We start from the raw sequence: 72,089 nt of genomic DNA on the forward strand, positions 1-72,089 counted from the left end.
TATTGACTCATGAATGAACTGACTCATTGTATGATATCGCGTTCTAGTAATGGTTCTAGTATCTTCCTGAACTACCCCTATGGTAGCTTTCTAGTAGTCTGAGTGGTACGTGAGGACATGGATGTATACCCTTGCTACCCAAGGGCATAGGATGAGCTGGAAGGACCTTTTATGACTATATATGTGTACATGATATATAACTAATATTTAAACGACCTTCGGACGAATACCCAAAATCCCACCAGACCACATCTCAAGGCGCGAAAAGGAAATAGGGTGGATAGCCTTCCTAAGTCTTTTAAACATTTCTTATATAAGTATACATATAGAGGCATGCAATTTATAATATAAAAGCATAAATAAGATTTGTAAGACAATTGAAATATAAGTATTATTTTAAGAAAAGATCGACTTGGTGTCAATCTATAAAACAATTTGAACGTATAAGTTTAATAAAACAGTTTAAGTATAAGGAAACATTTGTTTGAAACACAATTGTAAATAAGTTTGAAAGGAAATGTACGAAGTAAGCTGTACAATGTAAAAAGGAGTTTAAAACATATAAAATGTTATAAAAAGTCATTTGAAGGAAACTGTTTGGTAAAACGGCTAATGAGTAGCCAAATCATTTGATTGCTGTATATTAATCACATGTGATTGATGTAATAAGTAATATAATCCTACTTGCTAATCACATGTGATTGACATAATAAGTAGCATGATTCTACTTGTATCCCCCCCCATAAAACATTTAAAAAGAGTTTAAAACATTAGTTAAGGTGTATGAACTCACCTGCGGTAAGTGATTGGAATTGAACGGACTGTTATCGTACGGAAGGATCGGACAAGTGCTTGGTGTCAAGTGGAGACTTAGACACACACAATGATCCTAATTACATATGAAAACATATGTATATAAATAATTAGTGATTATAACACTAATTATACAAGTAATAACATTTAAGCGCGAGGATAACACTTTTGGTCAAGTGCTAGGAGGCTAAAGGGTTGCAACAAAGGAGTGCAATGCCCCTAGTGTGAGTTTAAGGTCAAAAGACCATATTCATTGGATTTTACGGCCCAAAGACCCTTTTCCCTTGGAGTTTACGGCTGTAAACTCCCTTGGGAGGGTGATTATGGTGCTTTCAAGTCTCAAACATTTCTAGGAACAAGTCTATGCTTAAGTACTTGGCTTTAGGAGGATTTATGGCACCATTTGGTACCATTTCTTGGAGTTTACGGCCATAGAACACCTTGGGCCGTAAACTCCCTCAAACATGGGGTTCTAAATGTTTTAGCTAGTCCATAACTCATCTAGGTACTTGTCAAAATTGTCCCTTGGCCTTAGGAAGTGTTTAGGGTGTCATTTGACCCCTTTATGGGAGTTTACGGCCCAAGAACCATTCTTGGCCGTAAAATCTTCAATACTTGTGCTTTTCTCATGTTTCCTAGGTCCTAAACACATTAAGGTAATTGACAAAAATAGAGTCCAAGCCTTTGGGGGTCATTAGGGCACTTTTAGCCCTTCAAAAAGGGGTTTACGGCCCAAGAGCTTTTCTTGGCTGTAAACTCCTAGAACTTTATGATTTTGAAGTGTTTGTAGCCTCTAATGTTCATACATAAAGTCCTTAGTTAGATGCCTAACACGGAAATGGGACTAGATGGCCTTTAGGCTTGATTTTGGAGTTTACTCCCCAAGAACGTTCTTGGGCGGTAAACTTCCGGATCTTGTGTTTTGGACATTTAAATAATGTTATTAAGCATATAACAAGTATTAAAACACATCTAGGGAAGTAGACTCACAATCTGGGATGAAAACCCGTGGATCCGTGAGAGAGAAATGGGCTTTTCTCTAAATGGAATTCAACTAATGAACCAATTTGGTTCAGAATTCTATTCAACTAATGATTCTAGGGTAATGGAATTTACAGTGTTGCACAAAATCCTTGTGCAACCACTCTCCTAATACCCCTTTTTGGTGTAAAACCCTAAAACTGCCAAACTTATTCCAAAAGTTTGAATTTTCACTGTAACTGCTCAACTACTATTGGATTGAAATGGTTTGATTTAGAATGTAAATTTTGGGTTGTCACAGATTTGGGTACCGTTTGTGGGTGGAATGCGTACCGTTTTGATGGAGGAGGCGCATAGAACGAAGTTCTCAATCCATCCCGGTGCCATTAAGATGTACTTGGATCTGAAGAGGGAATATTGGTGGCCCTGTATGAAGAGGGACGTCGCGTGGTTCGTTGAGAGGTGCCTAACCTGTTGCAAGGTTAAGGCTGAGCACCAGCATCTGCATGGCAAGTTGCAGCCATTGGAGGTTCCCGAGTGGAAGTGGGAACAGATCACCTTGGATTTTATCACCAAGTTTCCGAGGACTGCTAGGGGTGTCGATGCAATTTTGGTGATTGTGGACAGGTTGACAAAGAGCGCTCACTTCCTTGCCATCAGTGAGAGCTCTTCTGCTGAGAGGCTTGTGGAATTGTACGTGAGAGAGGTGGTATCGCGACATGGAGTGCCATTCTCGATTGTCTCAGATCGAGATGTGCGTTTCAGTTCCAGATTTTGGAAGAAATTTCATGAGGAGTTGGGTATGAGGTTGCATTTTAGTACTGCATACCACCCGCAAACTGACGAACAGAGTGAGCAGACGATTCAGACATGTTTCAAGCATGTGTGCTAGATTTCGGCGGGAGTTGGGACACGTATTTTCCCTTAGCGGAGTTTTCCTACAACAACAACCATCATTCGAGCATTGGTATGCCACCCTTTGAGCTGTTGTATGGGAGGAGGTGTCGGTCCGCCATTTGCTGGGGAGAAGTGGGGCAGTGTGTGATGGGAAGTATAGAGATCGTGCTTTAGACGACTGAGTAGATTTAGCATGTCCGACAGAGGTTGCTAACCGCTCAGAGTTTCCAGAAGAGTTATGCGGACAGGTGACGATCTGAGCTCGAGTTTCAGGTTGGTGACTTCGTGCTCCTGAAGGTATCTCCTTGGAAAGGAGTGATCCGATTCAGGAAGAGGGGCAAGCTGGGGCCCCGGTATATTAGGCCATTCAGAGTGATCGCAAGGGTTGGTAGGGTAGCGTATCGTTTGGAGTTACCTACGGAGTTGGACCAGATTCATGATACCTTCCATGTGTCGCAGTTGAGAAAGTGTATAGCCGATGAGTCGGCGGTGGTGCCATTGGAGGATATTCAGGTGGATGTGGGCCTGAACTACATTGAGAAACCAGTTACGATTCGGGAACGAAAGATCAAGGTCCTGAGGAACAAGGAAGTGCGTCTGGTGCAGGTCTAGTGGCAGCACCGGAAAGGGTTGGAGCTTACTTGGGAGCTGGAGCGTGAGATGCGTGAGCAGCATCCGAAGTTGTTTTCAGAGTGAGACTTCGAGGGCGAAGTCTAATTCTAGTGGGGGAGAATTTTAACATCCGAATTCCCAGGTATACTATTTATTCATTTAATTTTTGGATTTTGTGTAGGAGCTCGGCGAGTTGGCGCCAAGACTCGCCGAGTAGGGACGCGGATGTTCATTCTAGTTCATGTCCGAACTCGGCGAGTCCATGCTGTTTAGTGAAGCACTGATTTCCAGGGCTTGGGACCTATTTAAAGGCCCTTATGGTCGTCCATTGTGGCTACTACCCCCAGAGAGAGAGTCTTAGATCGTTTGAGAAGCAAGGAGTGACCTTTGTTGATCTTTGTGGTATCATTTAGTAAGAAGAAGGAGGTTCTAGCGAAGGGAAAGCAAAGGAGGTTGCTATTCTAAGGACTAAAAGCTAAGATCATTCATTTGAGGTATTATTTTGACTCTTCTTCTGTTTTGGGAAGGATATGTGGTTTTAGGGTTTCTTTTACCCTTGACTAACTTGATTTGAGGTCCAAATAGCCCCTTCTGGAGATGAGGCTTTGGACCTGGACCCATAGAGGTCCAGAGAGCCTTATTCTTCAAGCTTTATGAAGAACAATGGAGGTCATGACCTTGGGTTAAGGTATTTGGGACAAAATCACCATTTGATGCCTATTGGTTGAGTTATAAGCATCAAGAATCAGACTTTATGTGAGATTTATGCTTGGGAAGGCTAGATCTATGGATTAGGGGCATAGATATGACCACAGGAGGTCAATAGAGTCTGTGCATGGCATGAACTCGCCGAGTTGTTCTTGGGACTCGGCGAGTAGGGTTAACGTCCATGCATTTCACTCAGTGAGTAGACTTGCCGAGTTGGGGGATAACTCAGTGAGTCAGAAGGGGGTTAAGAGACTGGAGTTCAAGGCAGTACTCGCTGAGTTGTTCTTGAGACTCGGCGAGTTGAGTCGGGGTAGCCCCGCGATTCATGCCAGGTGTGACTCGTCGAGCATAGGGTAGGACTCGACGTACCAAGCGGGACAGAGAGTTAGTGGATAGGTGCGTACTCGCCGAGTCACCGGAGTACACTCGGCGAGTTAGGTCAAAGTTGACCGTTGGCTTTTGTTGACTTTTAGGGTTTGGTCAAAATGGTGTCCTTAAGTCAAGAGGGGGGGGGGGGTAAAATAGTCTTTTACCCTTCTGAGGGTGACAATAGAGGGTCGATTCTAGTCTCGAGTGTTATGTTTATGAGGGTATTTACTTTGTGTGAATAGGTGGAGGGTAGGCAATAATTCTACCGAGTTAGAGATTTACGAGACGTCTGAGGTGAGTCTTCTCACTATGCCTTACCCGATGGGTTAATTATATGTGACCGAAGGGTGTTATGTGTATGATGTATATGTGATATGTTATGTGATATGAGCATGATGTGGGCCGTAAGGTCAAGATGATATGGACCGGAAGGTCATCAAAGTCTGGGATGGAAATCTCCTAAGACACTTGGATCGGAAGGTCCTATGGCTTGGAAAGGTGTATGTGCTATATGTGGTATTTAGGGAACTCACTAAACATTTATGCTTACAGTGTTATGTGATCTGTGTTTCAGGTACTAGCGATGATCGCGGGAAGGCGCCGACATGACTCGTACACACGCACATTAGAGTTTAAACATTTTGATCTTGGGGTTTTGTACCAATATAATGTTGATACAATGTTTTTATTTATGAATGCAAACTATATTTCATGGTTTTTCAAAAGTGAAAAAATTTTCAAATTTTTACGGTGTAACACCTTCTGTTCGAACTGACTCAGCGAGTCACTACATGGACTCGGCGAGCCGGAGCGTCAGACACAGGGAATATCGGGATTTCTTGCTGTTTTGCTGAAGGATTAATACCAAAAACGTATTTTTATGATAAAATCTTATTTTTATTATATTTGGATAATTATCCTTCATAAAACAAAAGATAATTTCATATCTTTTAAATAATAGTTTCCTTATATGATAAATATGGATTATTTAAATTATTTGGTAACTATCTTATCAGATTAGGTCAAATATAGATAATGACAAAATTAATTGTTTGATTTCTATTATTTGTTATTTGATCCTTGTGTTGTGAAAAAGTTCCAATTGTGCCCATGTAAGTTTTATGGTTTAAATTTGAACTTAAATGTTTTGGTTTTGAAATTTAAATAGTTAAAACCCTAATGTTTTGAAATGTTTCAAAACTTGCCCTCAAGTTCTGGAATTTAAAAGTTGATTAAAAGTTTAATTTAGAAATGTTAAATTCTAAAACCCTAGTATTGTTTTGAAAAGTTCAATTCACACCCTTATGGTTTTATTAATTAATTAAAATGTATAATTAAAGGAGATTTAATAAACCCATAAAGTTTTTGTTTACAATTTAATTAAATTAAAAGTATAATTATTAAATTTGACCACCTAGTTTTTTTTAAAGTGTAAAATACACCCTATACTATATATAACATTAAAAGTCTAATATTATATATATATATATATATATATATATATATATGTATATATATATATATATATATATATATATATATATATATATATATATATGTATGAGTAAACAGTCAGTCTCAGTGTTAGTAGGCCTCATTCACGAAGCTGGTCTATAAGGGGTGTTTAAGGAAATTGCCTATAAAATGGCGATTGAATGGGTATCCACTCTTACCCACCGCACTCCTGACTAGTGGAGGTTCGTTAGCCGAGCGGGTAGGATAGGACATAAACCTTCCATTATAAGTACAATGAAGTACAAGAGTAACTAAATGCTTTTACAAATTCCCAATCTTAGTTACTTTAGGGAAAAGTGAATTGATGCAATTCCATGAAATTACACTTTGTGCCCTTGCGAACACGTTAGTGGAGCGTGTGTGTTTAACCGACACACTAAATGGTTCTAAGTAAAGGTAGCAAAGGGTGACTCAATGTTTGTTATAGTTCGGTGGAGCGTGTGTGGTTAACCGGCACATCGAATAGGTGACTGTAACATGTGGGGGCACCATGTAAGGTTGCATGGTTATTCACACCCTGTTTTGTGATCCTCAACATCCCAGTCACAAATCAAGGGGCATATCGATATTTAAACATACCAATTAAAATTTCAATGAATCTCAAAGGATCTAGGAGTTTTCAAAACATTTAAAACTTAATCTGTTTTTCGTTTTTCATGGTGGAAAATTAGTGAATCGTCATTCACTTACCTTCAAATGTTCTGCAATTTGGGTTATGGCATTCCTCTCCCAAGTTGTGGAATATTGTGTTGGGTCCTAGCCTTAGTATCTCATTTGGGTGATTTATTAAGGACTCAATCAATCAGCTAACTTGAATTTATTTTCTCCCTTTTTGTAGATGTCAAAGTACGACAACTATGGTATTCCCAAATCCCGTGGAACAAGCTTTCCACATGAAGATGATATTCCACGATTCAATCAAGGAACAAGAGATCATGCTTGACTTCCTCCACCTCCTCCAATTATTCTCCCTAACCCACAAGTTCGAAGGTTTGAAAATTTCAAGCTCACTCAAGCCCTTTTGGCATGTAAACATGAAGAAGGAAAGTCGGTGTGTGCACATATCCTAGAGATGAAGTCACACATTGATAGGTTAAGAATGTTGGGATTTATTGTCTGTGAGGAGCTGGCTGTTGAATGGGTTCTTCAGTCACTTCCTGACCCATATAGTGAGTTCGTAAGAGAGTACTATATGATAAACCACAACGTAACCGTCATCGATGTAACCTATATGCTTATTGCTGCTGAATCAGCAATGATTTGGCGCACTGGAAAAGAAAAGTTGATTGGTGGATCTGCCTTCCAGACCTCTATGGATATAGGCAATGGCAATGAAAGGCATGCCATGATCGAAAAGTTTGATCATAAGAGATAGGCAAAGTCAGAAGTAACTCCGTGTGCTGTTCCAAAAGAGTCAATTTGCTTTTATTTCCAAGAGAAGGAGCATTGGAGACGAAGCTGCCCTATTTACCTAAGAGATCTAAGAGATGGCAGAGTCAAAATGTACGGCTCTACTTTAGGTAAAATCCATTAACGAACTCTTTTAAGTTCCTATTCTAGATTCTTAATACATGATGTGATAAGATTACATTTTAATGTTTTGTAGGATGGAAGAAAAGAAAGGCAGCATAAGGAAGAAGTGAGCTTAATCTAATCGTGAAGAAATGGATTTTGATCGCATTGCTTGAAGATTAGATTCTTAAGCTACTACTTGGAGTTAGAATAGATTGCTTAGGAATATGTAACAACATAGTTTTTCAATTAAATTGCATTGTAAGGACAAATTTTTCCGCAATAAAATAAATTTTGATTTTATATTGGCGTGTATGAAAAATTGACGTTTGTAAGTTTCTATTATTAGCAATAATGGATTTGATTCTTAATTATGTTATTTGTGGAAAGGTCAAGAATTTACCAAATAGGGAAAGTTTCTCATCACCTAAGTTTCAACTGGACAGAAACTTGGAATCATACAACTTGGTTGCATGATGAATGAGAAATTTCACATTTGGAAATTAGACTAATTCATTGACAAAGTGTCAAGTGAAGGACTAGAAGATCGAGTACACAAAGTTGTGTGTTGATCAAGTCCACCACAAGAGTGACAAAGATATTCGTCATGATTTACTAAAGGTTTAGTAAATATGATTATACTTATAAGATTAAGCATAATTCCGAGTTGATTGAAAGAGTTTAAATCAATAGCAGAACGAATAAGAAGAATCAAGTAGGCAGAAAGATAAAGTTTCTCTATTCTAAGAAAAAGGGAGAGTACCTTTTATTATGTTTTATGATAGGTCTTACTGATCAATAACCATATCTCAACTGATCCTTTAAGTGAGTCTAAGTGCAATTGTATGAGAAGAGGAATCAAGAATTGAAGAAATCGTTAAATCAAGAAGTCAATCATACTTCGTTCCAATATCAAGTCTTAAAGTTAAGATTGTGAATTAAGTGACAAGTATTAAGAAAGTTTATAACATTCATCAAATGTGGAATTTGAAAAAGGTTTTCATATTCTTGCACATTTGAAATTGGAAAGTTGTGATGTTTTGGATAAGACAAAGACCAACTAGGACCAATTTTGTGAAGTGTTTTGTCTTGATAAAAGCTACATTAACTCTTGAATATTTGTTTGTAAAGATGTCACACCCCAAAACCACGAACGGCGGAAACGTTCAGGTGTGTAGGACGTCATGTACAGTATCACAACAATGTAATATAATAAACAAACAACAACATCATCCATTGCATTATAAGTAAAGTTTTATACATGTGTGTTCTTTCATTGTAATAAGACACCAAAAATATACAATCAAAATAAAAGATGAGACTTGTCTGCTGCGTCTTCTCAAAACCTGTCCTCCGTACCTATCTACTGGTGACCTGAGAATACAAGTTATTTTGAAAGAGAGTATCAGCTTTAAAGCTGATGAGTTCATAAGTATATAAGTGTCATTGCTTTGTTTGTGAAAACCTGCTATGAATGCCATGAAAAACCTTTACGTGAAAATGTTGAGGTAAGTATGAAATCCCTAGAAAAACCCTTATTTTCTATAAGTATGAAGTGTAGTCTTCTAACAAGACTCAAATGTTTTGTATGTATGAAGTGTAGTCTCCTACCAAGACTCGAATGTTTTGTATGTATGAAGTGCAGTCTTCTACCAAGACTCGAATGTTTTGTATGTATGAAGTGTTTTTCCTTTGTGTAGACTAGTACTAAAAGTGCTTAGTCTAACTCATCGTTTATGTGAAAGATATCACAAAATAAAGTAAATAGGAAAAATGTGATATGGTATGTGTTGTCACTGGGTACTAAGACCAACACTACATCGCATGAAGCGAAAGTTAGACCCTGAGGAACGTCCGAAGAGTGTCCCCTCATCCTCTGTAGCAGCAGCAGGATGGAAGGAGGGTTAATCCCTGCATCGATCTCTTGACGTAGATCGTCAACTTAATGATCCTCCGAAGATTCACATCTCGTCCACTGTTGCAACAGCGGGCGGAGGGATAGTTAGTCCCGTCACTGACCACAAATCAAGTGACTACCTTAGACATCCGTAGACGCCATCTCTCACTGGCACTAATCAGTGAGATTCGGAATGGTAAGTCCCGCTGAAAACATCCCCTCGAACGGGAATAGGAAAGACAATTTATACAGTTAATACTAATAAATCATCCTCTTAGATCTAGTTCAAGTATCCAAGGTAAGTAAGTACAAAATAATGTACTTATTGAGAAGTGTCCCTGTCTAGAATTCATGTAAGTGTGTTCATGTAACAGGTAAGTATATGTAAACATATTCATGTATCATAGAACCCTAAGTACGTGTAATCATGTATCATGTAAGGCATTAGTATAGACTCATGAATGAACTGACTCTTGTTTGATATTCTCTGACTATCCCTATGATAGTTAACTAGAAAGTATGTTGTTGTTCAAGTAGGTTTATGCAAGGTATCTAGGAGCTTTGAACAATAATGTAAACTGACTTAAAGTCATTATACAATTCAAAACTAATACTTCTGTTGTCTAAGTATTTTAAGATAGAAAACCCTTTCCCGTGACTTCCTTTGAAATATGTGAAATCTACTGAGCGAAAACATAGTTATAAAATACATGAAACTGATTTAATAACATGTTTTTTTCTACTTGTATTCCCCCCCCCCCCCATTAAAGCATTTAAAATCCTTTAAAAAATTGATTACGGGGTATGAACTCACCTGTAGTTGGTGATTAGAATGAACTGAGCGGTATCGGATGGCTAGGTGTCAAGCGAGGCCTCGTGCACACACTACGATCCTAATGAACATATAATCACACATATATGCACTCAATTAGACACCAAAGACTAATTGATAATGTTTAAGACATCTTAGATATAGATAACACTTTATGTAAGTGTTTTAAGCCGTAAGGACTTCATCTAAGCTATTATGGGACAGGGTACTTGAGTTTAGGGTTTCCAAAGGACTCCATATGAGAGTGTATTCTCTCTAAACCATCACACATGGAGTTTACGGTTGTAAACTATTGAGTTTACGGCCGTAAACTCCCAAACATGTGTGTTTGGTGTGTTTTGATGTCCAATATGCTTTCTAGAATTATTCTAACCTTGTGACTATGTTCTTGGAAGGGTTTAAGGCCTAGAAGTACTCCAAATAGGAGTTCACGGCCTAAAGGACATTTCCCCTTGGAGTTTACGGCCGTAAACTCCCCTGGGGTGATTCCTTGGTTGATTTCAAGCCTCTTGTACTAGTGGGATGTGTTCTAGACTTTTAATCCTAGCATATGAAGGCATTAGGCACCACTTAGTGCCCTTTATAGGAGTTTACGGCCCAATAACTATGCCTTTGCCGTAAACTCACTTGTTCATGTGATTTTGGTGTGGTTTGGTCCTTCCATTTAGTGGGTACAATTTCTTGTGAAGGGCTAGGGCCTTAGGTGTCATGAAAACACCCTTTGTGACCATTTACATGGAGTTTACGGCCTAGGAGAGTTCTGGGCCGTAAACTCACTTTCTTTTGTGTCATTTGAAGTGTTTAAGACCTTAAGCTACTTGGGGAATTAATCTAGATGCAAGCCTTCAAGTCCTTTAGTCCAAAAACCACCATTTAGGCATTTGAAATGGAGTTTACGGCCTAAGAGAGTTCTGGCCGTAAACTCCCAATCTTGGGTGGTTTTGTGTGTGATTTCATGTCCCTAACGTGTTTACCTAATGTCCTAAGGCCTTATTCTAGGATCAATGTCGGTTTTGGCCTTGTTTCGGGAGTTTACCGCCCAAGAACACCTTGGGGAGTAAACTCCTAGATCTCATGATTTAGCCCACTAAATCATGTTATGAGTATCTAATATGTATTATAACACTACTAGAAAGAGTGACTCACGTTTTGGTATAAAAACCCGAAGATCCGTCAGAGAGAAAATGGCTTTTCTCTAGTCAGAAATGTGAATAATGAATTAATTTAGTTCAGAAAACTATTTATAGTCCTGAAATATTTTGGCAGAAAATATTTTTATTCCTGAAATAATCCCTAATAAATTAGAGTGTTGGAATAACAGTGTTGCACCAAACCCTAGGTGCACACACTCTCCTGATATTTCCTGAAGTGTAAACCCTGGATTTCTCAAACTTACGCGAAAAGTATGAAAATTAGCTGTGACAGCTACAACTTCTATTAAAGTGATATAGTTTGTACAGAATGGAAATTTCGGGTTGTCACATCATCCCCCCGTTAGAAGGAATTTCGTCCCGAAATTAGGATGTAAGCAAATAGGAAATTATAAATAACTAAGCAAAAAGGTGAGGGTATTTCAGTTTCATCTGATCCTCACGTTCCCAAGTGAATTCCGGTCCACGCTTTGCGTTCCAGTGCACCTTCACTATCAGGATACGACTCTGTTTTGTTTGCTTGACCTCTCGGTCCATGATCTCTACTGGTTCCTCCATGAAATTGAGGCTCTCGTTGATCTCGATCTCGTCGAGTGGAATAACAAGAGTCTCGTCGGATAGACACTTTTTCAAGTTCGAGACGTGGAAGGTAGGATGTACGTTACTAAGTTCTTGCGGTAGATTGAGTTTGTAAGCTACAGGGCCGATTCTCGCAAGAATCTCGAAAGGCCCTATGTATCTTGGATTGAGCTTCCCACGCTTTCCGAAGCATATCAAGCCCTTCCAGGGTGAGACTTTCAGTAGGACTCGATCGCCCACCTAGAACTCCAATGGTTTCCTACTCTTGTCGGCGTAGCTTTTCTGTCGGTCTCTAGAGGCTTTTAGTTGTTCACGAATTTGAACGATCTTCTCTGTCGTTTCCCGAATGATCTCCGGACCTGTGAGAGTGCTTTCGGGAACTCGTCCCTTAGCTAACTGGGTATCACCCACTTCAGCCCAGCACAGAGGGGATCTGCACTTTCGGCCATAGAGGGCCTCGAATGGAGCTGCCTTGATGCTCGTATGATAACTATTGTTGTAGGAAAATTCAACAAGGGGTAAGTGAGTATCCCAAGCTTTTCCAAAGTCTATCACATAGGCGCGCAACATATCTTCTAAGGTTTGGATAGTTCTCTCACTTTGCCCGTCGGTCTGTGGATGGTAGGCTGTACTCATGTCCAGCCTAGTTCCTAGGGAACTTTGTAATGACTGCCAGAACCTCGAAGTGAATCTACTATCTCGGTCTGAGATGATAGATAAAGGAACACCGTGCAGTCTTACAATCTCCCTAATGTAAGTTCTGGTAAGTTTCTCCATCTTGTCTGTTTCTTTGATCGGTAGGAAGTGTGCAGACTTGGTCAGTCTATCGACGATGACCCATATGGAATCAAGTCCACCCGTTGTCTTGGGTAACTTGGTTATGAAGTCCATAGTGATCCGCTCCCACTTCCATTCTGGTATCTCCGGTTGTTGTAGAAGACCGGAGGGTTTCTGGTATTCGACCTTGACCTTTGCGCAAGTAAGGCATTTACTCACGAAGGTAGCAATATCTGCTTTCATGTTAGGCCACCAGTATAGCTTTTTAAGATCCAGATACATCTTATCTGAACCTGGGTGGACGGAATAACGAGTGTTGTGAGCTTCGGTCATGACCAAGTCTCTGAAGCCACCGTGTTTCGGTGTCCAGATCCGATCCATGAGGTATAAGGCTCCGCCACCCTTGGCTTCCAAGTTCTTATCACTACTAGAAAAATAGCCTTTTACGACGCGCAATTTATGATACGCACCGATTTACGATACGCAAAAGTGTGTGACCAAAAAATAATATCATCTCTCTATAAATTTTAAGGATTTAGAGCGCGCATTTTTGCGTGCCCTTAAATTAGTGTTAAACAAAAAAACACGGAGGGCGCCTATAATAAAATGTGTGACGTCTGAAGATGTCGCTTTATAAATTTTAATGGAAACACGGTTCCATCCTTTAATAGTTGAGGGGGCGGGGGAAATGAAATCCTAAAAACTTAAAAACCCCGCCTTCCTTTTTCTTACTTTCCCTCTTGCCCTAATTATCCACGCTCCTTCTTTCCCCTCCTGAAATTGACGGCTCCCTACTTCTTCCCACCCGCTTCGACCATCATTACTTGCCATTCCCGGTCGTCGACGTCGATTAACGCAAGCACGCCACCAGCCGACAACCATCACTCTCTCCTTCCCTTTTTCTCTATAAACCCTAATCCGCCTCCACCACTACCGAATCTACCTCAACGCACCTCTGACCTCGACTTATCTGTTTTCGCCGGTGACCTCGGGCTCACTTGACCTCACCAAAGACTACAACAATTGTTCAAGTTTACAAGCCCTAGGTTAGATTAATATTGAAGTTGAGTATGATTCTAATGAGTTGATTTTGTTTAAAGCTTATCTTACACGAGATTAACCTCTTTTCTTTGAAGTCTCAGAGATCTGAAAAGAAGGCTACGAAATTTGTGAGAAAATGAAGAATTCAATATCAGACCAAGCCTTTTTCATCAAGAGTGAAGATTATGAGGAAGACAAGGACTCCATTAGAGGTGAAGACGATAGGAATGATTCAGAATTTTCAAATTATTCTGACGATAACCCTGAACATCAAAGAAAACCTAGTTCCTTAAACCCATCGTGGCCTCAAAGTTACAGGTATGACCCCATCCCACTTTTTTGGATTCTACTTTAATTGCTTATACAATCAACAACTTATGGGGATATAAAAGTTCTTGTAGATGAAATATATCGAAGAACAGTCCCAGATCTTTAATAAGATTATGAGGATTAAAGAGGTTGTTGAGAATAGCCCCAATGAGGTATTTCTCTATTACTTAAGTAATTTAATAGAACAAATAAAATGAAGCATAGGCATATGAGGAGCACATCTTTTCGTTTCACCGACTTCAAATCATGGAAAACTCCCTGAGCATTGCAATGGTGGTGGTTTTAAATGAAAAATCCATTATTTCATATTTTTATTTATATTGAACAAACTGATTCCACCGTGGTTTCTAATCCACGCTGACCAGTCGTCCCAGTCTTCAACGATTTTCTGCCCTTCTTCAATCTTGAGTACACGGTGTGTGCTTATTTTTTCTGCTCAAATCCCAACTTCCACTTCAGATTTACAGTATTTTTCTATATTTTTTTCTTCATAAACATGCTGATTTATCCCATTCTATACCTAAACTTTGATGTTATGAATAGGGTATCAATAGGGCTAGGGTGGAGCAAATGGAAGACCGGTTAAAGGAAGACATATTGCTAGAAGCTGCAAGGTATTCTTTTTAACATGTTTCTGTGTTTGATATCCGTTTTCTTATCATCTCAATACCTATCTCGATTACAGATATGGAAATAAGATCCTAGTAACTGATGAACTACCAGATGGTCAAATAGTGGATCAATGGGAGCCAGTCACACCGACTCTGCCAAAACATCACTACAAGTTCACCATACTATGAAATTAAATGTTCATTTTGAATATCTGTTTCATAGTTCCTTTCACTATTGTAGGTCTATTTAGAAATCCAAACAAGAAAATTCCTTGTTGACTACGAACGCATTCCAGCAACAGATGAAAAATCACCCAAGGAACATGATTTTGATACGTTGGTGAGTGTTATTTTCATTGGTGAGTGTTATTTTCATTTAACAAAATGAAAATATTTAACTTAGATTATACTTTATATATGATTTGTGTTTTATGATCTTTATAGGTTGATAGAATTTCAAGAGCTGATCTTAAGACAGAAATAATCTCTAACTGCCAAATGGGGCATGGGCGTATTACCACAGGGATGGTCATTGCCACATTGATCTATTTAAATCGAATAGGAGCTTCTGGTACCTTTTTTTTTTGTCTCTGTGAAGTTTATGTTTTATGATTGCATGCTTTTACAGTATGCAAATGAACCTTTTTCCTTATAAATTTCCCATTACAACAACATTCTTGAGGCCTGGGTAGACCCGTCTTTTGGCACAACATGAGAGAAGAACCTGTTATTTACATTAATGGAAAGCCCTTTCTGCTTCGTGAGGTTGAAAGACCCTACAAAAACATGCTCGAGTATACGGTATATACTAATAATCCTCTCTCATTTTTAATGTTTATTATTTAAATATACTCAAGTGTCAAGTGGTTTAATGTAGGGAATTTACTGTGAAAGAGTGGAGAGAATGGAAGCTCGACTGAAAGAAGATATTCTCAAAGAACCTGAACGTTATGGATGTAAGGTATCTACCTGATACCTTGCTGCAACCTTGTTGCCTAAGAACAGAAAACAAAACAGAGCAGGAAGAAAAAAAGGAAAAACAAACTACATGGCTGGCAACAGGTGATAACAGGGGAAGAAAAAGATGGGATTTTTTATTTTGCTTGGTGGAAAAGAAAACTTTTATTGCTGAAAAACTTCTTTCTAAATACCTATAACGTAGCATATTTATACTAAAAGAAAAAGAGTTTGACTCATAGTCTAAAACCGGGAAACAAAAATAATAAAAGCATTTTCCTAAAATGCCCCTGTGGGCTTTTTCCTGAATTACACCAACAACGGAGGTGATATTATGGCAATTCACGAACTACAATCATATTTTATTACAAAAACTTAATTAAATTGGAACTTTCCCAACATACCCCTGAGGCTATTTTTGTCCCCAATTCTCAGGGGACGGAATAATGATGGATGGTCAAGGTAAAATTTGGTTTTGAATTTAATTTGGTATAAAAATGACAGGTTTGATAATGGTAGATGGTCAAGATACAAGAACTTTTCAAGTCCATTTGGAATATTACACTACAGATAATATTCTCTCTTTATTTCAGAACTTCTTACTTCTTCGTCTTATTAACTTTTTCATCTTATAATATGCAGGGCCGGCCCAAGGGCAGGGCGAGCTGGGCCGTCGCCCAGGGCAACAATATACCACGGGGCATCAGATATTGTCCAACTCTTATGGGTATCACTTGTGCCAAAAGTTTGATCGTATAAAAATATTGTAGTGTTGAAATGCCAAACAGATGGCGGCAATTCTTTAGAGGCTAAAAGAATGCATTCAACTGGTTGAAGAAGACGAAGAGGCAATAAGAAATAAGAAGGTATTCGAGTATTTATGGGTGGCAGTGGTCGTTCATCACTCAAGCTCTACTTCCTAATTTCTAATTTTCTTTCTTATCAATAAGAAGGTATCCTCCTAAATTTCTAGTTTTCTTTCTTATTACCTCGCTGAGTCATTGACGGCAACCTAATTACCGGCGTTGCTGCCTGGTGCTTCTTTCCGATGGTGTCAAAGTAGCGGCCTTTATGGGGTGTCAAGTTTGCCTCAGTTGAATTGCTGTCATGCGGCCAGACCCAAGGTAAAACGACTTTCTCAGTTTCTTAAAATGCCCTAAATGGCTAAATTCATTGCACGTTGTTAATTGTTTTTTATAATACTTCTTGTAGTTCCAAAATTTTAAGCCTTAAAGGCATATAGTTTTTTATGTACTTTTCAATTTTTAAATGCATTTGCTAATCGGCTGTGTGTTATGGTAAACTAATGATATAAGTGAGCTTTACTTAAAAATCTTTAATTTCAATTTATACTCAAAGATGCTAAAAGCTAACTTATTCAATTGAGATTTAGTGTATATATTCGTTTGGCAAAGTAAGTAAGTCCATAGTTTTTCCCCTTAATAATATATCATTAAATTATTTTTAATCTTGTTGGTACAGTATGTAAATGTAGTGTTAGTTTTGTTATACATTTTTATGTTACTTTGTTGTTTAAGCCATCAAATGTATGTTTATCTAGCATATGTATTTTTGGCACATTAAGTTTTGTTTATTTTTCATTTGTTTGATTGTTTGTAACAATGAATTTTAATTAATTACTTCTTTCTAATATCAGAATTTCAGTTTAATAGACTATAGGGACTTATATGAATGTCATTTAACATGAGATTTTACTTTAAAAACATGTTGAACACAGAAAGGAAGAAACTATTAAACTTGTATGTGTTGAACATTTATTGAGTATGTAGCACAGTAGCAGATATGGACTAAATGGAGAAGACAAATGAGTTTCATGATATACTTGATATCTTAATTTAGTCTTAACATTTTTAATTTATTTATATGAAAACTAGTGTTATACCTTGGGTGCAGTTGTTTTCTGCTGCTTTTGACGGACTCCCTCATGAAAAGTTTGGTGATTAGAAAATCTTGTCCTTGGCTCTTCATCAGGTGCAACAAGATTAAATTTTATAGGCGGTGAATCTTCCTGCCCCTTTCAAATTAGGAGGTGACATAACATCTTTATTAAAAATTTTGAAAGGCCTTTTTTTATTTATAGTTTTGGCTTGTTTGCAGTAGTCTTTTAGTTTTCATTGTATTTTTTCGATTCTGATGTGTTATAATTTGGTACTTTCAGCCGCTCCATGCTAGTGTTTGTTCCATATAGTCTTTGCTATTCAAATTAAATGGAATATAAATGGGTTGGTTTTATATATAATAAACAAACATATGGCATCATTAACCTTTTTTTGCCCCGGGCATGAAAACCCTTAGGACCGGCCCTGATAATATGTTTGGATGCTGCTACATTTTAATACTGTCTGGAGTATATTATATTTGTTATTTCTGATAATAGCAGCTGGTTTTGTTTGTGATGGGATTAGTGTAAATTTTTGTCTGTTTTGTTGTTTTCTTGATGATAGCTAGGTACCTAAAGCATTGTTTAAAGGTGGATGAGCAGTCTACATGTCATTGCATGTCATTGCATTCTCACTGTTACCTATCAAAGTACTGAGGTAAATATTATGATTTTTTATATTAATTTTCTTACTTTCTAAAATTATTAGTGTTTTTTTTTTCTGAGTTATGATTGAAAAACAGTGAACTAGGGTAAATTTTATGAATTATGATATTAGTTTCTGAAAATATATAATTAGGGCATCATTATGTCTTATTACCCCGGGCAACATATTTCTTTGGACCGGCCCTGGGTCCTTGCATTGCAATTGCCTATTTATCGGTTCTAAAGGACTGTGAGATTCATTGCTTTCATGAAGGATTGGAAGTCAAACGACTTGGTGGTCTCCATGTCATTGGGACATCTTTTCATGAGTCCCGCAGAATTGATAATCAGGTAACTTTGCATCTGTATTGTGTTTTAAGGTTTTTCATAAATTTAGCATATACTTTCAGACTCACTTTTTTAATTTATTTCTTGCTTTACAAAGCTTCGTGGCAGAGTAGGAAGGCAAGGAGATCCTGGATCAACACGCTTCATGGTCAGGTAAGTTTATTTAAATGATTTTTATAAAGTTTAAAGTCAATCCTTTCATCTAGACAAAATTCTTCATGTTAAATTACGTAATAGTCCTTGGAGTAGTTGACATGAACAATTTTTTTTTTTAGAATGATTCCATATATATGTGCAAGCACATGCCTTGTGAAAAAGGGAAATCTATTCTAGTCATTCTCTTTAACAAGGCAACCTTAAAGTTGATTTTTTAAACCTGATGTTTAAAACTACATTGAGTATGAGATAGAGGTTTATGCAGAGAAGGAAAAAGATAGAAGTTTTTGAGGATGTTGCTGATGAAAAAGATAGAGGTTCTTTAGGATGCTGCTAATGAAGTTTATGCAGAGAAGGAAAAAGATAGAAGTTTGTTGGCACATAGTAAGCTAGATAATTAATGCAATTGTATATAAATGAGTTCATTTTTTTATAATATTTACTCACTATTGGAATAATTATTTGTATTTGACATATTAGTGAAATGAATTATATTTGTTATTTATGGTATTTTATTTATTATTATGAGATTTCTAATGTATTATTTAATATGAAAAATTAGTAAATCTATAAATAATATTTTTTTAAAACATTTAAAATTATGATACGCAAAAATGTGTGTCATCTTTATTTATGACATGGCCTTTCTTGACAGGGGCTTCCTTGATACGCATTGCGTGTCATAAACACACGTGTCGTAAGGTTACGACACGCAAATGCGTGTCGTCTTCCTTTATGACAGGGCCTTCCTTGATACGCATTGCGTGTCATAACCACGCGTCGTAAATGTGCGTCATAAATGCGCGTCGTCTATAGACGACACGCAAAAGCGCGTCATCTCTCTTTATGACAGGGCCTTCCTTGACACGCATTTGCGCGTCGTCTGAGCGTTTTACGACGCGCAATGAGCGTCGTAAAAGGCCTTTTTTCTAGTAGTGTATCCATCCCTCTAAGGGATTCACCCGCCACATTTTCAGGTTTCAAAGCGTCGAGCTGAGCCTCCTTTATTTGTCTGGACAAGTGCGAATGGATGGTTAGAGTCAAAGATTTGACCCTACGACCAGTATATTCTTTCCGACTTAGGGCGTCGGCTACTACATTGGCTTTACCCGGATGATAACGAATTTCGCATTCGAAATCATTAAGTAGCTCGACCCACCGTCGTTGTCTCATGTTGAGCTCTTTCTGGTCGAAGATGTGCTGTAGACTCTTATGGTCTGTAAAGATCGCGCTTTTGGTACCGTATAGGTAGTGTCGCCAGATCTTCAGAGCAAACACAACCGCTCCTAGCTCGAGATCGTGGGTTGTGTAGTTAACCTCATGTGTCTTCAGCTGTCTCGAGGCATAGGCTATAACCTTACCTCGCTGCATCAGAACACATCCGAGTCCTTGGTTTGATGCATCGCAATAGACAATGAAGTCTTCTATTCCTTCGGGAAGGGATAGTATCGGGGTGGTGCACAAGGCTTGTTTGAGCGTTTGGAATGCTCTTTCCTGTTTCTCTTCCCAGTCAAAGGCCACGCCTTTCTGGGTCAGGGTTGTAAGAGGTTTTGCTATGCTGGAGAAGTTCTGAATGAACCTGCGATAGTAGCCAGCTAGACCTAGAAATTGACAAATTTCGGTAGGTGTCTTTGGTGCTGACCAGTTCTCAATGGCCTTAATCTTGGAGGGGTCCACATGTATACCTTCTTCGCTAACCACATGGCCCAAAAATTCGACTCGTCGAATCCAAAATTCGCACTTCGAGAACTTCACGTAGAGCTTCTTCGCTCGTAGTGTTTCTAGGATTTTACGTAGATGTTGACTATGTTCCTCCTTACTTCGAGAGTAGATGAGTATGTCATCAATGAAGACGATGACGAACTGATCCAAGTAAGGACGACATACCCTATTCATCAGATCCATGAATACTGCGGGCGCGTTGGTTAATCCGAATGGCATCACTACAAACTCGTAGTGTCCATAACGAGTTCGGAAGGCTGTCTTGGGAACATCCTCCTCTAACACTCGTAGTTGGTGATATCCGGATCGTAGATCAATCTTTGAGAAGTAGTTGGCTCCTTGAAGTTGATCAAACAAATCGTCAATGCGGGGCAAGGGGTAACAATTTTTAATGGTAAGTTTGTTGAGTTCTCTATAGTCGATGCACATGCGAAACGATCCATCTTTCTTCTTGACGAACAAGACCGGTGCTCCCCATGGTGAGAAACTTGGTCGAATGAATCCCTTCTTGAGAAGTTCGTTAAGTTGACTGGAAAGTTCCTGCATCTCGGCCCGTGCCAAACGATAAGGAGATTTGGCTACTGGGGTAGCTCCTGGCGCTAAGTCGATTCTGAACTCGACTTGGCGTTGCGGTGGCAAACCGGGAAGTTCTTCTGGGAATATGTCGGGAAAGTCGCGTACTTCTGGAATTTTCTGGATGTCTTTCAGTTCTTGACTGGTATCGACGACGTGTGCTAGGAATGCATGATATTCCTTTCGCAAGCACTTCTGGGCTTGAATGCACGAGATGATACGAAGGTTCGTACTAGGTTTGTCGCTGTAGATAGTTAGGGTTTCATTGTTAGGGAGGTTAAGACGAACTGCTTTTTCAAAGCACAAGATATCGGCACGAAGAAGACTCAACCAATCCATACCGATGATAACGTCGAAACATTTAATTGTGACTGGCATGAGATCTATCTTGAAAGTATGGCCATCTAAAGTTAAGGTACAACCTACGTATATGCAGTTTGTACTCTCTGTTTTCCCGTTAGCCATTTCTACCGTGAATGAATTTTCTAATGCACATGGTTTTTGTTTAAGCAGGTGTGCAAATTTGTGACTTACAAAACTTTTCTCGGCTCCACTATAGAAAAGTATGCAAGCATATGAGTTATCGAGGAGGAATGTACCAGTAACTATCGTTGGATCAGCTATTGCTTCCTCATGGCCTAGAGCCATAACTCTTCCCACTCCCCCAGTCGTCCCCGCTTTAGGGCAGTTCCTCTTGTAATGGCCCACCTCGCCACATCCGTAGCAAGCTTGGCCCATACCGGCGTTACGAACTTGAGCAGCTTGAGCGGTTGGAATTTTGCAGAAGCGGACATTATGTCCCTTCTTGTTGCAGTTAGAGCAATGCATCTCCCTGCAAGGTCCGAGGTGATGGAAGTTGCACTTGGTGCACTTCGGGAGGGTTCCAGCATATGTCCTAGCTGGTAAGAGGTTGGCAGGGGCAACAGGAGTAACTGTGGCAGCATTGATCGCCACAAGTTGTTGCTTATTGGAGGATCCTTGCGGAGCTCCTCTTTTCCTCTTATTCCACCCCTTCTTGTGGTAGTCGGGGTTGGACTTTTGTGGTACAGGTGTAGGGATTGACGTGATCTGGGGTTTCCTGTGATCGATGAGGGATTGTGCTAGTTCCTTGGCGCTAACGAAGGTAATAGGCCTGGAAGCGATCACACTTGACTGGATCTGGGGCGACAGTCCCCAGATATATCTTTCTATCTTTTTGCTCTGGGAAGCAACCATGTCGGGGCATAAGTTTGCCAGATCACAGAACCTATTCGTGTAGGTTCCTATGTCGGATCCAACCATTTGCAGGTTCCAGAGTTCCTGCTCGAGTTTTTGTACTTCTCCCCGAGGGCAATACTCCCTCATCAACATGTCCTTCAAGTGTTCCCAGTTGATGGAATACGCCACCACCAGGGTTAGGGATTTAACATGGCCGTTCCACCATGTTAGTGCCCTATCGGCGAAGGTACAAGCTGCAAACTTGACCTTGTTGTTTTCCTGGCACGCGCAGATCTCAAAGACAGATTCCATCTTTTCGATCCATTGCCTTAATACCATAACCCCACCAGTACCATTGAAACTGTGGGGTTTGGCATTCGTGAAGTCTTTGTAGGTGCATTCCCGAGGGTGCCCATGGCTTTCGCCGTGGTTCGAGGGAGGTGCACCTGTTCCCGATCCACTAGGGACAGGAGTGTTGATTGCTGACACAGCAGCTGCAACTGCTGCTGTGAAAGCTGCCTGGAACATGTTGGCATCAAAGGGGTTAGGTGGTAGAGGAGGTTGAGTTTGTGGTTGTGGTGGTGGAGGAGGCGGTGGTATCGGTGTTTCGTTGATTAGATTACGCCTTGTACTTCTGCGTGGAGGCATCTTTAACTATACGTTTAAAAGATGACCACATGGATAAGAATAAATGATAAATGAATGTGTCTCATGGACTAAATCCCCATAGTCCAACAACAGAATGAATAGAATAACTAACTGAAAGTGACAACATTTGGATAATAATTTCCATATGATTAGATATCTGTCAAGAATACTGGGATTACAGATGTAATAAGTTCGGGAAAAATGGCCTAAAAGTAGGCCTTACATCAACCAAGATGTAAAATTTTGACAGAATTAAGACTAGACCATGACCTAACAGGTCTAAGATTTATACAAGTAGGAAATTAGACCAAAGTTTTACATAAACTAGGTTATATCCAAAAGATGAGATGATGCTATTCTATCGGCGACGGGAACTGCTTGCATGAGCCCTCGATCCCGACAGTAGACGTTCAATGTCCCTTATACGCCTGCCCGACCTTGCTTGTTGAGCTTGAAGTTCTCTAACTTCTGCTCGGGTTTCAGCAAGTTCCCTTTGCAGATTTGCATTGCGGACCAGAGTCCTTTCATGAGTAGACTCTAGTTGGCGAATGTGGACAGTGTTAACACCAGAGTTGGCGTCAACTTCCAAGACTTGATTGATAGTCGTTTGAGTCATGATCGCGTTCCGAGAAATCCTACGCACCATGATTGGTAGTACTCTATCAGCAGAACCTCCTTCAGTGAGGTTGTAGAAACTTCGGTCTCCATTGTAGGGAATGGGTTGACCTTGTTCCTGACTCCATTCAGTCAAGTTAATGGCCCACAAGGGTGTGGGTCCTTGAAACACAGGGCGAGGATTTTGGTTTGGGTTTTGAGCAGCTGGGGGAAGGTTGTTGACTTCTGGCTCCGAGTCGGAACTATCGGAAAAGCCCTCAGCATGGTGATCATCCAAAGGGATTGGGTGATCATCTTTTGGCTCTGCCTCTAGCCAACCAGCATTGCCTTGGTTCGGAAAGTACGGATCGCCGTGCGGAAATCCAACCATCTTAATCTACGCAAGAAAAGGGATATAAGAGATAGCTAAAATAGACGAACTAAACTAAGATAATTACTGTAAGATCAAATACCCATATGGTATTTCCTTGTGGTTGTGTTGGTAAGTTTTTAGACTTGTTGCCACTTCACAACCATTCTTGGGCATATGCTAAACACTCTTCGTACTAGCATAGTTGATCAGGCTATGCTATTCCCAAGACTGACTATATATCCCCAGGCACACTTGTGATGTTCAACAATCGTAATACTTTTGTTCTTGTCGTTGTGACACTGGTTTTAGTATGAATGCAGGCACGTATACTTTGTTAAATATTTTATTATTTAAAAGTATAACTCTTAGACAGAGTTTTTTAATCCCATGTATTTATAGTTAGTATATCTTTTATGGGTTGATATACTTAATTCACTATAAACAATGCTCTGATACCAATCTGTCACACCCCAAAACCACGAACGGCGGAAACGTTCAGGGGTGTAGGACGTCATGTACAGTATCACAACAGTATAATATAATAAACAAGCAACAACATCATCCATTGCATTATAAGTAAAGTTTTATACATGTGTATTGTTTCATTGTAATAAAACACCAAAAATATACAATCAAAATAAAAGACGAGACTTGTCTGCTGCGTCTTCTCAAAACCTGTCCTCCGTACCTATCTACTGGCGACCTGAGAATACAAGTTATTTTGAAAGAGAGTATCAGCTTTAAAGCTGGTGAGTTCATAAGTATATAAGTGTCATTGCTTTGTTTGTGAAAACCTGCTATGAATGCCATGAAAAACCTTTACGTGAAAATGTTGAGGTAAGTATGAAATCCCTAGAAAAGCCCTTATTTTCTATAAGTATGAAGTGTAGTCTTCTAACAAGACTCAAATGTTTTGTATGTATGAAGTGTAGTCTCCTACCAAGACTCGAATGTTTTGTATGTATGAAGTGCAGTCTTCTACCAAGACTCGAATGTTTTGTATGTATGAAGTGTTTTTCCTTTGTGTAGACTAGTACTAAAAGTGCTTAGTCTAACTCATCATTTATGTGAAAGATATCACAAAATAAAGTAAACAGGAAAAATGTGATATGGTATGTGTTGTCACTGGGTACTAAGACCAACACTACATCGCATGAAGCGAAAGTTAGACCCTGAGGAACGTCCGAAGAGTGTCCCCTCATCCTCTGTAGCAGCAGCAGGATGGAAGGAGGGTTAATCCCTGCATCGATCTCTTGACGTAGATCGTCAACTTAATGATCCTCCGAAGATTCACATCTCGTCCACTGTTGCAACAGCGGGCGGAGGGATAGTTAGTCCCGTCACTGACCACAAATCAAGTGACTACCTTAGACATCCGTAGACGCCATCTCTCACTGGCGCTAATCAGTGAGATTCAGAATGGTAAGTCCCACTGAAAACATCCCCTCGAACGGGAATAGGAAAGACAATTTATACAGTTAATACTAATAAATCATCCTCTTAGATCTAGTTCAAGTATCCAAGGTAAGTAAGTACAAAATAATGTACTTATTAAGAAGTGTCCCTGTCTAGAATTCATGTAAGTGTGTTCATGTAACAGGTAAGTATATGTAAACATATTCATGTATCATAGAACCCTAAGTACGTGTAATCATGTATCATGTAAGGCATTAGTATAGACTCATGAATGAACTGACTCTTGTTTGATATTCTCTGACTATCCCTATGATAGTTAACTAGAAAGTATGTTGTTGTTCAAGTAGGTTTATGCAAGGTATGTAGGAGCTTTGAACAATAATGTAAAGTGACTTAAAGTCATTATACAATTCAAAACTAATACTTCTGTTGTCTAAGTATTTTAAGATAGAAAACCCTTTCCCGTGACTTCCTTTGAAATATGTGAAATCTACTGAGCGAAAACATAGTTATAAAATACATGAAACTAATTTAATAACATGTTTGTTTCTACTTGTATTCCCCCCCCCCCCCCCATTAAAGCATTTAAAATCCTTTAAAAAATTGATTACGGGGTATGAACTCACCTGTAGTTGGTGATTAGAATGAACTGAGCGGTATCGGATGGCTAGGTGTCAAGCGAGGACTCGTGCACACACTACGATCCTAATGAACATATAATCACACATATATGCACTCAATTAGACACCAAAGACTAATTGATAATGTTTAAGACATCTTAGATATAGATAACACTTTATGTAAGTGTTTTAAGTCGTAAGGACTTCATCTAAGTTATTGTGGGATAGGGTACTTGAGTTTAGGGTTTCCAAAGGACTCCATATGAGAGTGTATTCTCTCTAAACCATCATACATGGAGTTTACGGTTGTAAACTATTGAGTTTACGACCGTAAACTCCCAAACATGTGTGTTTGGTGTGTTTTCATGTCCAATATGCTTTCTAGAATTATTCTAACCTTGTGACTATGTTCTTGGAAGGGTTTAAGGCCTAGAAGTACTCCAAATAGGAGTTCACGGTCTAAAGGACATTTCCCCTTGGAGTTTACGGCCGTAAACTCCCCTGGGGTGATTCCTTGGTTGATTTCAAGCCTCTTGTACTAGTGGGATGTGTTCTAGACTTTTAATCCTAGCATATGAAGGCATTAGGCACCACTTAGTGCCCTTTATAGGAGTTTACGGCCCAATAACTATGCCTTGGCCGTAAACTCACTTGTTCATGTGATTTTGGTGTGGTTTGGTCCTTCCATTTAGTGGGTACAATTTCTTGTGAAGGGCTAAGGCCTTAGGTGTCATGAAAACACCCTTTGTGACCATTTACATGGAGTTTACGGCCTAGGAGAGTTCTGGTCTGTAAACTCACTTTCTTTTGTGTCATTTGAAGTGTTTAAGACCTTAAGCTACTTGGGGAATTAATCTAGATGCAAGCCTTCAAGTCCTTTAGTCCAAAAACCACCATTTAGGCATTTGAAATGGAGTTTACGGCCTAAGAGAGTTCTGGCCGTAAACTCCCAATCTTGGGTGGTTTTGTGTGTGATTTCATGTCCCTAATGTGTTTACCTAATGTACTAAGGCCTTATTCTAGCATCAATGTCGGTTTTGGCCTTGTTTCGGGAGTTTACCGCCCAAGAACACCTTGGGGAGTAAACTCCTAGATCTCATGATTTAGACCACTAAATCATGTTATGAGTATCTAATATGTATTATAACACTACTAGAAAGAGTGACTCACGTTTTGGTATAAAAACCCGAAGATCCGTCAGAGAGAAAATGGCTTTTCTCTAGTCAGAAATGTGAATAATGAATTAATTTAGTTCAGAAAACTATTTATAGTCCTGAAATATTTTGGCAGAAAATATTTTTATTCCTGAAATGATCCCTAATAAATTAGAGTGTTGGAATAACAGTATTGCACCAAACCCTAGGTGCACACACTCTCCTGATATTTCCTGAAGTGTAAACCCTGGATTTCTCAAACTTACACGAAAAGTCTGAAAATTAGCTGTGACAACTACAACTTCTATGGAAGTGATATAGTTTGTACAGAATGGAAATTTCGGGTTGTCACAAAAGAAATGTTTATTGAAAAGAGAATATTATATGTCAAGGAGCCAGTGGGAGTCTTAATGGTCTTGAAAATTTTCAAGAACTAATCAAGAATAAAGTTTATCCATCATCACTAGCACACGACTTGAGGTTTACAACCCATCATGTTGACACTATCTTGTTTCTGTGTCGTTGCAGTTGAGTTAATTATGCTTGTGAGTTCTATGAGTTCTCATTTGAACGCATAAAAGGAAAGCACATTGATTAATGAAAGGTACATTGATAGGAAAGGGTGATCTGCTTAACTATTTGGAAGACATGGTGGGCAACCGTGTTTCTATAAGGCAAGAAATCAAGATTGAGAAAGTTCGGTCCATATGAGTCTGGATTTGTCGCAAACTTTGGTTTTGAAAAATTTGCATGGATATGAACACATACACCATTAAAATCCAAGTGTCATAAGATTCCCTCCTTCATGAAGATGATTGTGAGGAAATGCTTTCACTAAGAGAGATTTTAAGAAGATAGTTATTGTAAAATTGTATTCTCGAATTCGATTATGGTTACGGTATCCCTTTCCATAATTGGAATTGTGAGATTTGGCAATTAGTCTGAATTGTTTAGACACACATATGAACTATCTAAGGAAAAGGTGTATAAGTTTAAGAAGCTTAGATAAAGGATTATCAAAGCATTACGTATTAGAAATATGAACTTCAGAAATTCAATAAGTATTGTTTTCTAGAAGTTCAGTTGTTTTCTAAAACATGTCAAAGCTAGTGGGAGCATACGTGTTATGCTTATATGATAATAATCATCATGATAGTGGGAGCATAAATGTTGTGCTTGTATGATTATTAAGACAAGTATTGCAAGTTAGCAATATTAATTATAGAAAACAAGAGTTATTCTTTGCAAAGTTGTAAGGGTTCAAAAGTTGTTTTGCAATAATTAAGGGAGAGAATATTGTACTTCATTTCAAAATCTAAAGACAGATTGAGAAATTTTAATAAATTTAGTCGAAGGATACATAGTGTGTTCTTAATTTTCGATTATGATTACGGTATCCCTATTCATAGTTCGAATTGTAAGAACAAGACACATAAAATATTATGGCAGAAGAATGATAAAGTATCATATCTTTATGTAATACATTATGCATCGTGTCCTATACGCTTCGGGTATAGGATTGATTGCCAATGCTATTATATTTGACCATTCTAAAATTTTCCATATTTCTAGCGCATTTAGAAGGAAAAAGGACAAGAATCGGTTTTTGACTAAGATAATTAAACAACTGTCAAAGGACGATCCAAAGCTCACTAAGGATTGGTCGCTTGTGAGTAGTTGGAAGTATGGTATTGGATGGAACATATCGTCATTATTATGAATATGATTCTATTAATAATGAGTTGTCATATGGCAAAATATGGAAATGTTTCAATATTGGGAGTTGGATATTGAGAGTCTATATCTAAATTAGAAACTTTTATGCAAGAAGGAGGTTCAAGGGAATGTACTTTGAGTGAGAGACATCATATCTATAGAATTGTTTTTGAGAGAGACTAGCCAAGTCTTGATGATTTTGAGCTATGACTTTACGAAAGAATCATTGCATAAAGTGTTAGAATCTAGCATAAGTAACAAGAATTTGATATTCTTATACCGATGATACAGATTGGGAATTGTGAAATGAGTATGATTGGAAATATGTTCATTTGATCTACTTCACAAAGTAAGGACCGTAGGTAAACATCGTGTACATGATGAGAGCATGGGACAAGTGTAATAATAATTCAAGTAAGAAGTTGATTACCTGAAACAACAAATAATGAGTAATCAATATGGTGATTAAATAAAATGTTTTATTTATACCCAGAGTTTGGGCCATATGGGATTAGTATTAGTCTTGTGTTTCACTTTGCATGTTTTGACTTCCTGAATAATTAAATTGGTTCAGAACAATCAAATTATTCGAACGGACCACAGTCATTCATATGTTGGATGTAGGTATGAATGAAGACTGTCGTGAATCGGTGTGTGGATTGTCTAAAGTGTATTAGACATAAGAAAATGTTTGCTGCAACGTTCACGAGTGCTTATAAATATGATTTGAGCATTGGATTAAACCCATGCTCACTTTGATCACTTCATGGATTTTATCATGAGTGATTGGTGAGACGATAACATCTTACATTCTTGAAACCGAGATGTGTGAGTTGTATCTTGCGATTCGGTTACACATTGATAATATGTAAACACACCAGTAACTTGGTGTTATAAAACATATTATTGTGTGTGATTCGGTGAGTGAGTGCAAGCAAGCATTGAATCAAAGTTTATCCGTTCCTTTTATCCAAAGTAGGATGAAAGCGATATCTTTGGGCCCCTCGATGATTTAGTGATGACACCTAAGCGCTTGACCAAGCCTAGACTAATTTGATGTGTTCAAATGTAGTTTGTTTTCAGTCATCATAAATCGGAAATCAGGAAACAGTATAGAGAGAATGATTGAAATCCATGTCTCACATCTATGCGATATCTAGAATGGAGGAATATATGATCCCTTATCTAAAGGACGCGTATCTGATAAGATCAAAGTTGACAGCAGCTTTTGAAAGCTACGATTGTAGATCAGGATCTAAAGTCATATGCAAAATAGTTATTAGACTTATCCAAGTGGGAGACTGTTGGATTAGTGTCTAAGTCTATAACTATTTTGGTATGTACCTGACTTGATGGTGCATGGTCTTTTTGGGTTGCCTTCACCAAAGCAACTTGATAGGATGAATTATGGAGAGAAAGGATTAATTATAATTTATTAATATATTATGAGAATAATATATTAAAGGAGAAATCATATTGTTTAATTAATATTAGTCAAGAATTAATTGAAAATTAATTTTGTGGCTAAAAGAGATTATTAAATTTAAGGGATTGGAACTGTAATTATAATATAATTGCATTTGGGCTATGGATTACCTTGGAATAATAGGTTGGACAAATTCTATGGGGAAACCCATTAGAAATCGTCCAAGGGATATTCTAAAAGGGTCCATGGGCTTCTTAGGGCTTAAGCAGTCAAATTAGGGTTTTCTAGTTGAAAACCCTAATAGCCTACATGTATATATAGTACCCTTAAACCCCAAAAACGTGGCTAAGAGTTCCACTAGGCTTTCTGGACGTTTTAGGCAACCTCCTCTCTCCTTATTCTTCATCCTCTTGCTCTTGTGTTTGTGAGCCATTAGAGGAGTGACAATTGTGACTCTACGCTTCCTAAAGTCATTACATGGAGGATTTGAGATTGTTATTGCTAAAACAATCAAAGGTAATTCTCTAAACCCTAATTTTGGTTTATAATAGGTTAGATCTAAGATTGTAAGTCTTGGATACATTGCATGTACAATAGAGAAACCTATATCCAATCATTAGGGTTTGCATGAGCACATAGGATGTTCTTAAGGCAAAAACCCATCAACTTGTACTAAACTAATGTAAAAAATACTCAACATTAGTCTTATAACGACCGCATCATCGATAACTTTCTACTGATATATACATATGTATATATATATATATATGTAGACGTATATATGATTTACACTTTATTTTAATACGTAAATGCGATATTAAAATTTTAACTCGTTCATATGAATTGCATTTTTGACGTTCTTGATATCCACACGTTAGTATTTACGAGTATTACAGCTTTCATTTAGACGTTGCCAGCTAATTCTCATTATATTTCAGATTTACAAAACTGTAACGAATTTATCGCGCTCGAAGAGTAGGGACCAAGTTTCGTCCATATCTTTAACATACGAGTTGTATTCTCGTCGTGATTTATATCCACGTGTTGGTATTTATGATTACTACAACTTTCATTTAGGCTCCATCGGCTAATTCTCATTATATCTCGAACTTCCAAATCTATATCGAATTTTCCGCGCTTGAAGAGTAGGGACTAAGTTTTGTCCATATCTTTCCCTTACGAGCTCCGTTTTCGACTGTCTTTTTATCGTTGAGCTCCTATTAACAAGAGCTTAAATTCCCATTTAGGATATTTTGGTTAAAAATCGATCGATATATAATTCTAATTTCGAGTTGTGCATTGCTATAAAATACTAAGGCTAAAAAGTATTTTATCAAAAATTCACTTTTTAGGTTTCCCGATGTCGTGCCGGTTTTGCCGTAAAACTTCGATTGGCCATAACTTCTTCGTTATAACTCAGATTTCAACGTTCTTTATATGTACGAAACCCTTGAGAAATATATTATAACTTGGTTAAGATTATTCATTCTAAATAATCTCCCATCAAAAATTCATTTTTGACGTTTATTGTCTCTAAAGTGACTAACACGAATCTGCGGGCGTTACAATATATATATATATATATATATATATATATATATATATATATATATATATATATATATATATATATATATATATATATATATATATATATATATATATATAATTTCAAGGGTCATGTGTACCCCTAATCCATATACATAAGCTTATGATCCATCCATTTGATTTGGATAAATACTTCATGGACTAACCCATGAGCCCATCAAAAATCAAATCATGGATCGTTAGCCCAAGTCTTATGTATCAATTTAATTAGTCTCTTTTTATCACTAAATTAGTTCTTGATCAATACTAAGTAAATAATATGATTTCTCAATTAATATATTATACTTATAATATATTAAGAAATCATAAATAACCACTTACTCAAATATCCATCTATCAAATTTTTCTGGTGGAGGCAACCCGAAATGGACCATGCTACTATCAGATCAAGTACATATCAATTATAGTTATGTGCTTAGACACCTAATATAACAATCTCCCACTTGGATATGTCTAATAAGTATAATTGCTAATGCAACTTAAAATCTGGTTACTAATCGTAGCTCTCAAAAATCCATTGTCGAACTTTGATACGTCCATTAGATAAGTGATCATATAATCCTATGTTCTACAAGATATCGTGTGGACAAAGACATGGAATAAAGTTATACTTATTTTCCAACAGTTTGTTTCCCGATTTCTGATTTGTTTGACATAGAACTTAATTGAACACATCAATTAAGTCCTATCCGGGCTCGACACATAAGTCAAAATGAAATCCACGAGGGGCCCAAGATATTGCTTTTAATCCTCTTAGGATAAAAAGAGCAAATAAAATTTGACTTATATGCTTGTACTAACTATTTTTTGAATCATACACAGCAACATGTTTTATAACATCGAGTTACCGATACGTTTTCATACTATCACTGTATAACAAACTCATAATTCACAACTCATATATCTTAGTTTGAAGACTATACGATATTATCATCTCACAATCACTCATGATAAATTCCATGAAGGGATTTATGTGAGTGTGGGTTTAATACAGTACTCAAATCTTATTTCAAGAGCACTCATGAATTTTTGTAGCAAACTTTTCAATGTCTAAGACCTTAGACAATCTTACGAAACCATTCAGGACAATCTACTTTTATAAACTACTTCCAAATTGTGATCAACCGTGGATCGTTTGAATAATCTTATTATTATAGAAGTCAAAACATGTGAAATGAAACAATAGCAAACAATTAACAAAAGATAGTAACTTTACTTATAAGTAAAACTTCTTTTATTCAATCATCAAATGTCAATTACATTTTAGCTATTACAAGTTTCTAAATGTCTATCTAATCATTAGAATTAATATCGTCATTCGGCCTGATTCTCAAAACAATCTGCAAGTGCTTGACCTTACTCAGTCCCTTCGTAAGGGGATCTGCTGGGTTTTCCTTTGACGATACCACCTTCATTACAAGGAATCCTTCTTCTATTCGATGTCTTATGAAGTGATATTTTCTGTCGATGTGCCTAGATCTTCCATGATCCATTGGTTCCTTGGCTAAGGCTACTACACCCTCGTTGTCACAAAAAATCTTTATGAATTCCTTTACAGCTGGTACAACTCCAAGGTCTCCAATGAAGTTCTTTAGCAATATCGCCTCCTTTGATTCTTCACTTGCTTCTATATACTCTAATTCGCACGTTGAATAAGCTACAATCACCTGTTTGGAACTTTTCTAAGTTACTGCTCCACCATTTAGGGTAAATATCCAGCATGACTGAGAGCGGAAATTATCTCTGTTGGTCTGAAAATCGGCGTCACTATACCCTGTCACTCTGAAGTCATCACTCCCACCGATGATAAGGGCCCAATCCTTATTCCTACGCAAGTGTTTTATAATGTTCTTTACCGCAGTCAAGTGAGCTTCACTAGGGTTCCCTTGATATTCGCTAACCATTCTCAAGGCAAAGGAAACATCAGGGCGAGTCAATGTCGTAGCATACATGATCGAGCCAATAGCAGAAGCATATGGTATTCGACTCATTTCTGCTATCTCATCATCTGTACTTAGACTCTCAGTCTTACTCAGTTTGATATTGCTCTGGATAGGTAATTCTCCTTTCTTGGACTCCTCCATGCTGAAAGTTTTCAACACCTTGTCCAAGTAGGCTGTTTGACTAAGTCCTTTTAGTCTTTTTCTCTTGTTTCCCAATATCCTTATCCCAAGAATATTAGCAGCTTCTCTGAGGTCCTTCATAACAAAACACTTCCCAAGCTAGGACTTAACCTCGTGCAAGGTTGGGATGTCATTTGCTATGAGCAGTATGTCATCCACGTATAACACCAGAAATATAACTACACTCTTAATAGCTTTGACATATACACATGGCTGACCCTCTTTTCTTGAGAAACCGAACTCTTTGACTTTCTCGTCAAAACAAAGATTCCATTTGTGAGATGCTTTTTTCAATCTGTAAATGGATTTCCCAAGCTTACACACTCTATTAGGGTGATTTGCATTGAAAAAACCCTCTGGCTAATTCATGTAAACATATTCAGTCAACTTTCCATTTAGGAAAGCAGTTTTGATATCCATTTGCGATGTTTCATAATCATGAAGTGCAGCTATGGATAGCATATCCCTTATAGATTTAATCTTGACCACTACTGAGAAGGTTTCATCATAGTCAACACCTGGAGTTTGAGTAAAGCCCTTGGCAACCAATTGCACCTTATAGGTGTGTACTTTCCCATCCGTGTCGGTCCTCTTCTTGAAGATCCATTTGCACCTGACTGTCTAACCGCCTGGTATATTGTCAACCAAGTTCCAAACTTGATTGTCATACACAGACTAAATCTCGTAGTCCATTGCATCTTTCCATTTAGCAGACTCAGGGCCTGCCATGGCTTTCTTGTAGTTATTAGGTTCATCCAAATTTACCAGTGTGCTATCACCGATAAATGTATCACCGTCAGTAGTAAGATGGAAACCATTAAACTCGGGTGTATTTCTAACTCTACTGGAAGGCCTCAGAGGTAAGGACTCGTCAGTCAGTTCAATTGGAGTTTCCTCCTCAGGTTGAGCGCTAGTGTTTAAGGTTCCTTTATCACTTAACTCTTGAAGCTCTTCAAGGTCAATTTTCCTCCCACTATCCTCTTGGCATATGAGTTCTCTCTCGTGGAAAACCCATCTCCTTGAAAAAATACAACATTGTCGCTCGGTCTATAGAAGAGATATCCAAATGATTTCTGTGGGTAGCTGATAAAAATACATCACTCACTATGAGGTTCCAGCCTGTCGTGAGTCTCTCCTCTTACGAAAGCCTCACAACCCCAAACATTTATGTGGTCTAAAAGGAACCTTCCATGTCCACATATCATGAGGTGTTATGGTAACCTTTTTAGTTGGGACTAGATTAAGGATATGGGCAACTTTCTCTATGGCATATCCCGCAGAATGAGATAGGTAACGAAGGTTGACTTATCATGGAACGGACCATGTCCAACAAGGTTCGATTGTGCCTCTCAGCTACACCTTTAAGTTGTGATGTCCTAGGTGGCGTCAATTGTGAAATAATTCCACATTCCTTAAGATAGTCGTGGAACTCAATACTAAGATACTCACCTCCTCGATCAGATCAGAGCATCTTTATCTTGCTGCCCAATTGATTCTCCACTTCTTGCTTAAACTCATCGAACATTTTAACGGTTTTTGACTTATGCTTGATTAAGAAGACATACCCATATCTACAATAATCAGCAGTAAAAGTCACATAGAAGCAGTTACCATCCCTTATGGTGGATTTGAAGGATCCATACATATCTGTGTGTATGAGATCCGACAAACCCTCACCCCTTGTATCACACCCCAAAACCATGAACGGCGGAAACGTTCTGGGGCAGAGGACATCATGTATAGTATCACAACAATGAATAGTAGTAAACAAGAAACAACATCATCCATTGCATTAATAATATAATTTCATACATGTGTGTTCTGTCAAGTTATATAGAAACCAAAATATACATATCAAAATAAAAGACGAGTCTTGTCTGTGCTCTGTCTTCTCAAAAGCCTGGCACCTGTACCCGCCTATTGGTGACCTGAGAATACAAGTTATTTTGAAAGCGAGTATCAGCTTAACGCTGGTGAGATCATAAGTATATTAATGTCTGTGTTTGTATGAAAGCATTTGTAAAATGTTCAGTAAGATGTTTCGTACAATGTTTTGTAAAATGTTTGAACTCTCCTAGAAAACCCTATGTTTCCTACTAACTGTAGCCTTCTACCAAGGCATCTAGTGTCTATGCGTGTGTCTCTTGTTAGAGTGTGTGTTTCCCCAATTCTGACTATCATTATCCAAAAATATAGTTTTTACACTACCGAGCATCGTGTGAATATTCACGAAGTGAATGTACTGGGAAAATATTATAGTATCGTAGTATTTGTAATAAGTGACTACCATTGTACTAACTACCTTAAAAAAAAGGTGCTCAAGTAATATGTGATCCACCTGTATTCTGCTACCAACTCTAGTAAAACGACGATGTAAGACGCCATAAGAAATGACATTTGGCACCCGTAGACTTGCAAGTCCCACTGTAGAGAGCAACAAGGTTTAGGATAGTCAATCCAGTATAGATCTATAATCAAACTCATACGCTCCCCAATTAAAGAGATTCTGGATACAAAAACGGTCATGGCAGGAAGTGCCATGACCCACTTAACGGTTCACATAACTGCATAAATGTACATGTAATGAATGTGCTAACTGAAAAATGTATACTCTTTCTCTGTCTAGCCTATATGTACTGAAATGTTCTACGTGTGCTAGCTGTAATGTATGTTCTCTCTATCTAGCATGTATAGTAATGTACTGTGTGTACTAGTTGTAATGTATGTTATCTGTCTATCTAGTATGTATAGTAATGTACTGTGAGTACTACTCGAACTGACTCACGAGTGAACTGACTCATTGTATGTTTCATTGTTCTAGTAATAGTATTAGTATCCTTCTGTGCTACCGCTATGGTAACTTACTAGTGATGTAACCGGTACATATGAACATGGAAGTATACCCTTGCTACCCAAGGGTATTGAATGCACTGGAAGAACCTTTATGACTATATATGTACACATGATATATAACCAATATTTAAATGACCTTCAGACGGACACCCGATACCTCACCAGACCACATCCCAACGGGGAAAAGGAAATAGAGCGGGATGGCCTTCCTAAGCCCTTTAAACATTGCTTGTATAACTATACATACATAGGCATGCATTTGATAACAATTGTAAAAGAGTTGAAGTAAATGTATTTGATAAGTAAGATAGTTTGTAAAATAGTTTGAAGCAAAACAGTTTGATAAACAGTTTGAACAGTAAGAAAAACCAATGGCTTTGTAGTTATTAATCACATGTGATTGATGTAATAGCTATAAGTATTTAACTTGTGTCCCCCCATAAAAGCATTTAAAAACATTTAAATCATTGATTAAGGGGTATGAACTCACCTGCAGTGAGTGGTACGGATGAACTGAAGATGTAGGATTGCTAGGTGTCAAGTGAAGCCTTGAACACACTCTATGATCCTAGTTAACATATAATATCACATATATGTATCAAATTAGTCTTAATCTACTAATTGAAAATTTTAATATATCCTAGAACATGATAAACACTTTATAAGTGTTATAAGCCCCAAAGATTTCATCTAAGTTGTTGTAGGACAAGGCTAGTGGGTTCAGGGATCCAAAGGACCCCATTCTTGAGTTTACTCTCCAATACCATAACAACAAGGAGTTTACGGTCGTAAACCCTTCAGTTTACAATCATAAACTCCTAAGCCTAGGTTTATTTTGTGTTTTGAAGTCCTACATGTCCTTTAGAAGTATTGCTACTTGATGACTTAGTTCGTGGAAGAGATTAGGGAACCTTTCAACTCCTTTGAAGGAGTTCACGGCCCTGGGACCAATTCCCTTAGAAATTATGGCCGTAATCACTCATGGGTATGGGTTTTTAATGATTTCAAGACCCTAATTTAACTAGGAATGAATCTGGGCTAGTGTCCAAGGCTTATGGAGAGTTCAAAGCACCTTTTGGTCCTTTTGTTTGGAGTTCATGGTCCAAGAACTTATTGGGCCATGAAAACTTTAATCTTGGTGTTCTTGGGGTGTTTTCTAGTCCTACATACATTATAATACGAGTCTAGGTCGGTTTCATTGCAAAAGGAAGGGACTAGGGCACTCATTGTCCCTTAAAGAAGGGTTTACGGTCCAAGATGTTCTTGGGCCGTAAACTCTTTGATCTTGATGTTTTCATATGATTTCTAGGTTATTAGGCATATAACAAGCTCTATGACACACCTAGATAGAAGTACTCACGTTTTTGGACTAAAGTCCGAAGATCCGTGAGAGAGAATTCGACTTTTTTTTAGTTGAAAATGTAATAAATGAAATAATATGGGTAAGAATCATATATATACTCCTGGGGTTTTTGGCAGAAAATATTTTATTCAGGCAGTGAACTCTAATATCATGAAGTTTTGGAATAACAGAGTTACACAAAACCCAAGTGCATCCTCTCTCCTGATATCTCTTTAAGTGTAAATCCTAAAATACTCAAACTTGTACCAAAAGTCTGAAAATTTACACCAACTGTTCTAACTTCTATTGACTTGATATTGTTTGTACAGAATAGAAATTTTGGGTTGTCGCATCATCCCCTCATTAGAAGGAATTTCGTCCTGAAATTAGAGTTCAAGGAAATAAGTAGTTACAAATAACTAAGTAAAAAGACGAGGATATTTCAGTTTCATCTGATCTTCACGCTCCCAAGTGAATTTCCGGTCCTCGCTTGGCGTTCCAGCGAACCTTCACTATCGGGATACGACTTTGTTTCGTTTATTTGACCTCTCGGTCCATGATCTCTGCTGGTTCCTCCATGAAGTTGAGGCTGTCGTTGATCTTGATCTTGTCAAGTCGAATAACAAGAGTCTCGTCGGATAGACACTTTTTCAAGTTCGATACGTGGAAGGTAGAATGTACGTTACTGAGTTCGCGTGGTAAGTTAAGTTTGTAAGCTACAGGGCCGATTCTTACGAGAATCTCAAAAGGCCCGGTGTACCTTGGATTTAGCTTTCCATGCTTTCCAAAGCATATCAAGCCCTTCATGGGTGAGACCTTCAATAGAACGCGGTCACCCACCTAGAATTCCAACGGTTTCCTTCGTTTATCCGCGTAGCTTTTCTGTCGGTCTCTGGAGGCTTTCAATCGTTCACGGATCTGAACAATCTTCTCCGTCATTTCCCGTATGATCTCCGGACTTGTGAGAGTGCTGTTAGTAACTCATCCTTTAGCTAACTGGGTATCACCCACCTCAGCAAAGCATAGAGGGGATGTGCACTTTCGGACATAGAGGGCCTCGAATGGAGCAGCCTTTATGCTCGTGTGATAACTATTGTTATAGGAAAATTCAACAAGGGGTAACGAGTATCCCATGCTTTCCCAAAGTCGGTCACATAGGCTCGTAACATATCTTCCAAGGTTTTGATAGTTCTCTCACTTTGCCCGTGTGTTTGTGGATGGTAGGCTGTACTAACGTCCAGCCTAGTTCCTAAGGAACTTTGTAGCGACTGCGAGAACCTCGAAGTGAATCTACTATCTCTGTCCGAGATAATGGATAAGGGAACACTGTGCAGTCGCACAATCTCCTTAATGTAAGTTCTTGTAAGCTTCTCCATCTTGTCTGTTTCTTTGATCGGTAGGAAGTGTGCAGACTTGATCAATCTATCGACAATGACCCATATGGTTTCAAGTCCACCCATTGTCTTGGGCAACTTGGTTATGAAATCCATAGTAATCCGCTCCCACTTCCATTCCGATATCTCTGGTTGTTGTAGTAGACCGGAGGGTTTCTGGTATTCGACCTTGACCTTGGCACAAGTAAGGCATTTACTCACGAAGGCAGCAATTTCTGCTTTCATGTTATGCCACCAGTATAACTTTTTAAGATCCAGATACATCTTATCTGAACCCGGGTGCACGGAATAATGATTGTTGTGTGCCTCGTTCATGACCAAGTCTCTGAAACCACCTAGCTTCGCGGTCCAGATCCGGTCCATGAAATAATGAGCTCCGCCACCCTTAACCTCCAAGTTCTTATCCATCCATCTCAGGGATTCGCCCACCACGTTTTCAGGCTTCAAAGCGTCGAGTTGAGCCGCCTTAATATGTGTGGACAAGTGTGAATGGATAGTCATAATCAATGATTGGACTCTACGACCATAATATTCTTTCCGACTTAGGGCGTCAGCTACTACATTGGCTTTACCCGGATGATAACAAATTTCGCATTCGTAGTCACTAAGTAGCTCGACCCACCGTCATTGTATCATGTTGAGCTCCTTCTGGTCGAAAATGTGCTGCAGGCTTTTGTGGTCTGTAAAGATAGTGCTCTTTGTACCGTATAGGTAATGTCTCCAGATCTTCAGAGCAAACACAACTGCTCCTAGTTCAAGATTGTGGGTCGTGTAGTTGACCTCATGTGTCTTCAGCTGTCTCGAGGCATAGGTGATGACCTTACATCGTTGCATCAGAACACATCCGAGCCTTTGATTTGATGCATCTCAATAGACAATGAAGTCTTCTATCCCTTCAGGGAGGGATAGTACTGGTGCGGTGCACAAGGCTCGTTTGAGCGTTTCGAATGCTCTCTCGTGCTTCTCTTCCCAGTCAAAGGCCACGCCCTTCGGGGTTAGTGTTCTACGAGGTTTCATTATGCGTGAGAAGTTCTGAATGAACCTGCGGTAGTAGCCAGCGAGGCCTAGAAATTGACGAATTTATGTAGGCATCTTCGGTGCTGACCAGTTCTCGATGGCTTTGATTTTGGAAGGGTCCACATGTATTCCCTCTTAACCACGTGCCCTAAGAATTCGAATCTTCAGATCCAAAATTCGCATTTCGAGAACTTCGCGTAGAGTTTCTCCGAACGTAATATTTCGAGGACTTGTCGCAAATGTTGAATATGCTCCTCCTTACTACGAGAGTAGATAAGTATGTCATCAATGAAGACGATGACTAACTGATCCAAGTAAGGACAACACACCTGATTCATTAATTCCATGAATATTGCAGGCGCGTTTGCTAATCCGAACGACATCACTACGAATTTGTATTTCCCATAACGAGTTCGGAAGGCTGTCTTCGGAACATCCTCCCCTAGCACTTGTAGTTAGACATATCCAGATCTTAAGTCAATTTTTGAAAAGAAGTTCACCCCTTGAATTTGATCAAATAAGTCATCGATCCGAGGAAACGGATAACGATTTTTGACGGTAAGTTTGTTGAGCTCCCTGTAGTCGATGCACATATGAAACGATCCATCTTTCTTCTTGAAGAACAAGACTGGAGCTCCCCCAGGGTGAGAAGCTTGGTCTTATAAAGCCCTTGCTGAGCAGTTCATTAAGTTGACAGGACAATTCTTGCATCTCTACAGGTGCTAGACGATAGGGCGATTTGGCTACGGAGGTAGCCCTTGGAACTAAGTCGATTCGGAACTCGACTATATGTTGCGGAGGTAATCCTAGGAGTTCTTCTGGAAAGATGTCAGGAAAGTTGCGTACTACTGGAATGTTCTGAATGTCTTTCGTTTCTTGGCTCACATCGACCACATGAGCAAGGAATGCTCAACATTCCTTTCGCAAGAATTTCTAAGATTGAATGCTCGAGGTGATACGAAAGTTCGTGCCGGGTTTATCGTCGTATACTATTAGGGTTTCGCCAGACGGTAGATTTAGGTGAACAACCTTTTCGTAACACATGATGTCGACACGATGAGAACTCAACTAATCCATGCCGATAATGACATCAAAACTTTTAATTGAGACCGACATGAGATCGATCGAAAATGAATGGTTATCCAAAGTTAGGGGACACCCTATGAATATACTGTTAGTGCTCTCTGTTTTACCATTGGCCATTTCTACAGTGAACAATTCTTTAAGTGCTCTTGATTTTTTCTTAACTAAATGAGCAAATTTTTGGTTCACGAAACTTCTCTCTGCTCCACTATCAAAAAGAATGCATGCATAAGCGTTATCGAGGAGAAACGTACCAGTGACCACTGTGGGGTCGGCAACCACTTCCTCATGGCCTATGGCCAGAACTCTGCCACTCCACTGGCAAACCCTACCTTCGGGCAGTTTCTTTTGAAGTGGCCTACCTTGCCACATCCGTATCAAGTTTGGCCCACTCCAACACCGGGGGCTTGGTTGATTGGTTTCACCGGAGCTTTACAGAAACGGGTTGTGTGCCCCTTCCGATTGCATTTCAGACACTGCATCTCCCGGCAGGTGCCGATGTGATGGAAGTTGCACTTGTTGCACATAGGCAAGCTTCCAGCGTACTACTTTAATGGAGCAACAGCGGCAGGTGCTATCGCAGCATGTATTGCCACGACCTGCCTTTTCTTGGCAGCCTTGGCCTTCTTCTTGTCATCCCAAAACTTCCGCTTGGAATCAGTGGTTCTTGCCGGTTCTGAGATGGCCAGCGTAGTTGTTGCGGCCGGGGTATGAACCCCATGGTCTATGAGCCCCTGTGCCCATCGCTTGGCACCATCAAATGTAGTTTGGTGTGATGCCAAAACATTTCCCTGGTATAGGGGCACCAGTCCCCATATGTATCTCTCGATCTTCTTTCCCTCTGAAGGGATCATGTTGGGACAGAGGGCCACCAGTTCACAGAACCTAGTGGTGTAGGCGACTACGTTGGAGCCGTTCATGGTTCGGCCCCATGGCTCTTCTTCCAGCTTTTGGATCTCGCCCCTCGGGCAATATTCCTCAATCATGAGGTCTTTCAAAGTTTCCCAGCCCATCGCATTAGCTACTATAAAAGATAGTGACTTAACATGGCCATTCCACCATGTTAGGGCTTTAGTTTCAAAGGTGCAAGAAGCGTACTTCACCTTGCTCTCCTCGAGACAAGAGCAGATTTAGAAAAACGATTTGGTTTTCTCGAACCATTGCGAGAGGGCAATGACTCCGCCAGTCCCCTTGAAGGACCATGGCTTGCAGTTGGTGAAGTCCTTGTAGGAGCACTCTTTCAGGCGCACCGGGATTTCACCATGAGTTGACAGGACAGGGGTTCCTCCTCAAGTGGAACCTGATGAATGATATTGAGCCATGGCTGTAGCCACAACTGCAACTACGGCAGCATTTAGAGCTGTCGTGTAGAACTGAGGAGTAGGTGGTTGAGGAGGTGGAGGAGGTGGTGTTTCATTATTAGGGTTTCTCCTTGGATTTCTGCGAGGCGACATCTTTGATCTATAAATTTATGAAGATGAAATCACTAATAAGAATTTAACAGAAGAATTGATGAGAATGACTCATGGACTAACTCCTTGTAGCCCAACAATACGATTGAATGTAGATCTAAAACTAATAGATGATCACATTTGAATAATAATTCCCATAAGATTAGGTACCTGTCAATATTACTGGCATTATAGATGTAACTAGTTTAGGAAAAACGGCCTACAGTAAGAGGCCTTACATCAACCCAAATGGGAAAATTTTGATAGAATTACAACCTAACCAAGACCTAACAGGCCTATGATTTACAAAGATAGGGAATTAGACCAAAGTTTTACATAACTAGTTTATATCCAAAAGAGAGAAGTTTATGAGAATCTATCAGCGACGAGAATTACCAGAGCGAGTTCTTCATCCCGACAGGAGACGTTCTATGTCCCTCATGCGCCTATCAGCTCTTGCTTGTTGAGCTCGAAGTTCTCTGACTCTATCTCGGGTTTCAGTGAGTTCCCTCCGAAGAGCTGCATTATGAAACAGAGCCCTTTCGTGAGCAGATTCTAGTTGGCGAATGTGGACAGTGTTAACGCCAGAGTTGGCGTCAATCTCCAAGACTCGATTGATAGTTGATTGACCCAGTATCGTGTTCCGAGAAATCCTACGAACCATGAAAGGTAGGACCCTGTCAGCAGAACCTCCCTCAGTGAGGTTGTAGAAACTTTTGTTTCCATTATAGGGAATGGGTTGACCATGTTCCTGGCTCCATGCATTCAAGTTTGTTGCCCACAGAGGTGTGGGTCCTTGAAATGCGGGTCTGGGGTTGTTATTCGGGACTTGACCTACTTGAGGTAGGTTGTTGACTTCGGGCTCGGAGTCAGATCCATCCAAGAAGCCTTCTACTTGATGATCATCCAAAGGAATTTGATGCTCATCATCGGACTCTGCTTCAAGCCATCCAACATTTCCATTTGGTGGAAAGTACGGGTCGTCATGATGATGGAATCCAACCATGATATCTATACGAGAAAAAGGGTAAGGAAATAAATTAATAGGCGAGCTAACTAGATAATTATAAGGTGATCTTTATCAGTTACTCCAATACTTGTCTAGAGCATACCAATAAAGACCTTTAGTTCTCAGATAAGTAATTATAGTAACCCAAAATACTCCTATAGTATTTTAAGATTAATGTTATGTTCTACTCTTCTTATTGTCGTAGTGTTGGTAAGTTTTTAGACTTGTTGCAACCTCACAACCATCCTTAGGCATATGCTAGTCACTCCTCGGATAATGTAGTTGATCAGGCCACATCTTCCGAGGGTTGACCATATGTCTCTAAGTCTACTTGTGCTGTCCAACAATCATAATACTTTTGTTCTGTCCTAGTGACACTGATTTTAGTATGAATGCATGTATGTATACTTGGTTAAATATGTTATTATCTAAAAGTATAAACTCTTTATCAAAGTAATTTAATCCTACTTGTGTTTATAGTTTGTATATCCTTTATGGGTTGATACACTCAATTGACTATAAACAATGCTCTGATACCAATCTGTCACACCCCAAAACCATGAACGGTGGAGACGTTCTGGGGCAGAGGATGTCATGTACAGTATCACAACAATGAATAGTAGTAAACAAGCAACCACATCATCCATTGCATTAATAAGATAATTTTATACATGTGTGTTCTGTGAAGTTATATAGACACTAAAATATACATATCAAAATAAAAGATGGGTCATCTCTGTGCTCCGTCTTCTCAAAAGCCTGGCACCTATACCCGCCTATTGGTGACCTAAGAATACAAGTTATTTTGAAAGCGAGTATCAGCTTAATGCTGGTGAGATCATAAGTATATTAATGTCAGTTTTTGTATGAAAGCATTTGTAAAATGTTCCGTAAGATGTTTCGTACAATGTTTGAACTCTTCTAGAAAACCCTATGTTTCCTACTAACTGTAGCCTTCTACCAAGGCATCTAGTGTCTATGTGTGTGTCTCTTGTTAGAGTGTGTGTTTCCCCAATTCTGACTATCATTATCAAAAAATATAGTTTTTACACTACCGAGCATCGTGTGAATATTCACGAAGTGAATGTACTGGGAATATATTATAGTATCGTAGTATTTGTAATAAGTGACTACCATTGTACTAACTACCTTAAAAAAAGGTGTTCAAGTAACATGTGATCGACCTGTATCCTGCTACCAACTCTAGTAAAACGATGATGTAAGATGCCGTAAGAAATGACATTTGGCACCCGTAGACTTGCAAGTCCCACTGTAGCGAGCACCAACGTGTAGGATAGTCAATCCAGTATAGATCTATACGCAAACTCATATGCTCCCCAATTAAAGAGATTCCGGATACAAAAACGGTCATGGCAGGAAGTGCCATGACCCACTTAACGGTTCACATAACTGCATAAATGTACATGTAATGAATGTGCTTACTGAAAAGTGTACTCTTTCTCTGTCTAGCCTATGTGTACTGAAATGCTCTACGTGTGCTAGCTGTAATGTGTGTTCTCTCTATCTAGAATGTATAGTAATGTATTTTGTGTACTAGCTGTAATGCATGTTATCTCTCTATCTAGTATGTATAGTACTGTACTATGAGTACTACTCGAACTGACTCATTGTATGTTTCATTGTTCTAGCAATAGTATTAGTATCCTTCTGTGCTACCGCTATGGTAACTTACTAGTAATGTAACTGGTACGTATGAACATGGAAGTATACCCTTGCTACCCAAGGGTATTGAATGCACTGGAAGAACCTTTATGACTATATATGTTCACATGATATATAACCAATATTTAAATGACCTTCGAACGGACACCTGATACCTCACCAGACCACATCCCAACGGGGAAAAGGAAATAGAGCGGGATGGCCTTCCTAAGCCCTTTAAACATTGCTTGTATAACTATACATACATAGGAATGCATTTGATAACAAGTGTAAAAGTGTTTAAGAAAATGTATTTGATAAGTAAGATAGTTTGTAAAACAGTTTTGAAGCAAAACGGTTTGATAAACAGTTTGAACAGTAAGAAAAACCACTGGCTTTGTAGTTATTAATCACATTTGATTGATGTAATAACTATAAGTATTGAACTTGTATCCCCCCCCCCCCCATAAAAGCATTTAAAAACATTTAAATCATTGATTAAGGGGTATGAACTCACCTGCAGTGAGTGGTACGGATGAACTGAAGATGTAGGATTGTTAGGTGTCAAGTGAAGTCTTGAACGCACTTTATGATCCTAGTTAACATATAATATCACATATATGTATCAAATTAGTCTTAATCTACTAATTGAAAAGTTTAAGACATCCTAGAACATGATAAACACTTTATATAACTGTTATAAGCCGTAAGGATTTCATCTAAGTTGTTGTAGAACAAGGCTAGTGGGTTTAGGGTTCCAAAGGACCCCATTTTTGAGTTTACTCTACAATACCATAACAACAAGGATTTTACGGTCGTAAAACCTTGAGTTTATAGCCGTAAGCGCCTAAGCCTATGTTTATTTTGTGTTTTGAAGTCCTACATGTCCTTTAGAAGTATTGCTACTTGATGGCTTAGTTCGTGGAAGAGATTAGGGCACCTCTCAACTCCTTTGAGCAGTTCACGGCCTTGGGACCAATTACCTTAGAGATTACGGCCGTAATCTCTCATGGGTATGGGTTTTTGATGATTTCAAGTCCCTAATTTAACTAGAAATGAATCTAGGCTAGTGTCTAAGGCTTATGGAGAATGTAAAGCACCTTTTGGCCCTTTTGTTTGGAGTTCACGGTCCAAGAACTTCTTGGGCCGTGAACACTTTACTCTTGGTGTTCTTGGGGTTTTTTCTACTCCTACATACATTATAATACGAGTCTAGGTCGGTTTTATTGCAAAAGGAAGGGACTGGGGCACTCATTGTCCCTTAAAGAAGGGTTTTCGGTCCAAGATGTTCTTTGGCCGTAAACTCTTTGATCTTGATGTTTTCATATGATTTATAGGTTATTAGGAATATAACAATCTCTATAACACACCTAGATAGAAGTACTCACGTTTTGGGACGAGAGTCCGAATATCCGTGAGAGAGAATTTGGCTTTTCTCTAGTTGAAAATGTAACAAATGAAATAATATGGGTAAGAATCATATATATACTCCTGGGGTTTTTGTCAGAAAATATTTTGATTTAGGTAGTGAACTCTACTATCATGAAGTTTTGGAATAACAGAGTTGCACAAAACTTAAGTGCATCATCTCTCCTGATATCTCTTTAAGTGTAAATCCTGAAATACTCAAACTTATACCAAAAGTTTGAAAATTTACTACAACTGTTCTAACTTCTATTGACTTGATATTGTTTGTACAGAATAGAAATTTCGGGTTATCACACCTTGCACAAGAACCAGTGAAGGGTGACTTAGTCATCTTTCCAAGTAACCAAGATTCACAAGTGTCATCTGAGTTTAAGTAAAATGACTCCAAAACTCCATCCTTTTGGAGTTGGGCTATGCGCTTCTTGTTGACATGTCCAAGACGACAATGTCATGGTGATGCTTTGTCCAAACCATTGGACGAATCGATATGCAACACATTATTTCCTAAGTTATCTATAACCATCACAGTTTTTATATATACCATTACAAGGCAACGCTTCAAAATAAAATACATCATTAAAACCTCCAATTTCATTATTAAAAGAAAGGGTAAAACCTTGTTCATACAAACTATGAAAGGAAATAATATTCCCGCCATATTTAACGAGTAGCAACGATTATTAAAATCTAATTTTAAACCATTACTAAGCAAAAAAGAATAAACTCCAATCTTGGTAAGAAGCAACTTTTTCCTATTCCCCATAATCAAGTTCATATTCTCATGCTCCGCATCCCTACTTTCTTTTAGACCCTAAAAAAAAGTGTAAATCACATCCTGTATCAAGGACCCAAGAGTTAGCATGTTATGAGTTATTAAACAGAATAGTGTAAATACCTACAAAGGTGGGCTTGATTTTCCCATCATTTATGTCCTAAAAGTATATGGGGTAGCTTCACTTCCAGCGCCCCTTTTCATGACAATGGAAGCACTCTGCATCCTTTGGATTTGGAGAGGGTACAACAGAACCAACTTTGGTCCCACTAGAAGAGGATCCATCCCGGGACTTTCCGTTGGGACTCTTAGAAGAAGCCTTCCTCTTTTTCTCTTCTCATGTCCAATTTCCAAGATAGGGACAGTTGCAGTAGGAGTAGACACAACAAATTTACCTTTAAGACTATTTTCAACAGTTCTCAAGAGGCCTTGAAGTTTTCTTAGAGTGACCTCTTCCTTGTTCATACGACAGGTCATACGAAACTGATCATAACAAGGAGGTAAAGAGTGTAGAATGATATCTATGGTAAACTCTTCATCGAAGTTGACATTCAACTTCAGCAAGTGGTCAACAAACCTTTGCATCTTTTGCAAATGGGCCATGATGGACTCTCCATCCTTCATTTTGGTAGTGATCATGGAGGCTATGATTTCATACCTTTCATGCCGTGCACTTTATGTTGGGTTTTGCACATTACAACATCATATGATGCACATACAACCATAAAAGCTTTGGATCTATGTTTTCTCTAATTTTCCATGCATATGGTTTCCAAAGCTTTAAGCCTACAAGTAGCATACAAATAACATATGTTTAATAAAAAAAACTTTTAGACATACCTTTTGCTGTTATTGATGTTGCTAGAAAGATTTTGCCTTTAAGAACTTAGTTTCCCAAGTGTTGCACCTCAAATGGAATCACAACACATCTAGGACAAAGGTGACTCTTGAGAGAGAATTCCTTCCACACCAAAATCAACTCCATCAACTCCAAGAACTAGAAGTAGCGATTTTGGCTATGGAGTGGCCTATTTATATATAAGATTCCAAGGGTGATGGGTATAACCAAAATCCATACCCATGGGTTCTATGATCCATGGTTCATGTGACCCAACTCTTTATGTATCCATACATAAACTTAGTCCAACATGGATCATAAGCCCAACACATATAAATATAACTAATTTACACAATAAGTTCCCATTGATTTAATTAGTCTCTTTTGATCAATAGATTAATTCAAAACTAATTCTTGATCAATACTAATTAAATCATATGATTTCATATTAATATACTAGAACTTATAATATATTAACAAATCATATATAACCTCTTTTCAAAAGTCCATCCTAACAAATTGTTAGATGATATGCAACCCAAATGGAGCATGCTACTCTCGGGTCGAGTACATACCAATAATAGTTATGGGTTTAGACATCTAATCCAATAGTCTTCCACTTGCACAAGTCTAAAACTATTATTACAAATACGAATCTAAAATCCCGACTAGCAATCGTAGCTCTTAAAAGCTATTGTCGAACTCTAACCTAGTCAATGATGTGTCCATTAGATAAGGGATAATATATTCCTCCATTCTAGATATCATATGGACTGAGATATGAATTAAAATCATTCTCTCTGTCCATCTGTTGTTTCCTAATTTCTGATTTATGACAACGGACTAATTAAACAAATCAAATCAGTCCAAGCCCAGCCGAACACTTAAGGTTGTCATCACTAAATCATCAAGGGGCCTACATATATCGCTTTTATCCACATGGGGTAAAAGGAACGAAAAACTTCGACCCAAATGCTCGCTTGTACTTACTCATTAAATTACACACAATGATATGTTACATAACAACCAAGTTACTGGTGCGTTTACATATGTCAATGTGCAACCGACGTGCAACTGTAGCTCACACATCTCCATTTAAATAATATAAGATATTATCGTCTCATGATCACTCGTGATAAAATCCATGAAGTGATTCAGATGAGCGTGGGTTGAATCCAATACTCTAATTTTATTCCAGGAGTACTCATGAACACTGCAGTCACTTTGTTCTAGACAAACTACAGACCCATTCATGACAGTCTTGCCTCAATACCTACTTCCAAAGTATGATCGACTGTGGATGATTTGAATAACCTAGTTATTCAGGAAGTCAAAACATGCAAAGTGAAACACAAGAATAATCGAATCCAATATGGTCTCAGAACTTATGAATATAAATAGAAACACCTTTTATTTAATCACCATATTGATTACACATTATTCATTGTATAATGTTTCGATTTATCAACCTAATACTTGAATTAAAACAATAGTAATGCCATGCTCCAAGCATGCACACTATGTTTGTCTATGGTCCTTACTTTGTGAAATAGATGAATTGAAAAACATTTCATAGAAGCTCATTTCACAATTCCAAATGCTTATGATAAATGTAAGAATACAAGATTCTTTTCCATTTACTGAAACCTGTTGGATTCTAAACTTATATAAATGATCCTATTGTAATGAATATGCACAAAAGTCACAAAGACTTGGTAACAGATATTAGAAAGTATTCAAATGGAGAGCAATTCCATGCAAATGAAGTCTCATATTCAAAGTACTTTCCTTTGAACATCATTCTACATTAAGTTTTCTAATTCTCTCATCTCCCAATATGGAAACATTCCATATTTTCCAAAAGACAACTCATTATTAATAAACTCCTGTCTATTCATAATAATGTTAATATGGTGCATCTATTACTATACTTCCAACTGTACTTAAGCGACCAATCCTTGGCGAACCTTAGATTGTCCTTAACAGTTGCTCAACCACTATAGTCATAACCGATTCTAGTCCTTTTTCCCTCTTAATGACTTGGCATTTGGAAAAATTTAGAACATGATAATATTATAGCATATGCAATCAATCCTATACCTGAAGCATATGGGACACGATTCATAATGTCTAACATAAAGACATGATACTTGATCAGTCTTTTGCTAGAGTATTTCTATTTGCCATGTTCTCATAATTTTGATTATGAAGATGGATGTCATAATCATAATCAAATTTTGAGAATGCAATATATATTTCCATATATGAAATTTCCTTATGTTGAACCATTCGAACATAACATTCATATATATATATATATATATATATATATATATACATATATATATATATATATATATATATATATATCTATATTTGAATAATCGTGATTAAAATCTCAAACTAAGTTTTTAGAATTGAAATGAAGCATAATTCCATCTCCCCTAATTATAGCAAAACAACTTTTCAAACTCTGTAACTTGCAATTGAAACTTTTGTTTTCTATAATTAACATTGCTAACTTGCAACATTTATCATAATTGATTATGCTCCCACTAGCATAATAATTATATCCTTGTTAGCAAAACACTTATGCCCCCACTAGCTTTGACATGTACTTAGAAATTAGTTGGGCTTCTAGAAATCAACACTTTGTTGACTTTCTTACCAAAGTTCAAAATTTTGATATGAGATACTTTGATAAGACTTTATCTAGGCCTCTCAAACCCATACTTCTTTCCTTAGATAGCTCACATGTGTGTCTAAACAATTTAAGAACTTATAGAAATAAGTCTCAAATGTTTAGCCCTTCTGCCATTTCTCACAATTTGAATTATGAAAAGGGATGTCATAATCATAATCAAATTTAGGAATGCAAATGATACAATTCTATCTCCTTAAAATCTACTTAGTGAAAGCGTTTCCTCACTATCATTGTCATGAGTCAGAGAGAAACCTTATGATACTTAGATTTTCTAGTGTATGTGTTTCTGTCCATGTGAATTTTTCATAACCACAATCATAAGACACGGTTAGTGACAAATCCAAACTCATATGTACTAAACTTGTTCAATCTTAATTTCTTGCCACCTGGCAGGAAAATGGCCTACCATTGCTTCCAAGTAGTTATGCAAACAACTGAAAACTCATAGAACTTATACGTATATTCAACTTTAATGGAATGGGTACAGAAACAATAATATGTAAACATGACAGGTTACAAACCTCAAGTCGTGTGCTAGTGAGTCATAATAGGTTTACCCTTGATTAGTTCTTGAAACTTGTCAAGATTTTTAAGACTCCCGATGACCTCTTGACATATATGATTCATTTTGTCAAGGAACATTACTTGACTAACCAATATTCAAGAGTTAGTGCAGATTCTAATCAAGATAAACACTTCACACAATTGGCCTGAGTTGGTCTTTGTTTTATCCAAAACATCACAACTTACCAATTTCAAATGTACAAGAGTAGAAAACATTTTCTCTAAATTTGATAAGTGTATTAAACCTTTCTTAAGATTATGTCACTCATGGTTACAAGCTTGGAGTGTTACTCTAAGACTCAATTTTGGTATGAAGTATGATTCATCTTTTGATTTAACCATTTCAACGATTCATGATTCCTCTTCTTGGTCAAACAAATGCACTAACATATCCTTAGAGGATCAATTGTGATATGTTTTTTCATAGTCATTAAGATGATCATAAAACATTATACTGATGTACTCTCCCATCTTTTCAGATTGGAGAAACTTTTATCTTTCTGCCTAATTTGATTCTTCTCATTCATCCTACCATACATTGAAACTTTTCCAATGTTTCAGAATTATACTTAAACTTGTAAGCACAACCATATTTGCTAAACTTTAGTAAATCATGATGAATAGCCTTATTGTTCTTTGTGGTGGACCTGATCAGCACACAAGCAAGTGTACCCGATCTCATAGTCCTTCACTTGCCTCACATATATACGTGAACAAGGATTTAGTCTTTATTTCCCAAAGATGAAAATTTTCATTCATCATACAATACAAGTTGCATGATTCCAAGTTTCTATCCAACTGAAACTTGGGTGATGAGAATCTTTCATTATTTGGTAAATTATGACACCACCACAAACAAAAGAATCCAATCCATTTTCCAATATTGCTATCAATGGAATCATATAAACAACAATTTTCACAAATGCCATTATAAGGATACTTAAAATAAATAAAAACTTTTTTTTATAAAATTTGTGGAAAAACTCTACCTTACAATGCAATGAAAAGTATGTTGTTATCTATTCCTAAGCAGTCTATCATAACTCTTAAGCAGCAGCTGAATATTATGATCTTCGAATCGTGTAATCGAAATCCATCTTCGCGATCAGATTCAAAATACTCTTCTTCTAAGCTTCCTATTTCTTTTTCAATTCTAAAAAACATCAAAATGAAACCTAGTCATATCATGTAATAAGAATCTCCAAATAGAAACTTAATAGAGTTAGATAGTGGACTTACCTGAAGCAAACTCAAACTTTTGACATTACCATCCTTATGATTTTTCAGATAAACAGAGCAGCTTTGCAACCAATGCCCCTTCTTTTCACAATAGAAACATATGGAATCTTTGAAATGGTACACGAGACTATCTCTGACTTTGCCTTTCTCTTTACCATTGGGTCAAATGACTTGACCATGGTCGATCCCTTTCCATTGGGAAGATAAAGCTTTTCTGGACTTCTAATGTTACCATTGTGAATGTCCATGAAAGTTTCAGAAGTAGATCTTCCAATCAAATTTTCCTTACTAGTGCTCCAAATCATTGCTGATTCAGCAACATCAAGCAAATAGGTCAGATCATTAAGGGTCATGTCGTGGTCTGTCACATAGTAGTCCTTAATGACCTCACTATATGACTCGGGAAGCGATTGAAGAGCCCAGTCAACATCCAACTTCCTTAAGACTTTGACACCCAACTCTCCCAGCCTGTCAATATGTGACTTCATGTCCAAGATGTGAGTGCACATAGACTTTGCCAATAGGGCTTGAGTGACCTTGAACTTTTCAAGTCTTTGAACTTGTGGGTTAGGGAGAATAATTGAAGGAGGTGGAGGAAGTGAAGCATGATTTCCAGTCCCATCAATGCACGATAAAGGGATTAATATTTCACCTTGATTACCATGTGGGATATCATCTTCATTAGGAAAGTTTTATACAAAAGAATAAGGAAGACCATAGTTGTTTGAACTAGACATCTATGAGGGAGAAATTCAAGAAAGTTGATTTAAGTCCTTAATAAAACACCACATATGAAATATTAAGGATAGGACCCAACACAATATTTTTAAACTTGGAAGAGGGATGTCGTAATCCAAGCTACAAAATATTTGAAGGTAGGTAAATGATGATTTACCAATTTCCACCACAAAAAACGAACAAGAATTTTAGGTATTAAGTGAATTGCAACTCCTAGATCCTTTGAGATTCATTGAACTATTCAATGGCATGTTTAAATCTTGATTGTGCCCTTCAAGTTTGTGACTGGGATGCCAAGGATCACAAACAAGGAGTGAATAACCATGCAAATTAGCTTGGTGTATTCAATGTTACAACCACGTAATCAATGTGCCGGTTAACCACACACGCTCCATTGATCTATGATACCCTTTGCCACACATTGTTAGTGCCAAATTAGTGTGTCGGTTAACCACACATGCTCCACTAACGAGTTAACAAGGTGCAAAGTGCAATTTCATGGGTTAGCACCGTATTCATATTTTCCTAAAGTAACTAAGATTGGGAATTTAATAAAGTTTAGTTACTTTATGTTTATCATTATACTTTTAATGAAGGGAGAATCAGAGAGCTATCCAAACCATTCGGCTAACAACCCTCCACTAGTCAAGGAAGCGGTGGGTGAGAGTGGACACCCATTAAACTACCATTTTAAAGGCATTAACCTTATACCCCCTTATAGACCAGCTTTGTGAATGAGGCCTACTAACGATAAGACTAACATATATATATATATATATATATATATATATATATATATATATATATATATATATATATATATATATATATATATATATATAAACCTATAATATTATAATAGTATAAGGGTCGAATTATAACTACGACATGATTTGGAATTAAAGTATACATGGGAATTCCAAAAATAGAGGGAAAGTTTTGAACAATTTAAAAACTTTTGGATTCCATAACTTATGAGTTTAATATGGTTTTTATGGAAGACTTTTCAAGCTCCATAACTTGAGGACAAGTTATGGAAGACATAAAACTATTTTATGATGGCACTTAAAATACAACCTTCCATTTTTTCATAACTATGAATCTAAATAAACTTTTAAAGGAAAAACTCCTCATTTTCCATAACTTGAGGACAACTTATTAAGTTCATAAAAACCATTAAGATCAATTATTCCAATTTACAAAATAATGAAATAATTTTTCTATGATCTAGATCAAACTCATAAGTAAAGATAATTCACATCAACAATTTTCAAGAAATTAGCTAATTATATAAACTAGTACAAATATTGAAAATTTGAAAATTATGATGTTTTTGGATTTGGATAATCATTACCACAACATCAAAATCAAATTTTATGAACAAAAACATTTTGTGGTACTGATCTAAATCCAAAACAGGCCAAAAAAAAAAAAAAAAAAAAAAAAAAAAAAAAAAAAATCTGCATACAGGTAGCCCAACTCAACGAGTGCAGTAACCAACTCGACGAGTTGGTTGATTTTGTGCATGGACTTGTCGATTCCACTGTCCAAAGTCCAGATTTTTAGGTTTTCCAGCTTTGAACAATTAGCTATGCATCAAATATAATAGAAAACAACCCATGGCTCTGATACCACTATTGGGTTTTGTACATTACAACATCCTATGGTGCACATACAACCCTATAAGCTTTGTATCTATGTTTTCTCTAATTATACATGCATATAGTTTCCTAAGATTTAAACCTACAACTAGCACATATGTATAATAAAACAAGTTTTAGACATACCTTTTGATGTTGTTGATGTTGCTAGAAATACTTTCGCATTTAAGAACTTAATGCCCCAAGTGTTGCACCTTAAATGGAATCACAACACATCTTGGAAAAAGGTGACTATTGAGAGGAATTCCTTTCACACCCAAATCAACACCATGAACTCCAAGAACTAGAAGTAACGATTTTGGTTATGGAGTGACCTATTTATATGTAGGATTCCAAGGGTCATGGGTATAACTCAAATCCATACCTATGGGTTTTATGATCCATGGTTCATGTGGCCCAACTCTTTATGAATCCATACATAAACTTAGTCCAACATGGATCATAAGCCCAACACATATAAATATAACTAATTTACACCATTAGTCCCTATTGATTTAATTAGTCTCTTTTGATCACTAAATTATTTCCAAACTAATTCTTGATCAATGCTAATTAAATCATATGATTTCATATTAATATATTAGAACTTATAATATATTAATAATAATATATAACCTCTTCTGAAAAGTCCATCCTAACAATTTGTCCTGATGATATGCAACCCAAATGGATCATGCTACTCTCAAGTCGAGTACATACCAATAATATTTATGGGCTTAGACATCTAATCCAATACTTTGATGGTACGTTTCCAACAAATCCTGATGCATTTCATAAGGCTAGTAGTCCTTATAGGACTTCTGAAGCTCAACAGTCATGGCAACAATCATAAATTCATAATACATGACACTTTGGTCGCATCCTCTCATAGGCCTTGTATTCAGCAATCTGTTCTGGAGTAGCAGTAGATTCATTAATCTCCTTAAGCTATTTATCGACAACATATTCTTTATCCTCGTAGTGAATGACCATTCTGATGTTTCAAATCCAATCATTGAAATTCATTCCATCAAAGATGACCCTCCCACATAAGTTCATGAGGGAGAAAGAGTGGTAAGGATTGGGTTTGCAGCATTGTTTGAAGTAGACATATGAAAAGAAAGACAAACTTTAGATCAGATAAGGATCCTTAATAACATCCAAAACAAAATATTAAGGCTAGGACCCAAGACAATATTTTACAATTCGGAGAGGGATGCTGTAATCCAATTGTAAAATATTCGAAGGTAGGTAAATGACGATTTACCAATTTCTATCATGAAAAATGAAAAAGAAAATTTTAGGTTTTAAATGAATAGAAATTCCTAGATTCTTTTGTGACTCATCGAACTTTTCAATGACATGTTTAAATCTTGATTATGCCCTACAAATTTGTGACTAGGATACCGAGTATCACAAACAAGGTGTGAATAACCATTCAAATTAGCTTGGTAGTCTCGATGTTACAAATCACCTAATCAATGCGCCAGTTAACCACACACGCTCCTGTTGGTTTAGGTGTCTAAGCCCATAACTATTATTGGTATGTACTTGACCCGAGAGTAGCATGGTTCATTTGGGTTGCATGGCATCGGAACAATTTGGATAGACTTCAGTGAGAAGAGGATATTTATGATTTATTAATATATTATAAGTTCTAATATATTAATATGACATCATATTATTTAATTAGTATTGATCAACAATTAGTTTGGAATTAATTTTGTGATCAAAAGAGACTAATCAAATCAATAGGGATTGATTTGGTAAATCATTCATTCTTATATAGTGGGCTTATGATCCATTGTTCTTCATGTTGGGCTAAATCCATGTGGTGACCCATTGATACTCAATGAAGGTTAAAACCCATGGATCATGAGGAATATGGAAAGTCATGATTTACATGCTGTAATCCTAATATGCACACTATATAAGAAGCCTCATAGATCATGAAATTGGCACTAAGGAGTGACTAGTGATAGAAACATGAGGGCTAGCTGATTTTGAGTGTATATAATATTCTCTCAAGTTATTCCAATTGTTGGTGGTGTTGTGTGAACCATTTGAGGTGCAACACTTGGGACACTAAGATCTTTAAGGTCCAAGGAATCAAGCTACAACAAAAGGTATGTCATTCAACTATATTTCATATTGAATATACTCCATAATATGCTAATTAGGATGATACCTTGGAAAATTGATATGTGCATCTATAATAGAGAAAACGTACATCCAAGGTATATAGGGTTGCATGTATACCATAGGAGTGTTATAATGCTTAAACCCCAACAGTGGTATTAGATCCTAGGCTTGTTTTGAATTATACTTGATGCAAATTGCTTCAAAAGTCAAAATTTTTGTTGTGTGGGTAGTGGACTCGCCAATTCCACTGGCTGACTCGTTGAGTTTCATGCATTTTGCCTTGGACTTGTCGAGTCCAGTGATGGGCTCGACGAGTTGGCAACCCAAATTGCAGTGTGTCGATGTTTTTGGCTGGAATTGGATTAAGATCATTACCATAAGCTATTTTTGAACTTATAAACTTGTTTTTGATGTGGTAATGATCATGCTTATCCAATTTAAAAGATAATTGTCAAAGTTTCATGTTTTGTATTAGTTTATATGGTTAGGCTAATTACATGAAATTTGTTTAATATGAATTGTCTTGTGCTTATGATTTTAATTTAGATCATAGACAAATTGATTTTTTTTTGTTATTTTACAATTTTTTATCTAAATATTTTTTTGATGAAATCGATAACTTGTCCGCAAGTTACGGAAAAGTGAAATGTCTTTCTTTTAAAAGTAATTAAAATTTATAGGTTATAAAAAAAATGAAGAGTCCTTTTCATAATGGTGTTATAAAATCCATAACTTGTCCTCAAGTTATGGATTTTCAAGAGTCTTTTCATTAAAACATATATTAAACTCATAAGTTATGGATTCCGAAGGTCTTGAATAGTTTCAAAATTTTCCTTTAAATTTTGGAATTTGTAAAGTCTCTTTAGAATACTTTAATTCCAAACCCTATAATTTTAAAAGTTTAAAATTCAATCATTATACTATTATAATATTATATGTTTAATATTTACATATACGTATAGAAGTGAAGTATGTCTTACCACTAATAGGTCTCATTCACGAAGCCGGTCTATAATGGGGGTATAAGGTTACTACGTATAAAAATGGCAGTTTAATGGGTGTCCACTTACACCCAACGCTTCCTTGACTGATGGAGGGTTGTTAGCCAAATGGGTAGGATATGACTCTAATTATCCCTTCATTAAAAGTATAATGATAAATATAAAGTAACTAAACACTTCAAAAAAATCCAAAATCTTAGTTACTTAGGAAAATGTGAATACGGTGCTAACCCATGAAGTTGCATTTTGCACTTTGTTAAGCCGATTAGTGGTGCGTGTGTGGTTAATCGATACGCTAATCTAGACAAGCAGTGTGTGGCAAAGGGTAGCTTGATGTTAATCATAGATCAATGAAGCGTATGTGCTTAACAGACACATTGATTAGGTGGTTGTAACACTGGGCGTACCAAGCTAATTTGCATGGTTATTCACTCCTTGTTTGTGATCCTCGGCATCCCAGTCACAAACTTGAAGGGCACAATCAAGATTTAAACAGGCCATTAAATAGTTCAATGAATCTCAAAGGATCATGGAGTTTCAATTCACTTAAAACCTAAAATACTTTTTCGTTTTTCATGGTGGAAATTGGTAAATCATCATTTACCTACCTTCAAATATTTTGCAGTTTGGATTACGGCATCCCTCTTCCAAGTTATAAAATATTGTGTGGGGTCGTATCCTTAATATTTAATTTGGGTGTTATATTAAGGACTAAAATCAACTAAAATTGAATTTCTCTCATTTGTAGATGTCTAATTTAGACAACTATGAACAAGCTTTCCTCTTAAAGATGCTTTTCCACAAGGCGGTCAAGGTGAAAGATTAATCCATTCTTCATGTTGTAGTGGAACTTCACTTCCTTCCACCTCCTCCAATAATTCTCCCTAACCCAAAAGTTTTAGGTCCCTCAAAGCCCTATTGTCAGGAAGGAAAGTTTGTATGTGCTCACGTCTTGGAGATGAAGTTACATACTAACAAGTTGGGAGAGTTGGGTGTCGTGTTGTCAAGGAAGTTGGCTGGGTTCTTTAATCAGTTCCCGAGTCATAGAGTGAGTTCATTAAGGACTACATTATGACAGACAATGACATGACCTTTATTGATCTTACCTATTTGCATGTTGCTGCTGAATCAACAATGATTTGGCACATTGGAAAAGCAAATTTGATTGGAAGATCTACTCCCCAAACTTCCATGGAAATTGACAAAGGCAACATTAAAAGTCCAGAAAAGCTTTTTCATCCCAATGGAAAATGATCGGCCATAGTCAACCCGGTTGACCAAATGGTAAAGAGAAGGGCTAAGTCTGAAATTGTCCCATGTGCCATTCCCAAAGAGTCCATATGTTTCTATTGCCAAGAGAAGAGGCATTGGTTGCGAAACTGCCATATTAACCTGAAAGACCACAAGGATGATAAACTCAAATCTTGACTCTACTTTAGGTAAGTCAATTGTCTAACTCTGTTAAGCTCCTATTCGGAGATTCTTAATACATGATGTGACTAGGTCACATCTTGATGTTTTGTAGAATCGAAGAATTGAGATGAAGCTTAAAAGTAAGAGCATGTTGAGTCTGATCGCGAAGAAATGGATTTCGATCGCATGATTAGATGATCAGATTCTTGAGTTGTTGCTTAAGAGTTACGATAGATCGCTTAGGAATAGATAACAGCATTTTTCCACCTGTATTTGCATTGTAAGGATAAGTTTTCAACAATTTTACAAATAAGGAAAAATATTGAAATTTATCTTATTTTAAAATTTCCTTACAATGGCATTTGTGAAAAATTGTTGCTTGTATACTTCCATTGATAGCAATATTGGAAATATGAATTTGACTATATCATTTGTGTTAGTGTCAAAATTTACCAAATAAGGAAAGATTCTCATCACCCAAGTTTCATTTGGACATATACTTGGAATCATGCAAGTTGTATTATATGATGAATGAGAATTTTCATCTTTGGTAAATTAAGACTAATTCCTTGATCACATGTATATGTGAGTCAAATGAAGGACTAAGGGATCGAGTACACATTCTTGTGCACTAGTCAAGGTCCACCACGAAGATAGATAAGACTATTTTGTCATGATTTACTAAAGTTTAGTAAATATGGTTATACTTACAAGATTAGGTATAATTCTTAAACATTGGAAAAGTTTCAATGTATGGCAGAACGAATAAGAAGAATCAAATTAGGCATAAAGATAAAAGTTTCTCCAATCTGAAGAGATGCGAGAGTACTTTAGTATCATGTTTTATGATTATCTTAATGATTATGAAAACCATGTCACAATTGATCCTCAAATTTCACACCACGAAACCGATGGCGAAAACGTTCCGAGGCGGAGGACGTCATGTAAAGTATCACAACCAATGTACATAGCAAGCATAGTAAACACAAAACATTACATTACATAGAATCATGACATTTGTTTGAAAGTAAGGTAATACATGATTATAGATACATAAGTTTAAAAAAAAAAAAAGTAAAAACGTGAATTCCATCTGCTCCGTCTTTTGCAAAAGGATGCGGGATACCTGTCTAAGGAGAACCTGAGAATACAAGCAGTTTGAAAATCAACATAAAGCTGGTGAGTTCATAAGCGGTTTGTTTATGAAAATGAACAAGTTTCCTTTAGTTTTATGAAAAAGTTGTTATCCAAGAAAATCCCATATTTTCTTATAAGTAAAGTTTGTTTATCCATTTGTTACACAGTTTGGTTGAAAACAGTTTGTTATCTGGTTACTACATGATCTAGTTAAAAATGAATTCTGTTATCCCAAGAAAAACCCTTATTTTCCTTAAAAGTTTGTGGATGGTTACCGGTTCTGAATGTAATGTACAATTATCTACCATACTTAAAGTGTTTGTGTAAAGTTTCCTGAAATCCTGGTTATCCTTGAAATGTATGTTAGTTTTAACACATATATAAAACTATTGTGTGGGAAGTAATTTAAAAGTTATTAGCTTACTAATTTCATTATTACCAACAATTAAATCTCTGTTATCTAAATTGCGAGTTCCATAACCATACAATAGATTAGATATGGAAATAAGAAGTCCAGTATCATTTTATGACTTTTGTCACCCTTGAACCTTTCGGTTCGATTGTAGCTAGCAGCCAGGTGCGGGGTTGTCAATCCCGTATAGATCTATACACTCAAGTGACGTTCTCCCTCCAAGAGATTCTGGTTATGGGGGCGGTCCTCCACTCGCGTATCTTTGTGGAGTGTTTCCGAGGACGTGTCTCCAATTATTAAGATTAACAAATTTACAAGTAATAATGCGGAAAATCCTGTTTTAAATTCTAATTATAAAGATGGTCCTCCACTCGCGTATCTCTGTGGAGTGTTACAGAGGACGTCTAAAGTTCTAATCTTAATGATTTTAACATAAATGAAAATGGAAAATCATTTGTGAATATACAATATAACATTATATAATATGATTTGCAATCAGTTTGGAAAACTAACTCTACAAGTCAAACAGTTGGTTAATACGGTTTTGATTGTTAAAAGTATATGAAATATGAAACATTTCAAATGAAATAATAAGTTTTAGCACATGATACTCTTGTACTTTTGCTTGTATTCCCCCTGAAAACATTAAAAACACGGAAAAATGTGTAGTGGTATGAACTCACCGGTCGGGAAATGTGTTGGCTAGGATGTTAAATAACAGTTCAGGGCTTTGAGCTACTAATTAATTGAGAATATACACCCTGAGGTGCGAAAACAATTTATTTCAAGTGTTAGGAGTGACCCGGGTAGGATCTAAGAGTGTGTAACGCCTAGATATGGAGTTTGCTCTTCAAGAGTAAACTCCACATGGAGATTATGGCCCTAAGACCATATCCCCATGAGTTTACATCTGTAAACTCATGGGTGGTGGGTTCTAGGTTGTTAAATGGTCTTACAACAATTGAGGGATGATACTAGGTTTAGTTTTAAGGCATTGAAAGGGGACTTGAGCAACATATGGAACATTTAAGGAGTTTACGGCAGTAAACTAGGAGTTTACAGTTGTAAACTCTCAAGTACCCGTTCTTATTGTGTTTTGGTGATCCTAGGTTAAGTCCAAGTGTTTCTAGCCCAAAGTACAAGCCATGGAAGGAAGTTAGGGCCCCATTTGACCACCACAAAGAAGTTTACGGACCAGGAACCATTGCTTGGGGGGCTCATGGTCGTAACCTCCCTAGGTAGTGGTTTCTTGCATTTTTAAGGTCCCTAACACAATGGTGGATGATTCTAGACATTATTCCAAGGCTTAGGAGGTGTTTAAAGGGAATTTTAACACCTTAAAAGGTGTTCACGGCCTAAGAAAGGGTGTTTATGGTCCAAGCACGTTCTTGGGCTGTAAAATCATGTTTAACCCTCAAATGATAAGTTTTTGGTGTTCTAAGTCCAGTATTGTAAGCCCTAAGTCATATCTAAGCTCCAGAAGTGGTTTGGAAGGGTTTTAGGGCTCCAAAACCCCATTTATGTGTGTTTGTGGCATAGGGTTGTTCCTGGGCCGTAAACACATGTTCTTGGTCCTATGTCATGAATTAAACACGAATTTGAAAGCGAAATGTGCTATACTATGAGCTAGGATGGATTACATACCAATTTGGAGCTTGAAAGAGTGATTTTTGGATCAAAGATTGAGTTTGTAGAGAGAGAGTAGAGAGAGAGTGGAAAAGCTTCAAATGAAGTTCTTTCAACTTTATATAGGGTTTGAGTTTGAGGCTCGGTGGAATTCTACCCGATACTGACGTTAAACGGGGCTTTTGGTAGTACCCGATTAAGTTGTCGTAACCCGACGCGGTCGAAACTAGAAGTTTTCCAATTAATAACTTGAGCTGTTTTCATGTGTTTCTAATGGGTTTGGACACTCACGAGGTCAAAATAAAAGTCTTAAATTAAATGAACTAATCCAAAATGTTAACGGAAAAATTGAAAGATAGACGGGTTTTACTGACGGGAACAGGTTATCGTGACGGAAATTTTTTTGAATTGTCACATCAAAGGATATCTTAGTGCATTTGTATGGCTAAGAAGAGGAATTGTGAAATGGTTAAATGGTTAAATCAAGAAGATGAGTCATACTTCGTTCCAAAATAGGTCGTAGAGTCATAATCCAAGACTGAAACCTTGAGTGACATAATCTTAAGAAAGGTTTAAAACACTTATCAAATGTAGAGTAAAAGTTTTCTATTCTTTTACATTAAAAATTGGTAAGTTGTGATCTTTTGGATAAAACAAATACCAACTAATACCAATTATGTGAAGTGTTTATCTTGATTAGAAGCCGCACTAAATCTTGAATATTTTTATTTTTCAAAGAATGGTTCTTGGCAAGAGAATCTTATATGTCAAGAAGTCAGTGGGAGTCTTAAAGATCTGGAAAGGTTCAAGAACTAATCAAGAGTAAGCATGTTTTTAATCACTAGCACACAACTTGAGGTTTGTAACCTATCGTCTTGACATTTTTTTTCTGTGCCCATTCTAGTAAGTTGACTGTACATATGAGTTCTATGAGTTCTCAGTTATTTGCATAACAACATTGGAAGCAATGGCATGCCCTTGTGCTGCCTGGTGGCAATAAATTTAGATTGAACAAGTTCAGTCCATATGAGTTTGGATTTGTCGCTAACCTTGTCTTGTGATTATGGTTATGACAAATTCACATGGATAGGAACACATAAACCATAAAATCTAAGTGCCATAAGGTTTCTCTCCGATTCATGAAAATGATTGTGAGGAAAGGCTTTCACTAAGTAGATTTTAAGGAGATAGCAGTTGTGATATTTGCTTTCTCAAATTTGATTATGATTATGACATCCCTTTTCGTAATTCAAATTATGAGGAATGGAAAAAGGTCTAAACATTTAAGACTTATTGCTATAAGTTATAAAATTGTTTAGACATGCATGTGAGCTATCTAAGGAAAGGTGTATGATTTTGAGAAGCCTAGAAAAGTCTTATCAAAGCATCTCATATAAAAAATCTGAACTTTTGTAAGAAAGTCAATAAGTATTGATTTCTAGAAGTCCAGATGATTTCTGGGTACATGTCAAAGCTAGTGGGAGCATAAGTGTTAAGCTAGTAATATAATAATTATAATGCTAGTGGGAGTATAATTATTATGGAAAGTGTTGCAAGTTAGCAATGTTAATTATAGAAAACAAAAGTTTCAATTTTCAAAGATGCAGGGTTTGAGAAGTTGTTTTGCTATAATTAAGGGAGAGGAATTCATACTTCATTTCAAATCTAAAAGCTTAGATCGAGATTTTAATCAAGTTTAGTCAAATATATATGAATGTTATGTTGGAATGGTTCAACATAAGGAAATTTTATATATGGAAATGTAAATTGCGTTCTCGAAATTTGATTATGATTATGGCATCCGTTTTCATAATTCGAATTTTGAGAACATGGCATATAAAAAATTTACAGAAAAAGACTGATTAGATATCATGTCTTTATGATAGACATTATGATTCATATCCCATATGCTTCGGGTATAGGATCGATTGCATATGCTAAAATATTCTCGTATTCTAAATTTTCCAAATGCCTAGGGCACTAAGAGGGAATAAAGAATAGAACCGAATATGACTAATGTGGTTAAACAATTGTTAACGATAATCTAAGGTTTGCCAAAGATTGGTTGCATAAAGGACAGTTGGAAATATAGTAATGGATGAACCATATTGACATTATTACGAACAGACTGGAGTCTATTAATAATGAGTTGTCGTTTGCGAAATATGGAATGTTTCATATTGTGAGTTGAAGAATAGATGAGAAAGTTAGAAACTTTTATGCAAGAAGGATGTTCAAAGGAATGTACTTTGAATTTGAGACTTCATTTCCATGGAATTGTCTTGTAACAATCTCCAAAGGAATAATTTTGTAATATCATTGGTCAAGTCTCTGTGACTTTTGGCACCTAGACATTACAAAAAAAATCATTGCATGATAGTTTAGAATCTAACACTTTCTAGAAGTAAAAAGAAGTTGGAATTCTTACACTTGCGATAAGGATTTGGAATTGTGAAGTGAGCATCATTGAAATGTTATTCAATTGATCTATTTCACAAAGTAAGGACCATAGACAAACATAGTGTGCATGCTTGGAGCATGGCATAACTATTGTTTGGATAAACATAATGTACATTCTTGGAGCATGGCATAACTATTATTTTACTTCAAGTATTAAGTTGATTATTTGAAACATTATACAATGAATGATGAGTAATCAATATGACTCAAAAGTTTTTGGGCCATATAGGATTAGTATTATTATTGTGTTTCACTTTGCATGTTTTGACTTCCCGAACAACTAGGTTATTCAAACCATCCACAATCGATCGTACTTTGGAAGTAGGTGTTGAGGCAAGAGTTTCATGAATGGTTCTGTAGTTTGTCTAAGACAAAGTGGCTATAGTGTTCATGAGTGCTCCAGGAATAAGATCCGATTATTGGATTCAACCCACGTTGATCTGAATCACTTCATGGATTTTATCACGAGTGGTCATGAGACGATAATATCTTATATTTTTCAAACGGAGACGTGTGAGTTGTAGTTGCGAGTCGGTTGCACATTGACATATGTAAACGCACCAGTAACTTGGTTGTTATAAAACATATCGTTGTGTGTAATTTGATTAGTAACTACAAGCGAGCATTTGGGTCGATGTTTATCTGTTCCTTTTACTCCATGTGGATAAAAGCGATATATATGGGCCCCTCAATGATTTAATGATGACACCCCTAAGTGCTTGGCCAAGCCTGGACTGATTTGATTTGTTCAATTAGTCGGTCGTTATATAGCAGAAATCGGGAAACAACTGATGGAGAGAGAGTGATTATAATCCATGTCTCAGTCCATAGGATATCTAGAATGGAGCAATATAGGATTCCTTATCTAATGGACACGTCATTGACTAGATTAGAGTTCGACAGCGGCTTTTAAGATCTACGATTACTAGTCGAGTTGGCGTCATGCTTGTAGTAATAGTTATTAGACTTATCCAAGTGGGAAACTGTTAGATTAGGTTTCTAAGCCCATAAATATTATTAGTATGTACTTGACCCGAGAGTAGCATGGTCCATTTGGATTGCATGGTATCAGAACAATTTGGATAGACTTCAGTGAGAAGAGGATTTTTTATGATTTATTAATATATTATAAGCTCTAATATATTAATATGAAATCATATTATTTAATTAGTATCGATCAAGAATTAGTTTGGAATTAATTTTGTGATCAAAAGCGACTAATTAAATGAACGGGGATTGATATGGTAAATCATTCATTCTTATATAGTGGGATTATGCTCCATAGTTCTTCATGTTGGGATAAATCCATGTGGTGACCCATGTATACGCCATGGAGGTTAAAACCCATGGATCATGAGAAATATGGAAAGTCATGAGTTACATGGTGTAACCCTAATATGCACACTATATAAGAAGCCTCATAGATCATGAAATTGGCACTAAGGGGTGTCTAGTGATAGACACATGAGGGCTATCCGATTTTGAGTCTATATAATCTTCTCTCAAGTTATTCCAATTGTTGGTGGTGTTGTATGAACCATTTGAGGTGCAACACTTGGGGCATTAAGCTCTCTAAGGTCCAAGGAATCAAGCTACAAGAAAAGGTATGTCATTCAACTATATTTCATATTGGATATACTCCATAATATGCTAGTTAGTATGATACCTTGGAAAATTAATATGTGCATGTATAATAGACAAAACACAGATCCAATGTATATAGGGTTGCATGTACACCATAGGAGTGTTAGAATGCTCAAAACCCGACAACTCCATTAATCCATGATTAAAAGTAAGCTACCCTTTGCCACACATTTTCAGTCGCAAGTTATTGTGTCGGTTAACCACACACGCTCCACTGACGATTTAACAAGGTGCAAAGTGCAATTTCATGGAATAACTTAATTTTCAAATTTTCCTAAACTAACTAAGATTTGGGAATTTATAAAAGTTTAGTTACTTTGTATATTTTCATTATACTTATTAATGAGAATTAATTTCCTATCCTACCCATTCGGTTAACGATCCTCCACCATTCAAGCAAGTGGTGGGTGAGAGTGAACACCCATTAAACCACCATTTTATAGGCAGTAACCTTATACCCCCTTATAGACAGACTTCGTGAATGCGGCCCACTAACGCTAAGACTGACTTGTCTTATACATATATATAAGTATTAAGCTTTGATATTATAATAATATAGGGTTGAATTTTAAACTTTTAAAATTCTAGGGTTTGGAATTAAAGTTTCATAAATGTAACCAAAACTTGAGGGAAAGTTTGTAACTTGTCAAAACTTTTGATTTCCATAACTTATGGAATTATTGTTTCATTGATGAGACCTTTCCAATTCCATAACTTGAGGACAATTTATGAACTTTACAAGACCTTTAGAATTTCATAACTTATGAGAATTAATGTTTCATGAATGATAACTTTCCGCATTCCATAACTTGAGGACAAGCTATGGAACTCTTTAAGAAACACTTCTAGATCAAACTAACTAATCTAACTATCATATGATGATTACTTACCAATTTGACCTAATTTGATTCATATTACACGATAACTTCAAATTTTACAAATAACTAATTTTCAAAAAATCTTGTGATTATCTTAAAATTTGATAACATCATCTTATTGGATGGGGATTAACATTACCATATCATTAAAATCGAATTTTCTAAACCAAAACAGTTTGTGGTAATGTTCCTAATCCAAAAGGCACCTAATCATCAAGTTCATACATGGACTCGTCGAGTAGGCCCTAGCAGAGTCCAGAATTGCAGTTTTTTCAGCTTTGAAAATTAAACAATTGCATCAATACAATAGAAAACACCCATGGCTCCGACACCACTATTGGGTTTTATGTACTCTAACAAACCTATGGTGCACATACAGCCTTAATGTTTTAGATGTAATTTTTCTCTAATTATACATGCAGCATTGGCTTCCAAAGCCTGAGTCCTAAACTAGCATAAAAAAATTGATACATGAATCATAATACTAGTTAAAAGATTACCTTTTTATGTAGCTAGTAAGACTTTGGCCTTATGAGAACTTAGCACCCTAATTGTTGTGTCTGAAACAAGTCACAAACACCAATAAACAACTAGACAGATATGAGAGAGATTTTAGAGACTAGAAATTAGATTCTACTTCTTGAAATGCAAGGTAGTAACCGATTTTAGCTTTTATATATATATATATATATATATATATATATATATATATATATATCTGTGTGTGTGTGGGTGTGTGTTTGTGTGTGTAGAATTTCAAGGGTCATGTGTAACCCCTAATCCATACACATAAGCTTATGATCCATTCATTTGATTTGGATAAATACTTCATGGACTAACCCATAAGCCTACCATAATTCAAATCATGGATCATTAGCCTAACTCATATATATCAATTTAATTAGTCTCTTTTGATCACTAAATTAATTATTGATCAATACTAATTAAATAATATGATTCCTCAATTAATATATTATACTTATAATATATTAATAAGTCATAAATAACCTCTTACTTAAATATCCATCTATTAAATTGTTTTGGTGAAGGAAACCCGAATGGATCATGCTACTATCGGGTTAAGTACATACCAATTATAGTTATGGGCTTAGTCACCTAATCCAACTCCCGGTTATCAGGGAGTTTGTAGATGTGTTTCTGGAGGACTATCCTGGTGTGCCTCTCGAGAGGCAAGTCCAGTTCAGGATTGACCTTGTTCCAGGTGCGACCCCGATTGCTAAGGCGCCGTATCTCTTGGCACAGCCTGAGATGTAGGAGTTGTATTCTCAGTTGCAGGAACCACTAGGCAAGCAGTTCATCAGACCGATTAGTTCTCTTGGTGAGCTCCAATTTTGTTCGTCAAGAACAAGGATGGTTTGTACCGGATGTGGATTGATTATAGGGAGTTAAACAAGTTAACGGTGAAGAACCGTTATCCCCTTCCGCAGATTGATGACCTCTTTGATTAGTTGTAAGGTGCATCTTGGTTCTTAAATATAGATATGAGGTCTGGGTATCATCAAGTACGAGTGAGAGAGAAGGATGTGGAGAAGACCGCGTTCTGGACTCGTTCTGGGCATTATGAGTTCGTGAGGATGCCATTTGGGCTCACCATTTCGCCTGCGGTATTCAAGGATTTGATTAATCGAGTGTGCAGGCCGACGTTCAATCGTTCTGTTATTGTGTTTATTGATGATATCCTGATGTATTCCAATACCAGAGAGTAGCACGATGAGCATCTCTGTGAGTTGTTGGGGTTTTGAGGAAAGAACAGCTTTATGCTAAGTTCTTGAAGTGTGAGTTTTGGTTAAGAGAGGTTTAGTTCCTTGGACACCTTGTTAACCAGTATGGGATATTATTCGATTCAACCAAGATCGAGGCAGTGATGCAGCGGTAGGTTCCGAAATCTCCCTCAGATATCAGGAGTTTCTTGGGTTTGGCAGGGTACTATCGGAGATTCATTTGGGATTTCTCTAAGATTTCAGTTCACCTCACTCGTCTGATGAGGAAGTGGGTGGATTTCTGATGGGTCCCTGAGCAACAATCGTCATTAGAGACCATTCAGAAGAGATTATGCGAGGCTCCAATATTGACCCTCCCGGAGGGAGTTGAGGATTTCGTAGTATTATGTGATGCATCCATCAATGGTTTGGGGGAGGTCCTCATGCAGAGAGGATGGGTGATAGCTTATACTTCGCGACAGCTTATGCCGCATGAGACGCGATATCCCACGTAGGATATGGAGTTTGGGGTTGTGGTTTTTGCTCTTAAGATCTAGAGGCAATATCTATATAGGGTCCGTTGTACAATTTATACATATCACAAGAGTCTAAGGCATATTATGGATCAACTAAACTTGAACATCAGGCAGTGTATGTGGTTAGACATAGTCAAGGATTATGACTGCGAGATCCTTTACCATCCGAGTAAAGTGAATGTAGTGGCGGATGCTTTGAGCCACAAGTCGGCTGGGCCTTCAAATGGAGTGTCATGTATGAGGATATTTGTGGATTCTCTGCTTTTGGGATTGATGAGGGAGGCTCAGGCCGAGGGTATTCAGGAAGAAAATTGGAAGAAGGAGAGGATCAAGCGTGAAATTTTTAGATTCGTATTGGATAGTCATGGATTGTTGACCCGATGTGGCCGGTTCTGGGTTCCGATGTCTGGTAGCGTTAGACAGATTGTGTTGGAAGAGGCTCATGAGTCTCGTTTTTGTATTCATCCTGGGGCCACCGAAATGTACCAGTATTTGAGATTGGGTTATTGGTGGCCATGTATGAAGAGAGAGATATCATGGTGCGTGGAGAGATGTATGAAAAACAGGATGGTCAAGGCTAAGCATCAGAGGCCACATGACAAATTGCACCCTCTAGAGGTTCCCATGTGGAAATGTAGTAGATTTCGATGGACTTCATCATCAAGTTTCCGAAGACGGCAAAGGTATTTGATGCTATTTGGATCATCGTGGATCGATTGACCAAGAGTGCCCACTTTCTAGCGATTCGGGAGAGTTCTTTGGCTGAGAAGTTGGCTAATGTGTACGTTCACGATATCATTGCTTACCATGGGGTTCCGGTCTCCATTGTTTCATACAATGGTGTTCGGTTCACCTTCCATTTTTAGCAAAAGTTTCGTGAGGAATTGGGCATAATGTTGCACTTCAGCACTGATTATCATCTACAGACTGATGGATAGAGTGAGTGGATGATACATACCCTTGAGGATATGTTGAGAGCCTTTGTTATCGATTTTTGTGGTAGCTGGGACTCCCACTTGCCTCTTACAGGTTCTCTTACAACAATAGTCATCACTCTAGCGTTGGTGCTCCACCTTTTGCTCTCTTGTATGGACGAAGATGTCGTACCCTATTTTGTGGGGCAAGATTGGTCACAAGGTTATGGGGCAAACCAAAGTGGTCCTGCAGACCACGGAGATGATTCAGCAGATCAAATAGAGACTGTAGACCGCTCAGAGTTGGCAGAAGAGCTATTCAGACTGATGCCGATCCGAGTAGGAGTTTCACATCGGCGACATGGTGTTACTGAAGGTCTCACCATGCAAAGGTGTGATATGCTTTAGTAAGAGGGTAAAATTGGGTCCTCGGTATATTGGGCCTTTTCGGGTGATTGGCAAGGTTGGTAAGGTTGCTTTTAGAGTGGATCTTCCTGAGGAGCTCATTCATATTCATAGCACTTTCCATGTTTCATAGCTGCGAAAGTGATTTTTGGATGAGGATGCAGTGGTTTCCATGGATGATATTCTGTTCGATGAGCATCTGAACTATGTTGAGAGGCAGGTAGCTATCCTAGATAGGAAGATGAGGGTTTTGTGTAGCAAGGAA

Source organism: Lactuca saligna, chromosome 7 (assembly GCF_052625555.1).
Source record: "Lactuca saligna cultivar CGN05327 chromosome 7, ASM5262555v1, whole genome shotgun sequence".
Taxonomy (NCBI): Eukaryota; Viridiplantae; Streptophyta; class Magnoliopsida; order Asterales; family Asteraceae; genus Lactuca; species Lactuca saligna.